General features: G+C 36.8%; 3 protein-coding genes and 2 long non-coding RNA genes across 54 annotated transcripts; 4 read left to right on the forward strand and 1 right to left on the reverse strand.

Moving 5' to 3' along the window:
- The first annotated feature begins 19649 nt into the window (after window positions 1–19649).
- Window positions 19650–23281, forward strand: LOC147509566 (glutamate receptor 2.8-like). Its single transcript, XM_086597852.1, is given in 8 exon segments — window positions 19650–19687; window positions 19770–20437; window positions 20440–21113; window positions 21213–21282; window positions 21285–21345; window positions 21347–21522; window positions 21844–22250; window positions 22531–23281. Coding segments are annotated over 8 exon segments (2634 nt in total). The 3' UTR covers window positions 23071–23281.
- A 140-nt stretch (window positions 23282–23421) lies between these two features.
- On the forward strand, window positions 23422–25147 carry LOC147509567 (uncharacterized). The gene is made up of 2 exons (XR_015218519.1): window positions 23422–23558; window positions 24859–25147. It is a non-coding gene; the product is annotated as an uncharacterized LOC147509567 (long non-coding RNA).
- Window positions 25148–25591: 444 nt separating this feature from the next.
- Window positions 25592–48989, reverse strand: LOC147509568 (uncharacterized). Of its 50 annotated transcripts, none has more exons than XM_086601840.1 (19): window positions 48822–48988; window positions 47300–48689; window positions 46960–47003; window positions 46749–46799; window positions 46509–46674; window positions 45051–45156; window positions 44345–44731; window positions 44175–44202; window positions 42706–42835; window positions 41493–41567; window positions 38224–39021; window positions 37461–37728; window positions 33393–33674; window positions 30530–30643; window positions 30152–30227; window positions 28630–28738; window positions 27540–27740; window positions 26007–26060; window positions 25592–25895 (listed from the first exon to the last, which is right to left on the reverse strand). In XM_086601840.1, exons 2-3 carry the CDS (start codon window positions 47941–47943, stop codon window positions 46991–46993), a joined length of 657 nt encoding a protein of 218 aa, XP_086457966.1. In that variant the 5' UTR covers window positions 47944–48689; window positions 48822–48988; the 3' UTR covers window positions 25592–25895; window positions 26007–26060; window positions 27540–27740; window positions 28630–28738; window positions 30152–30227; window positions 30530–30643; window positions 33393–33674; window positions 37461–37728; window positions 38224–39021; window positions 41493–41567; window positions 42706–42835; window positions 44175–44202; window positions 44345–44731; window positions 45051–45156; window positions 46509–46674; window positions 46749–46799; window positions 46960–46990. The 50 variants fall into 50 exon arrangements, with proteins under 50 accessions (XP_086457966.1, XP_086457962.1, XP_086457955.1 ...); XM_086601836.1 differs by having other exon boundaries at window positions 42414–42835; XM_086601829.1 differs by having other exon boundaries at window positions 41892–42835.
- LOC147509569 (WAT1-related protein At5g07050-like) lies at window positions 43756–46502 on the forward strand. Its single transcript, XM_086597853.1, has 6 exons — window positions 43756–43937; window positions 44170–44271; window positions 44371–44487; window positions 44631–44733; window positions 44806–44849; window positions 45269–46502. The coding sequence occupies exons 1-6, from the start codon at window positions 43756–43758 to the stop codon at window positions 45480–45482; spliced, it is 762 nt and encodes a 253-aa protein (XP_086453979.1). The 3' UTR covers window positions 45483–46502.
- Window positions 48990–49665: 676 nt separating the features above from the next.
- LOC147509570 (uncharacterized) lies at window positions 49666–54946 on the forward strand. Its single transcript, XR_015216578.1, has 4 exons — window positions 49666–49874; window positions 49958–50044; window positions 53815–53880; window positions 54672–54946. It is a non-coding gene; the product is annotated as an uncharacterized LOC147509570 (long non-coding RNA).
- Window positions 54947–60948: the final 6002 nt, after the last annotated feature.

Consider the following 60948-nt stretch of genomic DNA (forward strand, 5'->3'; position numbering starts at 1 on the left):
TTCTAGCGGACCACCGGGGATTTGAGAATCCCTCAAATATTTTTAATTTGTTACCCGTGTTTTCATGGTTTAGACCATGAAAAACCTTACCGACACGTCGTAGGATTGAACAAGTCTAACAACATTCCACCATCCTACGGTTGGTTGAACAAATTAAATTAAGGGTATTCCCTTTCACCTTAGCCGATAAAGGCGTCTTGGTTAAGCGCCCAAAGCCTAATTACGTGGACTTCGTGGGCTAAACTTGTTCGGTTTGTTTATGGAACATTTTACCCCCCCCCTAGGCGGATGAGATGCTTTCCAAGATTCATTTCTTTTCGACAAAATCCTCATGAATCATTTTTGGAGGCTTGGAATCGTTTCACCGATCTGCTTATAGAGTGTCCACACCATAACTTAGCAAAAGACCGTTAGTTAGGTGCCTTTTCAAAGGACTTCAACATCACCATAAAGAAGTCCTTGACATAATGAATGGGGGTAGTTTCTTAAGTAAAGGAGCCTCGGAGGCTTATAAATTTTTAGAGGATCAAACTAAAGCGAAATAACAAGCTGGGGGTAGTGATGATATCCCCGCTCCGCTAGTTCTTCTTCCACGATTAAAGGCTACCCGGTATGTTTGAGGTTAAATCGGATCGAGAGCTTAAAACTCTAATTGAATCCCTCACTAAAAGGTAGATGCCATTTACGTACAACAAAAGCCAATCCCGTTATGAATGTAAATTCAAATCCATGTAGTTTACATTTGGAGTCACGAGCATCCCGATTCCCAACGTCATATAGCCTATGAGCAGGGCTTGTTCCATTAATAGTGAACCTAAGCCCTTGGAGACAAAATCCCAACCGGTTGGAGAAATAACCAACAAGTCACACCTCGAGGTACTGATAATCAATATGTTAGGCCTACGCCAAAGCTTTAACCAAGCCCACCAAGACAAGGGCGAGGGGTCGGGGTAATTTTAATAATTATAACAACCAAGTGCAACCTCGACAAGGTCAAGCACAAGGTCAAGGTAATTATAATAATTATAATGCTAATAGAGGTATCGTTCGGTAAATAATAACTATCAAAATCCGCTGATAAATAATTCCGCGGAAATAGTTCGATAACACCACCCGTGAACACTACACCCATGACCGGATCGTCTTGACACCTTCATACAAGTGAGCCAAAACTTTTCCAAACCATGGCTCAATCTAACCAACAGGCGGCTTCTACAATCCGTTAATAATTTAACCCAACGGTTGGCTCAAGATAAAGCCAACCCAAAGGTGTGTTTCGAGGTAGCGAATACCTAATCCTAAAACAACAAACCACGACGCTTTGAGGTCACCGATAATACTAGTAATGAATATGAAAATGTAGGTGAGATAAATGCCATCACCACTCTCCGTTACGGCGAGTGGTTGATAAAAGGTAACTATGCCTATAGTTACCCCACCCGATAACCCACACTCTTTTTTAGATACGAAATAGAAACTGAAGAGCTACCCTTTTGTAGAGGTACCGATTCTGAACCTGACCTAAGAAACATAAAGCCCGCGGTTAAACATCCGGGTGATACCATTGCTAAATATAGAAGCCGCGAAACCACCGTTTCCACAAAATTAGCCATGTTAACTAGAGATACAACTTCACGAGGAGATTAGGGGCGTTTTCAAGAATCTAACTATAAACCTTCCTTTCCTCGAAGCTATAAAAAGCTACCACACCATGCTAAGTTTCTTAAGGAATTGTGTACTACTAGAGGCGTAAACAAAATATACCAAAGGCGCCTTTTAACGAACAATTCCCAACCTTATCGAACATAATGGAATTGTTAAGTACAAGGACCACAATTAGATCCCTCTTGTCTGATGCACCTTAGGAGATTCCTATCGACCACGGCGTTATTAGACACGGGGGCTAGTGTTAACTTACTCCCATTTTATTTGTATAGACAAATAGGTCTAGACAAGATGCAACCCACTAAAATGGCGTTGCAATTAGGCGATCGGTCTATTAAGTATCCTAAGGGTGTAGTCGAAAATGTGTTGGTAAAAGTTCAGGGATTTCTACTATCCGGCTGATTTTGTAGTCCTCGATCTGAGTAAATTAAGCTACTCTCTGTCCGATTATTTTAGGGCGTCCTTTCTTGCTTAACTGCCAATCGCGGCTCATTAATTGCGTGATGGTTCAATGTCCATGTCTTTTGGCCATCTTCTTTGTTGAAGTCAATGTTTTTAAAACAAGGACCACGTTACCCGATTAGATCATGGATGGAGAGGTTAGCATGATCGAGAGCTTTGCTTTCGAGATTATTTCAACAACCACGTTCCCGATAGTCATATGCCCAAAATTCTTTCCTTTTGGAAAGTCGGACTCAATATTTCCATTCCTACACTAGTCGATACACATATTATTGATGAGGGCCGGGATAGATGACTTTCTCAAAGATGTAGAGGACTACCATAGTAATGTGGATATGACCAATCTAGATGAGGAATTTGATGAGTTTTTTTAGTAGGTGAAATTTCACCCTATCAAGAACTAACTTGCCTGACATCCACCTCGATTCCCCTCCTTCCACCCTTTCAAAGGAATCTCGAGTTTGCACTTTCGATCCTTTTGTTTCTCACATTGCTTCATAATTTTTTAAATCCTCCTAGCAAGCGGATCTTGGGAAGGACAAACTATTTGACACCTTCATTTTCAGAATTGAGGCAGCCTACACACACATGAATGAGTTCGATTGCCAAAACCACATCCTCATTGTTGCGCACATGTCTTTCTAAAACTTATCCATATCCACCATATCCTCCACAACCATTCACTTTTCCACACTTATTTACTAAAACACCCGCGCATTCAAAATGAAAAAGAAGGTGCATGATAGGTTACCTGATAGGGTTATCCGACTTAGTTTGGATTCCACTAGAACGTAATAGTAGGAAATCTTGGTGCTTCATTGTGTTTGGATATGTTTTACGTGATATTTTATTTATGGAATGATCCACAACTATTTAGGTTGTTGATATATGATCAAGCTGCATGTTCATACATATGTTTTAGATAAAGTCTTGAGTATCGACTATAAGCGACTCAAATTTCTGTGTTGGTGCATTTCCTTTCATTCCAATATATTGGTGAGTGCACCATTAAAGGTAACCGGGCCCTCCACATGGAGTGTGTGGCTGTAAATCTGGGATCCTAAGTCCACGGTTCACATAGTTCCGCGTTTTCCACTCTTGCATGTTTTTCTCCGGATTTTTTGAGTCATGTTTCTCTATGGTGTGAATTATGTCTTTATTGCTTATTGTTTTTCCTTCTAAAACTAAAATAAAAAAAAAAAATATAAAATAAACATAGTAGTAATCTATGAAGTCTCGGGAATCGACTTTAAAAGACCAGCTGCTAAAACAAATTTTTCTAAGCCGTTGTAAAAATTTGTTTTTGGGGGTCAAGTGTTAAATGTTCCGTACTAAAATGTTTTATGTCCCATTAGAGTTGCTTAGGCGTTTTATTGTATTACGATTCGGATTGACATGATCTATTCATTTAGATTTCATTAGTTAAGCATAACTTCGTCATGCACGCGCCGAGGCGTTTTCCACTATCTCGTATGTCATCTGAAGTCGGAATAGAGTGTTTTATGGATCATTGGATAGGAAATTCTCTCCTGATCATTTCCATATCTCATTCATAAAAATCGGACATGTAGCGAAGCGGGAATTTTGATTTGAAATTAGCGAAAAAAATCGAAAAAATCAAAAATTTCGATTTTGGGCTTGGGCCAACCAGCGCCCACCAGCCCCATGGAGGCGGCTTCGCGCTCTTACCTTCTCCGCGAACAGTTCATCGGCGTTCTTCATCTTCCACCGCCATTAACGCCAAGCTTAAAGTTCAAAACCACAGCAAAAATAAAATTTAAAAGAAAATCCAATAAACCCAGCCCGATATCAAATCCTAACCCCAAATCTTCTCTACAACCAAACCACCACAACCCCACCGATTTTAAGCACTAAAACCACCAAAATTTATAAAAATTGGTCTTTGCGCCACCCACTCCATCACCACCACTTTGTTCTTTAGGTCGGTCAAGCTAATCCACCACCACCACATCATATTTAGACCACCATCCATTCCAAACACTAGATGGCTCAGCGCCCGAATCATCACAGAACAAGTTTTCACTTTGCCCGACCATTTCGCGCCGTTTTCACGGTGTGAAATGGCTAGTAAAAACTGGAATAGTCTACGGTACTTTCGACCGAAGACTTCTACCACGAAGACTTGGTCCGGCGATTCTGAACACTAGGGGAGTTGGAGGGAGTAGGATTTTGTGATGGTCGGGGAAGAAGAAGGGGAGTTGACTCTGGGGGCTGTTGGTGAGATTCTAGGCATTCCGCCTAGAATCAATCTGAATGCCACTTTCACGGGATCCTCGGTTTGTGGGGTAGAGCCGTTGATGGGCGTTCTGTCATCAATGGGAGTTACAATCAAACTCCCATTGTGTTATGCCGAGCATCCCTCGGGGACCAACCAACCGCTCTGCTTTCGGTGGATTGGTCGGAATATCTAAAGCAAGGACAAGGTCGATGACATCGGTCTGACTGCCTCCATGTCTATGGGTACTCGGGGCGAAGTATGATTTACGCATCACGGAGTTTTTTGAACATTATTAGGGGGTTGGAAGGTCTTTGGCACCTCTCCACATTGCTTATTACTAAGATCATCTTTGAAGATGAAAGCAACTCCTGCATCGAGGAGGATTTACATTACCACACGTAACCCGCGTATCTATAGGGAGTGTGCCCAACAAGTATGGAGGAGGGCTGAGGATAGAGAGGAAGAAGAAGAGGAGGGGTGGGGGACGGCGGGATGATTCGGAGGAGGATGAGGAGGATGGGACTTGCTTTGATCTGGGATGCCTTCGAGGAGTGTTGATGCGATCTTTGGCGCATGACTATGCTTCATAGGGGCATCGTTCACTCAACACTCTGTCTCGCAGACCTCCGGACTCGACAGGCGACCATTCATCACAACCGAGATCCGCGCCCGGGAGGAGGATGAGAGATGGGCGGGAGGGCTGAGATGGAAGCCAGCGCCCGGTTTAGAGTGGATATGCTAGCCGCGCTTCCCACCTCATCTGGACTCTGCCTCGAGGGACACATTTTCGAGGCATGGCGTCGTCGGCGAAGGGCGGCTGCTTCTTTGGACCTTCTACGGAGCCAGGGGAGCCACCACTAGAAGCTGTGCCCTCGGCCGCCTTGGCGAGGAGTTTAGAAGGATGAGGAGTGATAGTGGTAGTTATTTTTGTTTTATAAGTTGTTGTTTTATTTATTTTTGTTGTTTTATTGTAATGTAATTTTTATTCTCGTAATTTGAATTTTGTAAGTGAAAGGACCTCGAATGAAAATTTTAATATAAGGGGTTATTTTCGGTTTGTGTGCTTGTTTCATTTTGACCCCACCTTCCCACTTGTTTGGGGGTGGTTTTTATCATTCAAAGCTGTATTTTTTATAAAAAAACCTAGTGTTAGAATTTCTTTAGCGGAGTAAAGGTGAAAATATGGAGTTTAGGCCTATCTATGATTGAGAATCATTGTAGGATGAAATCTAGATTAAATAGGTACATTCAATCATAAAATCCAATAAGAATCTTGGGTTTGAATTAGAATCCAGGATATGAGTTGTTTCCGTTTTCGAGTTTGGAAATTTTAGGATTTCCGGAAACTGCCGTAATTAGTTTTGGCAACTTTCCGATCCATTCTAGCAACTTTAAACCTATATAAACTTGATACAATCTATCCTCACAACTCACTACACCTAAAATCCATCACTCCCCCTTCACACCGCGATTCCCGTTTTAGTCTCCATTTTCACAAAGCTGCAACTTCGGGCCCGCGCCAGCGCTAGTTAGTTGGCCTTCAGCGCCCTACACTACTGTCGAGAAAAATTTGCTTTCGAGGCGCCCCCAAAAGTCAAAGCGACCAGCTAAGTTCTTGGAATTCAAAAATACAAAGCTGCCCAGCGCTATAGTTAATTGGCCAGCGCCAGCGCTGACTTCTCTGGACCAAAAAATCCGGTTTTTAAGCGTTTGTGCCCGGTCGTTTTGCGGCTATTCGAGCGTAGTTTTGAGATGACATCTCCCATAATAATACGGAACAGTCTTTTCGAAGATTTGTTCCAAAGCACTACTTACGGTGCTTGGTTTTGTGAGTGATCACATCGTTGGTAGGAACCTCTTATGGTAAGACCGGCTGAACTTTATTCTCCGGCACTTGCATCTTATTTTTATAATAACTGCATTTTCTTTGAGAGACGGATGGAGAACAAGTGTTCTCCATCACCATTAACGATGAACCAATGGAAATTACGGGTTCTTGCTAGCATTTGTTCTTGGACTTGCTATGCCCATTGAGATACAAGACCCATGGTGCTATTAGATTGATAATATGCATGTCTATACTTATGAGTCTTTGCCGCGAGGCTTATGGGGCGAGGCATTTTTCCGTATTGAGGACCAAGGGGACTATAGCGTTGCCGCTTGGTAGCTTTGTCCATGAACATAGGAACTGTTATGTTTTGGATTATGCTAAACATTTTAGGGGAATGGCGTTTTTCTTACGTGAATGGCGCCACTTGCGGCGTTTTCCTTGCTTTAGCCAATGGCCCCGGTTCTATGACCTTCCGGGGACTTTGATGTCTAGTTTAGCACGAGCCCATACCATGAGGCATAAGTACCTTCTTATGCCTGTTCTAATTTCACGTATTATGCTATGTTTCTTTCCTGTTTTTGTACCGTTTCCGCGGATTGGATTAAAGGTAGACCGCGGTCGACCCCAATATAGTATTATTCGATCTTTCCGTCGCAATGACTTGGCATGGGTGGCGGATACAACCTCACCGGGTTGCACCCTACACCCCATCGGACCAAGTGGCACTTAATAGGTTAGCAACCATAGATGATAAATGGCGTGAAGCACGGCAAATTATCATAGCATGGCGGGGCGAAGGAACCTCACTTCTTTATAGAAGTAGAGGATGGCGAAGATGACGAATAACAACGGGAGTGGAGGTAAGTTTTAGTTACGTTGAGTGTAATGCGCTTATGTCCCAAGCAATTTAATTATGTTAACCCCATAATGGGTAGAACTCTTATAGAGTTGTGTCGGTTTTATTTCCTATATTAGTGCGTTCTAACTTTGTTTTGCGGATGTTCACGAATTTCCACGGCGTTTCAATGGTATTTTTCCTACCCTCTTTATTTAAATGCTTTGAGGACAAAGCATGCTTTTTGTTTGGGGGGCATAGAAACCGCGTGTAATTAAGACATCTCTGATACGATATAGATAGACATAATATGCATTTGTTTTCTAGTTAAAATTTCAAAATTTAAAAAATAAAATAAATAAGTCATGCTATACACTTAGGAATATTGGTATTGTTTCTTTCTCCATGCTTTTAACAATCTAGAAGTCTCACATAGCTGTTTTGCATCGGAATAATTGTTAGAAACTTAGGTTATCGTAGGTAATAATCTTTGCATCTATCTATAAATATATTACATGAGTATCTATGATTGTTAGCGATAAAGTTTAAAATCTAGGATAGAGTACTTATTCTACAAATCTGTGAGAATATAGCCTAAAGCCTTATATGAAGCCGAAACATTTGAGAAATGACACAAGGGAGAAGTAAAATCCGGATAGAAAATCACCGTCCACTTGCTTGATCACTAAACCATATCCTAAGTGAGAATTTAGGCATTTCTTTGGATCGATATAGCCAGAAATTCAAACCTATGAATTATTTTCAGCTAATTAAGCCACTCTGAGCCTTTCATTAGCCCTTCCATAAACCACAATTCCTTTACCACATTACAAAACAAAAACAAAAAAAAAAAAAAAAAAAAAAATAAATCAACCTACCTACCCAATTTAGAATAAGTTTAGAAATAGAATGAGTGAAGAAAGAAGAAGAAAAAAACACGTGTAAACAAAAAATTGTTAGTTGCTTGAAAAATAAAGAAAAAGAAGTTTCCATCCAAAGAAAAAAAAATAGAAATAAAATAAAAACTCGAAAAAATAGAATAAAAGGGAGTCAAAGCCAAAGAAAAAAAAAAAGAAAATATGGCTAAGGGATGGAAACAAAGTATAGAAGCAAAAAGAAAATAACAAGGTTTTCTCTAAGTTACATATCTGAAGACTCTATTATCTCAGACTTGTCCTTTTGAATATCCATTTCCTTCCTTCTTAAACCACCTCCTAATCCCGTAACACCTAATAAAGACCTCTAGCTCGATTAGGAATAGGTTAGTGTGATAGTAAGTGGCGGATGTGTTTGATCGACCCACGGCTTCCTTGTTGTCATTGAGATTGTAAGGTAAAGTGTACCCACTGTACTGGAGTATGTGAAACTTGAGTGGAAAAATCAGTGTTGTTTCTTGACTATTATTGTGAGAACCTACTTAAGGGGCTATTCGGAGTTCTCGAGAAACAAACACATAAACATTTGATAGTACTACTCATTGTATATATGTTTATTGTAGATGATTGATTATTATGCATATATTAACTTAGGGTTTTGGTTGGTTATTCTTATGTAATTGCTAGAGATGTATAGATAGTTGAGCATGAATAAAGGAAACAATAGTTTTATTTTTCTTAGTCGTTGTAGTATAGATGAAGTTTGTGAGTACCTTCAGCTGGAAAACTCTCCGCGAGGCTATAACTTCGTCCACTAGGGAATTCCTAGTGGTTTAAGGCCTTGTTGCATATGGTCAATGCAATCGCACTCAGTAAACGAGATTAGGTAGAACTCCATTTTTGGTCACTTATTCTAATTTCTCATCTTTGCTTGAGGACAAGCAAAATCTTTGTTTGGGGGTGGTTTGATAAGAGCCCAAAACTGTAGTTTTAACCCCTTAATAATCATCTTGTTAGACCAATTATGTGAATAATAAGTAAGAGTTAATCTTGATTAAGTGTTTTTATGCATTTCGGGCTTCAAAGTCCATTATAATGCGAAAATGTGCCACTTTAGCGAGATAAAAAGGAGCAAAAGTCGTGAGAACTTCGAATGCCATATCTTTGGACTCAGACCTCGGATTGAGGCCTACCTTATGTCAAAACGACCGGCTCGGAAAGAGCTTTGCAATGGTCCAAGCCTTGACCCAATCAGAGGAGCAGAAGTGGACGAAAAGTCTGTGGAAACCAACTGCAGCTGAAGAGGCCTTTTTGAATTTGAAAGAATTGGGTTTTGGGCACGATTCTCAGCCCAAACCATGGCTCAAGCCCATGCACGATTTTGGATCTGAATGTATAAAAACAAAAGCTTAATTCTTTGTTAATGGTAGATAAAATAGTAGAGAATTAGGGTAGATAGCTTAGAATAGAAAGTAGCCATTAAAATAGCTTCTAGATCTAGATTTAATTGTTTTCTTTAATTAGTTTCAAATCCTTTATTAGATTAAACCTTTGGATCTTGTTCTTCAAATTTGATTAGATCAATAAAGTAGTATTTCTTATCAATTTCGATTTTTGTCAAATCGATTCTAGATCTAATTTCAATTCATGTCCTTATTTCAATTTAGTCATTAAATTAGATTTCATTATTGTTAAATTAAGTAAATTTCAATGCTTTATATTATGTTTAGTTTTAATCTAAATGGAAATGATTGCAGAATGATTCAAGGCTAAACCTCCATTAGAGGGGTTGTGAAGCCTTGATGAAAGCTTGAGTCCGATTATCGTTAAGTAAATTAAGTATTTTCTATTCCACTCTAGAAATGATTAGTTCACCATGAGAATGGGTTTAATTGTTCACATGCTAGTTATGATTGGTAGAAATGCCATGTATAATTAGGGATTAGGAATAACCAATTGTTCTGCGAAGCCCGATTCAATTCGGTTCTGACGATTAAATGGATTAGTGGATTAAGTTGAGTTAAGGTGGAATCAATCCCCTCTAACTCCTTATCATAGAATCAACGTAGCCTTCCCATAATTATTTAGATAATCGACTAGTTGCATCTTGTGGGTAGTTGCATCGTAGTATAATTCCCTTCGTGAAACTCTCATAGACTTAAAAGCGACTAGTTAGATTAGAAAACATCCATGCTAGAGCACTAGGAGTGGAGCGAACTTATCTACTCCACTATATCTCATAGGATTGAGAGTAGAAATCTTTGATAACTTCAAGCACGTAAAAGTATAAGTTTTAGTTTACTTACGTTTGAAACCATAGTTCATTTTAGTAGCTGAACCATTCACTTTTCCACACTTATTCACTAGGACACCCTCCTCGCTTCAAAAATGAAGAAGAAGGTGCATGCTAGGTTACGTTATAGGGTTATCCGACTTCGCTTTCATTTCACTAGGTTGCGTCATAGGAAATCTTGGTGCTTGATTGTGTTTGGATATGTTTTCTGTGATATTTATTTATGGAATGATCCACAACTATTTCGGTTGATCTATGATAAACTGCATGTTCATACATATGTTTAGATAAAGTCTCGAGTATCTGACTATAAATGACTCATTTTTTTTTTGTGTGTTTGGTGCATTCCTTTCATTTCCAGATATTGGTGAGTGCACCACTAATATAACCGGGCCCTCCCTATGGAGTGTGTGGCTGTAAGTACCGGATCCTAAGTCCACGTTTAACATAATTCACGTTTTAAACTCATGCATGTTTTCTCGGTTTTTGAGTCATGTTTCACTACTGGGGTGAATTATGTCATTATTGCTTATTGTTTTTAAATATATTAATCAGTATTTATAAATAAAAAAAAAATATATATATATATATATTAAAGAATAAACATAGTAATCTAGGAAGTCTCGGAAATCTAACTTTTAAAGACCCACTTAAAAAAAACAAATTTTCTAAACTTTGTTGTAAAAAATTTGTTTGGGGGTGGGGTGTTCGTGTTTCCGTCCTAGAATGTTTTATTCCCCATTAGAGTTGTTTAGGCCATTTAATTGTAATTCGATTCGGGTTGACATATTCTATGAATTTATAGTTCATTCGTTCGCATAACGTATGTTATGCACGCACTTCGAGGCGTTTTCCACTATCTTATATGTCATCCACGGTCGGAATAGAGTGTTTTATGGATCATTGGATTGGAAATTCTCTCCTGATCATTTTCATATCTCATTCGCAAAAATCGGACCGGTAACGAAGCGGCAATTTTAGTTTGAAGTTGTGCGAAAAAATCGAAAAATTCGAATTGGGCTTGGGCCCAACCCGCGCGCACCGGCAGCGCACCTGCGCCCCTTACCTCCACACCAAGTCGTGACTTCATCTTCTCAAAACCGCCATTAACAAACAAAACTAAAACTAAAACCCTAAAACAGAAAAATTAAAAAGAAAGCTAATTAAACCCACGCCCACAGTTCAAATCAACTTCAAATCTTCTCTAAATCCTTCCACCACCACCTCCACCAAGTTAAAAAACCAAAAACCACCAAAATTTCAAAAATTGAACTGTCCGGCCACCACCGCCACCACCACTGTTTGTTTCATTCGATTCGACTCAAATTCCAACACCACATCCCATTTAAACCCCCACTACATTCCAAACACTCGATGGCTCAACAACGCGTCGAATTTTGCGGAGCAAGCATTTCTTGGACCACCACTTCACCGCTTTTACGGTGACAAAATGATTAGTAGAGATGGAATAGCTTGTGGTACTTTCGAATCGCCTTTTACCACGAAGACTTAGTCGACGGTTTTACAACCACGGAGTTGGAGGCGATAGAATTTTTGTTATGGTGGCGAAGAGGAGGAAGGAAGTAACTCTTTGGGTTGTTAGAGATTCTAGGCATTCCACCTAGAATCCATTTGGATGTCACGTTCTACGAGTCCCAATATAATGGGATAGAGCCGTTGATGAACGTGGCGATTTACGAAGGGAACTACAATCTTGAGCTCGCGTTGTGTTCGCCAGCATCCCTTAGAACCAACCCGGTACCGGGTCGCCGCTCGATGGATTGGTCGGAACGTCCTAGGAAAGGAGAAGGTCGGCGACATTGGTGTGAACTGCCTCCACATTTTATGGATACTCCAAGAGCAGAAGTACGAGTTCTGTATCTTGGAGTTTATGCTTAACATGATTAGGGGAGTAGGGAAGTCTGTTTCACCTCTCCCTGTGTTGATAACCAAGATCATGTTGAAGTTGAGGGGCGATTCCGTCGATAGGATTTACCTCACCCCCGCACGAAATCCTCGTATCTATAAGGATTGCGTCCCAACGAGTTTGGAGGTTGCCCGAGGATAGGGAAAGAGGATGAGGAGGATGGTGGAAATGAGAATGTCTCGGAGGATGAGGAGGACTTGACTTGTTTTGATGCTGATGCCTTGGAGAGGTGTTGGTCAAATCACGAGCGCATGGCGTAATTCATTGTGGCATGCGTTCACTCAACACTATCTGCGAAGACCTCCGGACTCGACATGCTACTATCCATCATAACTTTGAGATCCGATCCCAGTGGGAGGACGAGCGGTGGGAACAGATGAGGACTGAGCTAGAAGCTCAGCGCCAGTTCCGGGCCGACATGCTTGCACGATTCCCACCTCACGGGGATTCTCCTTCTGAGGACACACCATCGAGGCACGAGCGTCGTCGCCGAAAGACGAATGGTGCTGGCCCATCGGAAGCTCAGGACCCATCTCCTGAGCGTGTGCCCTCCGCTACCACTACCGAAGTGGTTAGGGATAGTATAGTTTGATGTTTTTTATTTTTTGTAGTTTTATTATTGTTAGTTATTTTAATGCATGTTTAATTCTGTAATTTGAATTTTGTAGTAAAAAGGCATTTAATGCCAATATTAATATAATGTCGTTATTTTCATTGTGCGTAGTTGTTTAATATTGATCCCACCTTCCCAAATTGTTTGGGGGTGGTGTTATCTATTCCAGCATGATTTTTATATGACCCTTGTTTTAGAAGTTATTGCGGAGTCAGGGTGAGAATATGGCCGATTAGGCATATCTATGAATAAGTATCATGGTAGGATGAAATCTCGATAAAATAGGTAGATTCTATCCTAAATTCAACCTAAAAGATACTAGGTTTGTTTTAGAATCAAGGAAATGAGTTGTTTCGTTTTGGGTTTGGAAATTTTAGTATTTCCGGAAACTGCCGTAAAAACTTTTTGGCAACTTCCCCGATCCGTTTTAGCAACTTAAAACTTATATAAACTTCATTCATTCTACACTCACAACTCACACTACACCTAACTTCCATCACTCACCTTTCAACCCCACGTTTCCCCGTTTAGCCTCATTTTTCGATCTTTAGCACCTCGGGCCTTGAGGAGCGCGACTCGCCTCCCACATTTGTCGAATTTTTTACAGGCCTTTTCGCGCAAGGTGAGCGACTTCGTGCTCAAACACTAGAATTCCAAAATCATCGAGGCTCGCTCATACGACTTCAATGGACGAGAAAAATTCCAGTTTTCACGTGGGTTGTTGCCGGGGTCATTCGCAGCTATTCCGGCGTAATTTAGAGAAGACATCTCTTACATTGATACGGAACAGTCTTTCAAAGATTTGTTCCAAAGCACTACTTATGGTGCTTGGTTTCCGCGAAGGCGATCACATCGTCGGTAGGAACCGCTTATGGTAAGACTGATGCACTTTATTCTCCAACACTAGCATCTTATTTTTACGATAACTGCATTTTCTTTGAGAGACCGGATGGAGAACAAGTGTTCTCCATCAACATTGATGATGAACCAATGGAAATTACGGGTTCTTGCTAGCATTTGTTCTTGGACTTGCTATGCTCATGAAATACAAGACCCATGGTGCTATTGGGTAGATAATATGTATGTCTACACTTATGAGTTTTTGCATGAGTCCTATGGGGCGGGCATTTTCGTATCGAGGACTAAGGGGAATATAACGTTGCCTTTGGTAGCTTTGTCCATGAACATAGGAACTGTTATGTTTTGGATCATGCTAAATATTTTAGGGGAATGGCGTTTTTCTTACGTGAATGATGCCACTTGCAGTCTTCCTTGCTTTAGCCCGCGGGGCGTATGTGCCATGACCTTCCCGAACCTTGATGTCTAGTTTAGCACGAGCCCATAGCATGAGGCATAAGTATCTTCTTATGCCCGCTCTAATTCCGTATTATGTTATGTTTCTTTCCTATTTTTTGTACACGTTTCACGGATTGGATTACGATGCGACCTTTGTCGACCCACCAATAGTATTATTTGATCTTTCCGTGCAATAACTTGGCAAGGTGGAGGATACAACCTCATCAGGTTGCACCCTACACCCCATCAGACCAAGTGGCTCTTAATAGGTTAGCAATAATAGATGATAAATGGCAGGAATCCTGGCAAATTATCCTGGCAAATTATCATAGCAAGGCAGGACGCGAAGGAACCTCACTTCTTTATAGAAGAAGAGGATGAGGAGGATGATGAATAAAGCGGGAGATAAGGTAAGTTTTAATTCTAGTTAGTGTCTGCTTATGTCCCAATCAATTTGATTATTGTTAACCCCATAATGGGTGGAACTCTTATAGAGTTGTGTCAGTTTTTTATTTCCTATATTAGTACGTTCTAACCTTGTTTGCAGATGTTCCTGAATTTCACGCGCTTCAATAGTATTTTTCCTACCCTTTTTATTTAAATGCTTTGAGGACAAAGCATGATTCTTGTTGGGGGATAGAAACACGTGTAATTAAGGCATCTGTTAGGATATAGATAGGTATAATATGCATTTGTTTTCTAGTTAAAATTTCAAAAATTCAAAAATATAAATAAATAAGTTCATGCTATACACTTAGGAATATTGGTATTGTTTTCCTTCTCTATGCTCTTAATAATCTAGAAGTCTCAATGAGCTTTTGTATTAGAATAATTTTTAGAAACTTAGGTTAATATGTAGGTAATAATCTTTGCATCTATCTATAAATATATTACATGAGTATCTATGATTGTTAGCGATAAGTTTTTGAAATCTAGGCTAGAGTACTTATTCTACAAATCCTGTGAGAATATAGCCTAAAGCCTTATATGAAACAACAATTGAGAAATGACACAAAGGAGAAGTAAAATCGGATAGAGAAATCACCGTCCACTTACTTGATCACTATGCCATATCCTAAGCTAGAATTTAAGCCCTCTTTGGATCGATATAGCCGTAAATTCAAACCTATGAATTATTTTCCGCTAGTAAGCCCCTCGAGCCTTTCTTTAGCCTTCTATAAATCACAAATCCTTTACCTGTTTACAAAACAAAACAAAATAAAAAATTCAACCTACCCAATTTAGATAAGTCTGAGAATATAATGAGGAAGAAAAAGAAGAAAAAACACGTGTAAAACAAAAGTTAGTTAATTGCTTCAGAAAATAAAGAAAAGAAGTTTCCATCCAAAGAAAAGAAAAATAAAAATAGAAATAAAATAAAAACTCCAAAAAAAATAGCATAAAAGGAGTCAAAAGCCAAAGAAAAAGAAAAAAATATATATGGCTAAGGATGGAAACAAAGTGTAGAAGCAAAAGTAAATAACAAGGTTTTCTCTAGTTACATAATATGAAGACTCTATTATCTCAGACTTGTGCTTTTTGAATATCCATTTCCTTCCTTCTTAAACCATCTCCATACCCCGCAACACCTAATAAAGACCTCTAGCTCAATTAGGAATAGGTTAGTGTGATAGTAAGTGGCAGATGTGTTTGATCGACTCCGGCTTTCTTTGTTGTCATTGAGATTGTAAGGTAAAGTGTGCACTTGCTGCTTTGGAGTATGAAACTTGAGTGGAAAAAAAATCGTGTGTTGTATCTTGACTATTATTGTGAGAACCTACTTAAGGATGCTATTCGAAGTTTCAAAACGAACACCTAGGCATTTCATAGTATTACTCGTTGTATATATGTTTTAGTGTTGATGATTGATTATTATGCATATATTAGCTTAGGTTTTAGACTTTATTACTCTATATGCATTGCTAGTGAGAGGTATAGTTAATTTAGAGCATGAATAAAGGAAACAATAGTTTTATTTCTTAGTCGTTGTAGTATAGATGAAGTTTGTGAGTACCTTCACTGGAAAACTCTCCACGAGGCTATAACTCATCCACTAGGGAATTCCTAGTGGTTTAAAGGCCTTATTGCATATGGTCAATGCAATGTGCTTTCAGTAAAACGAGTAGATAGAACTCCATTTTTGGTCACTTATTCTAATTTCTCATCTTTGCTTGAGGACAAGCAAAATGCTGTTTGGGGGTGGTTTGATAAGAGCCCAAAAAATGTAGTTTTAACCCCTCAGAATCATACTTTTAGACCAATTATGTGAGTAATAATTAAGAGTTAACACCGATTCGTGTTTTATGCATTTCAGGCTTCAAAGTCCATTATATGCAGAAATGTGCCACTTTAGCGAGATAAAGGAGAAAAGGTCGGTTACTAAGGAGTTCCAAGATTAAAGGTCAAGATTCAAGAAGACAAAGCCTTTCTAAAGCCCAGTCGAAAGCTGAAAAGTCGACGTGGGCGGAAACAGCACACAAAGTCAGCAGAACGTTCAAAGGCCGTATCTTTGGACTCAAACCTCGGAATGGGGCCTACCTTATGTCAAAACGATCGGCTCGGAAAGAGCTTTCCAATGGTCTAAGCCTTGATCCAATCAGAGGAGCATAAGTTGACGAAAAGTCTGTTGAAGCCAACTGCAGCTGAAGAGTCCTTTTTGGACTGAAAGAATTGGGTTTTGGGCCTGATTCTCTGACCCAAAACATAGATCCAAGCCCATGCACGATTTTTGGATCTGAACATATAAAAACCAAAGCTTAGCTCTTTATTAATGTTAGCTAGTTAGACCTAAAACTATAGATAATTCTAGATCTAGTTTTCATTTAAGAAAATTAAGTTTAGTTTAATTTCAATTATTGTTTTAGATTAATCTTTAGAATCATTGTTCTTTATTAGTTTGATAAATAAAATAGCTAGTTTGTCAATTTCGATTCTTGTCATTTACAATTGTTTAGATCTAAATTCCCTTATTACGTAGAAAGCTAGACCTAGATTAGTTAGATTATTAATTTAGTATTTGAATCATAGTATTATTATTCATTAGATTAATAAAATAGTGTTCATAATCTAGTTTCATTTCTATTAATTGTTTAGTTTCAATTTGTAGATTCAATTATTTGTCAGTATTAGTTTAATTCAATTATTGCATGAGTAGTTTTGAATTGAGTTTAAACAAGTAAAGTTCAAATCTTTATATCATGTCTTGTTTGAATTCCATTGGGAATGATAGCGTGATGATTCTTGGCTAAACCTCCATTTGAGGGGGTTGAGAAGCTTTGATCAAAGCTTGATCCCGATTATCGTAGAGTCGTCGTAATTTCCTTTCCACTCTAGAAATGATTAGTTCACCATGAGAATGGGTGTAATCGTTCACATGCTAGTTATGAATTGGTAGAAATGCCATGTGTAATTAGGGATTAGGAGTAACAGTTGTTATTCGGGCGATTCAATTCGGATGAGCGATGATTAAATGGATTAGTAGGATTAAGTCGAGTTAAGGTGGAATCAATCCCCCTCAATTCCTTATCATAGAATCGACGTAGCATTCCCATAGTTGTTCTAATAGTCGACTAGTTGCATCTTGTGGGTAGTTGCATTGTAGTCTAGTGCCATTTCATAAATATCTCATTAGACTTTAGTTAAGAGTAATTATACGTAGAGAGCACAGCATGCGGAAGGACTAGGAGTGGAATGAATCATCTACTCCACTATATCTCATAGGATTGAGAGTAGAAATCATTGAGAAATCTTAGGCTCATAAAATAGTTTTAGTTTACTTACGTTTTAAGTTTCATCGTTCATTTCGTAGGTAAACTATCTTTTTTATGTTTTATCAGCTACGACGATCTCCACGAGACCACGATGTGTAGATCATCCTCGCCAAAAGTCATGAGCAACTCTATGCTGTTAAGCTTCATATAAGTGTTCCTTTGATTTATAATTATCGGTTAGCGGTTATATTCTATCACAATTACTCAGCAAGACAAGATTACTTGAGCTCTGAGGACTCTCTACTCTATATAAAATACCACATTATTTTTCATAAGAAACTACGTTGAAACTTGATCCACTAAATAATAGATCTTGGAGTGCGTGAGGCAGCCATTATTTGGTTCAGTTTCATCTCCCCAACATCATATAAATGTCGCATAGTCAATAGTCATGATAGATATCATCAGCTAAATAATAACCTATATTGTAGCTATGATGATTTACATCAAAATAAATAGGTGGGAAAGTATCATTGATCACGTGCTCAAATACCCGCGAGTTGTCCAACATGTTGATGGCATTGTGTGACCATAGCATCCGAAAAAAAGAATATCATATCCACATGTCTTCGGTTGCAACAGCTTTGAGAATGACAAATGGTTTTTCATAACGACCATTGTAAGCACATTGTCATCCAGTTGAACAATTATGTCATTCCCAATACATGCAATCAATGTTTCCCAATATACTTTCGGTCATCCATGTTTGGCGAAAATGTGCAAACAAGTGTTATATATCGCAATGTTTGGCCTTCACAAGTAGATTGAACCGCATACAATTTGATAATTGTATCACGTGAAATGCCTCAATGCCGGGTTTCCAGATTGCTCAAAAATATATAATTGATTGTCAATTTGATAAACTACCATACCATAACCAAGAATCACGAAAAGCCGCAACCACCTTGATCAAAGGATCTATCCCAGTTTACCAAGATTGTTAAATTTAGGGTTGATGAAAATACTTAAAATGAGTCCGAATATCGTTGAAGATGGGAAGGAATAAAGATTTTTCATAAAAAGTACCGATTGAAATCCTCTTTCAAAAAAGCAGGACGATCGACCAAATAGTTACCTTCTAAGATTTCCAAAGTTAAAACATAATTTATATGTTTCACTTTTCAACTCTTCTTTGAACCACCATGTGGTGCCTTGAACATGTACAACAAAAAACCAAACCGCTTCATAAAGGGAATGGCGTTAACAAATTCCCCATCAAGATTATCTACCGAGTTTTCACGGAGAGAAGATGAAGAAGAGAAACAACGATGAAAATGAAGATGAAGACAAAGATGAAGATTGAAGGGAAAAAACTCATACACTTCATGATCAATTTTTTGGCAATGTGTGTGTGTTGTTTGTTAATGATTGATGTGAAATGGTTGAATTGTTTGATTAGAATATTTGGATTGAATGTATGTAAAATGAAGGAGGAAATGAGTGTATATATATGGATGTAGAATTTTTTTTTTTTTTTTTTCCGTTTTTTCCGCCGTTGGAGCAGCGATAGTGATAATGTTACCCTATAGTAAAAAATGGTGTGCGACATTAGTAATGGTGCGCATGTTGGTCAAAGTCAAAAAATTTATGACTACATCGGTAGTGGCGCGACATTACCATCTGTCGCGCCTTTATCCGCGATCCAAATCACATATTTGCTTCCACGAATGCCTCTAGGCAGGTAATACTACCGGATTTGCTTTCACCTAGAGTTGGTTGTTTTTTCGCGAAATTCCAAGTTTTGGAAGCAAATTTGAAAGTGATACTACCACCTAGAGATGCTCTTACATATGTTTTTTTTCAATTATATTATTCATAATGCTACTCTATTCTCACAAAACTGATGGCTTTACTTGATGTGTTGCTAGTCTGGTTTAACAGGTAGATTGGTAGAAACCTCTTTTCTTATGGCAGGTTACTTACTACCAATACAAATACAGTAAATCACAAAAAACTAATTAAGTGGTTTCTTTTTGGTCATTGTACCTACAGCTGTAGATCTGATAAAGAATGTTCAAGTGCAAGCCATCCTGGGACCTCAAACATCCTCCGAGGTCGTGTTTGTGGTTGATATCGGTAACAAAACTGAAGTGCCCATCATTTCTTTCTCAGCAACCAGTCCTTCCATCTCCTTCACCAAAACCTCATATTTCATCAGAACAACTCTAAATGATTCCACACAAGTGAAAGCTATTGCTGCAATTATTGAATACTTTGGGTGGAGGGAAGTGGTCCCAATATATGAAGACACTGACTATGGAAAGGACATGATACCGTATCTAATTGATGCCATCCAAGATGTCAACTCACGTGTTCCATACCGGAGTGTTTTGTGTTTTTCACCAACTGATGAACAGATTCGCGGTGAACTGTACAAGCTGATGACCATGCAGACCAGGGTGTTTGTGGTGCACATGAGGACATCTCTTGGCTCACGCTTTTTTTCCATAGCAAATGAAGTCGGAATGATGAGTAATGGGTATGTGTGGATCATCACTGATGGACTTACAGATCTCTTGAGTTCTATGGACACCTCTATTATTGGCTCGATGCAGGGAGTACTAGGAATAAAAGGTTATGTGCCAGGATCTGAAAAGCTTGACAACTTTAGAAGAAGATGGAAAAGAAAATTTCTCCAGTTGATGAAGTTGAGTTGAGTGTTCTTGGACTATACGCGTACGACAGTTTTTGGGCACTAGCAATGGCTGTTGAGAAACTAAACACCGTCAGTCCTCTATTCAAGAGACTAGACAACGGAACAAACACCACGGACCTGGAAAATCTTGGGATCTCTGAAAACGGTCCTAAGCTTCGGGATTCAATCTTGCATACCAAGTTTCAAGGGTTGAGTGGAGAATTCTGGCTCAAAGATGGACAATTGCAGTCATCGACTTTCAAAATAATGAATTTAATTGGGAAAGGAGAAAGAGAAATTGGATTCTGGAGTTCAACACATGGACTTTCAGGGAACTCGGACTTGACAACAAATACATCATCCGAGACCAATCTTCGAGCCATAATCTGGCCTGGTGAGACAACTGTGATTCCAAAGGGTTGGGAGATGCCAACAAGCGAGAGGAAGTTGAAGGTCGGAGTTCCGAAAAAAGATGGTTTTAGTGATTTTGTTAAGGTTGAAAAGGATCAATGGACTAATGCCACATTGGTCACTGGATTTTGCATAGATGTATTCAAGGCTGTGGTTGACTAAATGAAATATGCCCTACCCTATGAGTTTGTACCTTTTGAAAAGGCAGACGGAGAGAGCGCAGGAGATTACAATGAATTTGTAGACCAAGTCTATTTTCAGGTCAGTTAACATATCTAAGACAGGCCTTGCACCTGAAATTTTTCCTTTAATTAGCCGGAAACATTTATTTATTCTCACTAAACTTTAACATATTCGCAGAATTATGACGCGGTTGTGGGAGATGTAACAATTCTTGCCAACAGATCCAACTACGTGGATTTTACATTACCTTTACGGACTCTGGGGTATCAATGGTAGTGCCAGTCAAGTACGATAATAGGAAGAATGCGTGGATTTTTGAAGCCTCTAACCACGGACCTCTGGTTAACAACTGGGGCATTTTTCATCTACACTGGCTTCGTGATCTGGGTTCTAGAGCATGGTATTAACAAGGCCTTCAGAGGCAAATTTTCGCAACAAGTGGGCATGATCTTTTATTTCTCCTTCTCGACGCTTGTGTTTGCACATAGTAATTTCCTTCCTTCCTCATTTTCTACACAACTACATAACTGCGTTAAGGGTATTAGATGATAAAATGGTACAAAGTAACATGTCAAATCACACTTTACCCCTTTTGGAACGATTTAGTTGTAGAAAATGGTGATAACGCCATCCCGATGGAAAAAAAACTATAGTGGGAAATCAGGATTCAATATTCAAATAGAATGAGAACCACCTGCATTGCAGTCTCAAGTGTGGAGTAATACCACTTCAATTCACCTTTAATGCTTTTTACTTCTGTAGTTTATTCACGAGAGTAATGAGCATAATCCCATTTGTCACTTTGCAGAGGAAAGGATAATAAGCAACTTTGCAAGGTTTGTGATGATTATATGGGTTTTCGTTGTCCTCATTCTGACATCGAGTTATACGGCTAGCTTAACTTCGATGCTAACAGTACAGCAGCTCCAACCAACCATCACAGACATCAGCGATCTCAAAAAGAACGGAGATTATGTAGGTTATCAATCAGGTTCCTTTGTGTACGGACTTGCTCAAAGCATGGGCATCGATTCATCCAAGTTGAGGCCCTACGACAATGTAGAAGAGTTCCACCAGGCTTTGTCAAAAGGAAGTCGAAATGGTGGAGTTTCCGCCGTTATTGATGAGATCCCTTATATGAAGCTCCTCCTTGCAAAATACTGCACAAAATACATGATGGTTGGACCAACACACAGGACTGCTGGCTTTGGCTTTGTAAGTCACCCTAATACTCTTCGTTACCTGAGAGCAACTCTGTCACCTATTAGTAGGCAACATGAAACCACTAGATACGTCACTCTGCATATTTACAAACACCGTCTGTCATACCACTTATTGATTCCAACAATCGTTATTCCAATAACAATCCCATTACAGGAGGTAATGGTTGTCGGTTGTAATTATACTTTTTAGACAATTTGCACTTGTATCGACATTTGCAAGTGTTAAAAACAACTCCATTGTTCTAACTTGAGCTCCTAAACATTTTGCTCAGGTTTTTCCTAAGGGTTCTCCTCTAGTACCTGATATTTCGAGGGCTATCTTAAATGTGACAGAGGGAGACAAAATGGAGGCAATCGATCGCGAATGGTTTGGGCAGCAGGTTTCATGTCAAGAGCAAGGGACTACTACCTCCGAAAGCCTCACCCTCGATTGCTTTAAGGGTCTCTTTATGATTGCTGGAGTTGCTTCTGCCATTGCTTTTCTCGTATTCTTCATAATTTTCCTGTATGAGCATAGGAACATTATAACTTCTGAATGCTCTGTTTCCCAAAAAATTTCTGCCATGGCTGTCGAATTTGATAAGGAGAAAGACATATCTTCTAGAGGATCCAAGAAGATTGATTTTCTAAGTGCAAGGACGACTGATGGGAGAGAAAGTTGTGTTGCAGAGTGCAATGTAAGTACACCTCAAAGTCCAGCAACAATTGTATGTGTGCACGAAGATACGGTCTTCTCCACAGAGGGAAGCACTCCCAGTACCGATCACAGCACACCAATTCGAGACCCCCCAGGTGTAATAGAGATAACTTAAGTAAACTGATTAGTTTAGGTCATATACCCTGCAATCTTTCTTGTATGAACTACTGACTCCTCTACTGGTTAGGTTGTCTTTTAAGTTTCAAATTCATTACACTTGAGTCTTACGAATTAGGAGAGCAAAGTTCGACTGTAAATTCCAGTTACTGTAGATTCCCTTATAGAATACTGTAAGGGGACAGGAATTAAAAGTGACTATTGTTTCTTATCTGTGTACTTATACTCGACCTTAACAAGTTGTTTCGTTCTTTTAAAGTTGTCTCTGTGATAAATTTTAGAAGTAAAGCTAAAGAAGAACTTATATGGATTTTCGTTGTCCTCATTCTGATCTCAATTATACAACCAGCTAAACTCAAATTAACAGTATGGCAGCTCCAATCAACCGCACGTCAAGTAAAGCTAGGTCTGCTCGGGGTTTGACTCGTTTGGCTCGCTCAAGCTCGTTCCTCTTGCAATGTGAACCAAGCCAACCATCACTAGTTTGTAAGTACACTAACAGAGCTACTTGATTAGTGAAGCCGAGCATAGTGAAGCTCAGCTTGATTAGCTTGAATTCCACCCTTAATTAAAACCAACTGCTAGTTAGGTGTATTTGCAGAATTCATAAATTCCAAGGGATTGCCATTATGTATTTAACTAGTTTTCAAACCCGTCTTACGAACGGGTGCTGTTATATTATAGTGATCACGCATTCAATTTTTTTGCAGTGTGAAAATCCATAAAAAGAAACAACCCACTTGCCGATTTCCCGTTAATTAATTATTCCTTAAGTACTTGCTTTGAGTTTTCGATTTTCTGTTAATTATTTTTTGAGGTTAGTTCGATGTTGTTGCATTCAGTTTTCGATTTTCCATTAATTATTCTTGGAGATTATTTTGTTGCATTTGTATCCTATTTCGAAATCCCGTTAATTATTATTTTATATTAGTTCGATACATTTGCATTCATTTTCCGATTTCTCGTTAATTATTCTTTAATGTTAGTTCAATGTAATTACATCCAGTTTCCGATTTCCCGTTAAGTATTATTTGAAGTTATAGTTCAATATAGTTACATCTAGTTTCTAATTTTCCGTTAATTATTCTTTGAGGTTAGTTCTATGCAGTTGTATCAAGAATTTGCCGTTAATTATTATTCAATGTTAATTCAATGATTTGCATCAAGTTTCTAATTTCTCGTTAATTATTCTTTGAAGTTAGTTCAATGTAGTTACATCCAATTTTCGATTTTCAGTTAATTATTCTTTGAAGTTTGTTCAATATAGTTACATTTAATTTCCGATTTCCCGTTAATTATTTTTTGAGGTTAGTTCGTTTGAAGTATTTGCATTTATTTTTGATTTCCTATTAATTATTCTTTGAGGTTTGTTCTATGTAGTTGCATCCAAAATTTCCCGTTCAATGTGTATGTAGTTACATCCAGTTTTCAATTTTTCTTTAATTATTCTTTGAGGTTAGTTTGATCCATTCGCATCGAGTTTCCAATTTCTCGTTGAGGTTAGTTCGATACATTTGCATTGCGAGTTTCTAATTTTTCGTTAATTATTCTTTGAAATTAGTTCAATGTAGTTGCATCGAGTTTCTCATTTCCCCATTAATTATTCTCATTGAGTAAAGTTCAATTTCTTTTTTTTTGAAGTTAGTTAATGTATTTAATTCTAATTTCTTATTTTCCATTAATTTTTTTTTTTTGAAGTTAGTTTAATGCATTTGCTTTTAATTTTTTATTTTCCATTAATTTTTCTTTGAAGTTAATTCAATACATTTTAACTGCGATGTTGCAGGTATATTCAAGAACATTAGCACTGACATGTGTACTGTGCAGTACCTTAATCCATCAAGATTGTTCCATTGTCCCATTTGCCAAAGAACTCAAGAACTTTTCATGGTTTAGTATTTTAAGACCATCTACTTAATGTAATTCTTATTAGTACCATTAGTACGTAACACACATATCTAATTAACGTAATTCTTTTGGCTTGCTATGTATATAGTTGATGATCAGCTGAATGAAGTACCCAAACATTTTAAAAGAAAATCAATTCTATTATTAAGGTGTATTGGGTTTTCAAATTGGTTTGGGCCTTTCAATTATTTTAGTTGTCAAGACCTTTTTCTTTGAAAAATGCATTATTTGTGTAAAAATGAACAAACTTGTGACCGGGAGTTGCTACATTAATTAGCACATACATACGTTAAATCAAATAAACAACTGCAAAATACATATTTAGTGAGCATCAAATTATATTTTCCATTCAACCACAGATAAACTCGACGTTCCTTCGTCGTATACTAACTATAAGCACCAAAAACAAAAATCAGTATAAGTGGGAAATCTGGAAAGAATATCTCCACTATTTTTTAGAAAGCTGCAAAGACAATTCGCATTCATTGAATCCGGCATCATAGCTGCACAAATGTGTCTAATGGTAATTCGAGATGCCAAAATGACGCCATAATCTAAATAGACTTAAACATAGAAAGACATCAATACAACCAAATGAAATACAAAAAATATGAGAAAGAGAACACATAAACAGTCTTTCCTGGTGTCAAAAGTGAGGACGGTACCAAAAAGAGGTCACATTATAAGAGCAACCGCCAAAGTATGCCCTCAATACAACATAAGAAAAAGACAGTAGATAGAGTACACAACATTGTATACGATCATAACTTTCCTATAAACCCCATAAGAAGACCCTAATCACACATCCAATGTCAGGCGTCATATTTGTAAATCTTATTTCTTGAGGAAACTTAATCTTGAAGTAGGTAATTATCTGATTCCTTGAGGAAACTTAATCTTGAAGTAGGTAATTGCCTATTTTAACACCGTTAAAGAGAGTTAGTACAAAACGTAATAAATATTGAAGAGAATAAGAAACTGAATATTTAGAATAAGTGAAACAAAGACAAAAACAATCTTATTCACCTTTATATTCTCCTCATTGAATTCTTCCTCTCATGGGTCCAAATGTAGTAACACCTTCTCATAGAGACAAAGGAATAACTTGCAATGAGTAATACATAAGTAGAAATAGGAGCAATGCCATGCACAACTATGAAGAAAAAGATAATTACTGTACAGATTAAGATGGATTAACCCATGCAAGAAAAATCATAAGCGGACAACAAAAACCGGCAAGAAGTTGAAGTAGTACTTGAACTCCAGTGGAGAGGTTGAAGGTTCAACCCATCTCGATCTGGACTCAAACAAAAGTAAGGTTCTTTTGGTTCAAATGATCCTCGAAAGGGTTCATTGGATGCATGCCCCTATCCGCCATTTGGGAAGTTGTGAGGCGTTTTTTCTTTTAGTATATAACAATGAACAATAATGAAGTCGACTCAAATATATATTTAAGTAATTAAGCTTGGTCACCAATAAGAGGAATCATATTGTACTGGATGCTAGAATAAAAAAAAGGTAGGAAAGATGTAGCTACTCTATAATTGCATTTTATACTTAGACTATGCTTAAATAGAGGTCCTAAATAAAGTCTCATACTCTTTGTACCTTTTTTTGAGCACCTTAGCAGGTGCATTGTTGCATATTGTCAAGCGAAAATTTTGATACGCTTTAATCTATTTGATATAGTTTCATGATCAGTATTAACTTGTGTCCTTACTCTTCTACCTCGTGTGACATCATCTTCTAATAGAAATATTTCCAAGCTTTCTTGGTATTTCGTTACAACAAATTCCCAACTGCATACTAAGAAATAACCCCTTCTACAAATTAAATCCAAACCCATAGAGAAATCATATTTACACCATTTTATCTTTTATTCTATTAGTAAAACAATAATTTAAAATAATTAAAATTGGTTTACACCATTTAATCGTTTAATTAGTAGTTTCAAGTTTGAAAATGGAACGGCTCAACGCGACTAAAATAGGAAATCAGCAGCCGTAAAGGAGTAGGAAAACTGGATCCAAGTCAACTCATTTTACGTGGTCAAGACCATTCACCTATTCTTTTCCACCTGTTTTATCAAAGATTTTATTTTAATACTAACCAAGCACTCCATGACCACCATAATTAGCTTAGTACACAAAGGTTTAGTCATCAGGGTCACTATCAACAATCTTTCCAATAAACCAAATAGAAGCAGTTTTATTTCCTAGAAGAATTGTCAAAAAACTTCGAAATGTGACTTCTTCTCTAAGTATGATCCTATAATTAATTAGGAGACCCAATAACATAAGACGCTGAAATAACCCTTAAAAAAATCCCCTTTGGTACTATCTAATATAAACATCCTCACCGCGAGACTATGACCCCTCTACGGATGAAGTCCTTCTAAATATCATATCCATGTTATAGGCTAATGACTACTCATCTGGTGTTAGCTATTACATAATCTTTCGATAATTTCAAGTTATAGAAGAACCATGAGAAAAAGAAAATAAGATCGATTAATGAAAGGTACATGGTAACAGAAATTTGAGATAAAAACAAAGGTACCTAGATAATTAGTACTTGGAGTTGCCTGCTTGCATATTAGATTTTCTCGATCTCTTGGTTGAATGTTTGCACTACTTGATACACTTAGCAGAAAAGGTAACAATCTAAACATCTTGAAATCCAGCACACTCAAATGACCATTTGCTCATTACAGTGACCACAATTTCCATAGCCAAATCCATAGCGGATCCCCTGAATGACCTGCATCATAGAGATCACTATTATATACTAACAAATGTTAAATTTCTTAATAATTTGAAAGAACAAAAGAAGACTAATAATACATGATTAAGCATAACTTGTCTACTGTATAAGCATATTCTACTATAGATTATGGTGCCTAAATTTTCTTCAATTGCCAAGCTAGAAATAAAGAGTTCTCTTTTATGTATTTTTGTGTCTCGGATATGGTTTGCAATATCTTTGCGGCTTGGATTCAAGTGAAAAAAAATCAAATTCATCAAATGCAAAAAACATACCCACTACCACTGCAAACTGATTTAGAAACAACAAACTAATTCAGAAACTGTGTAGAATATTATGTGTTTCTCTTGTGAATACTGGATCATTTAAATATAGTAATATACTACAGTTGGACACTTTATCATGTCAAATATACTACTCGGGTCGTCTCTGTATTTTCTTTTTCTTAGATATAAGTATTAGTTTCTAACTAAGAAAAAGTCAACTAAAATTAATCGAATGGATTGAATATTGCTTTGCGCCAAAATAAACAAACACACCTAAGAAAGATTTTGATCTGTACAGTCATCTTACATAATTTGTACACAAACACACACCCAAGAAAGAATATGTTTACTTAAGTTCCACGGTTTACTCATCTCATATCACATTATCTGCGATGGACTTAATTTATTTTTTATTTTTTTTCTTGTAGACTTAATCACCTTGGTCTCATTGTAATAAGAAGCACAAAAGATATATATAGGTCCAGCCATACATTAAGCATGTATAAAATTCAGATGCGATAACTTGCCATGAGATTATCATGCAGTCAGGTTACTTTACCAACAAAGAATTAAAAATTATATTTGAAAAACAAAAAAGAATATGGGGATTAAGTGCTCACGGGAAGAAGCATGAGAATGCCAACAATGCCTAGTCAGTTCCATTTGTTTGAAGTGCTTGTTTTTCCTTATCCGTTAGTTCATCTCCCAAAAGAGCTCTTTGTAGCAACCCTAAAGCAGTAGCTACATCAATGGCTAATAGCCGAGTGCCTTGCCAAAAGTCCTTACCAAGCAATTATCTTTATCACAATTAAATTAAAATAACGAATTGGAATGGAAATGGGTTATAAACAACTTGCCCACTATAAAAATTAAAGCAAACTTAAGATAAGAAAAGAGTAGAATTAACACCTCATTGCAGCACTATATTAGAAAAGAATTCTTGTACTGTATAACCCTATATGTTCATTGTATGCTTTCATATTCTCCAATCGTAAAAGTCAATTTCAAACCTTAGCATGTATATGATAACTTATTCATCTCGAGCAATCAAGTTTACAGAATCTCGATCAATTGTGCGAGAAGATTATGTAACCATGGAGATCTGTTCTAATATTTTAACCTCTTAGATGGACCTTGGTCAATGATAGGGTCCACAGTACTTGTGTCTCAGTCCCTTGCTGTTTTTCAAAGCCTTTCTCTCGCCTTTATTGGAGACACATAGCCTTCGAATGGTGGTGAACGAAGGAGGGACTGGTCCAAATTGTGTGAATATAATATATTACGCAAAACCACAATTCTTCTAAGAGAATTGCTAGCGTCCCGACCCTTTAAGGGGTAGGACGGACTGACCTACTATGAGACAAAATTAAGTGAAAGTAAAATGACTTGACCGGTTATTTGATTCAAAATTAAAAATAAACTTAATACACTCTCTTAAACTCGCTCACCGAAGTTCATCGGAAAAATAAATGCTCACTATCCACAAAGAAATAATAATTCAATGAAAATCCACTGTATAAACAACAACTTTCAAGTAAATATATGTTTATGTTAAAATGAAGTCTCTTGCATAATTAATTAAACTCAAACAAAATAAACATTTGAACACTTTTGTTTTAACCCAACAACTTTGAATCCCATAAAAAATTGTTTTTTCCACTTTGTTTTTCTTCACTTAAGATTGGGTTTGAAGGTTATACAATCTCAAACATTTTTTTTTTTGAAATTTAAAAGAATTTGGAAAAGGTGTGTAAACCCATTACCGGATCTGACAATTGACAAAGTTATTTGTGTCTTGGATGGCACCTTTGCAATCACTACTTTATGAAAATCAAATACGTACCATTCGCCAGTGTTGAAAAGTTGTTGGTGGTGTTTGGAACAATGGTGGCTAGATTGGGTTCTAACTAACTGTTATTTGGTTTGAAAGAATATGAGTCAACTCACTGATTTATTTGTTTTTTATTATTGAAAAATAGAAACTTGTGTAAAATGTCAACAGGTAATTTATTTTGTCACGTAGTAGGTCAGGACGCTAGCAATTCTCTTCTTTTAATATTTTTTTTTGTATGGTACAACAATGACTATTGATTTACAACCGAGCAAAGTTGAGAAAACAGGTAATTTAGAAAATCAACTTACCTTACGTTGTAATGATGCAAGAATGTGGTCTACTCGACTTTAGCTTCAAAGGTAGCAGTTTCAAACTCGCTATCAACTGCATCACATATAACATTGTGGCTGCATCAGAGCATAGAAAGATAAACATTGACGTTTAGTAGCAACAAATAACGGGACGTGAAGCATTAAGTGTCATAATGGATGCTAACTTTGAGCCCATAAATTTTATTTGGTTATATCTAGCATTTCTAGTGCTGAAAGGAAACAGGTAGTATTGATGTATCATACTCTTATCCATAACCCACATGCTAGTTCAAAGTAATAGCATAACTAATTCAACGGGATAAATTTTATATGTACCTATGGTGACTGACATTAATGCTCTTAAACTAAACTCACACTCCAATTCAAGGTAAAGAAAGGGTGCAATGAATCCAACACATGATGCCTTGCTGCATCCACATTGATGAGTTGAATTGCCTCCAAAATATTTGCATCGTTCACCATATGTACCTGCGAAAAGGAAGTGAAGATGCATGGTAAGTTTTGTTAAAAGAATTTGGTGAGCTTCCACTGTAGCACCCAACACATACTACTCACAATGACACAATATGATTCCATTCAAGAACTGATATAGAACTATATCATTACAAAAAAAATGATATAGTAATATGTGGAATTACGCTATGAAGCCTACTCATGAGAAATTTCTAAACCAATTGTAATACATTGGGTGAAACGCTTTAACAATTTCGTGAGTAGTTGTTATCAAGTTGTATTTCATTGTATTCTTCGGCCCATAATAGCTTGCATGTTTTGTTGATGTTGTTATGTTAGAATAACCCGCTACATAGCCAATTATGAAGGTAATCGGAGGTTTCGGATAGAGGCAAAAATAGTTATTTATCGATTAATGAACCTACCTTCAAAAGTCACTATGTTAAAATCGACAGTATAATGAAGTGTTCCACCAATTGATATACCAAAACTTAGATATCTATCACTTGACTTAGTAGTATTGATATAAACAATGCACAACTAATATCCACAATACCATTACTCCTAATACTATTTGTCCTATATATAAGCTAAGCAAATGCATCCATAGCTTACAGATTATCTTCATAACCCGCTTATTTGTTATTATGAAGTGATTAAGGGGCAAAATGGGAAGCCAAGGGGATATTTTTGTCTAAATACAGAAAAGATCGAGTTGGGGAGAAATACCAAATCCAACAAAAAATTACACACATAGACGTGGATAGTCTCAGAGAGCTTGAAAAGAGACTGCTATTATATAATTTTCTGGTGGACAGTTTCATTCTGGTGATCTTGCGGTGAAACACCCTAATGGCTATATAGAGATTAAGGATAGGTCCAAAGACATCATTATATCCGGGGGTGAAAATATCAGTAGCTTGGAGGTAGAGAGCTTTCTGTATCAACACCCCTTTGTGTTTGAAGCATCGGTGGTGGCAAGACCAGATGAGCGATTAGGGAGAGTCACCTTGTGCCTTTGTCACATTGAAGCTAGAAGTAGATGGATCAAAGTCTAGTTCTCTGGCCGAAGATATCATGAAGTTTACAGTTAAACCAACCCAAAATTAGATCTGACTTCTTCTTCTCCACCAAGTGAAATCGACCCTTTCTCCTCCAGCAACCCAACTCCCCTACTCTCCAACACTTTTTTTTTTTAACTCTATTTTTTTGTCTTCGCCATCATGACTACTGAAGAAGTTAACATTCGTCATTACTCTGAGTTAAGTAAATATTCTTTCTTAGTAAGTAAACAAACCTTTTTAGTGTAGATTTCTCAAGCAATCAATAAAAACTGCAAAAGAGCAGAAGATCTCACCTGAAAAATTCCTCATCAAACCCCTAGAGTCTAATAAGGTTGAAGAGAGAAATTAATGACTTCTCTAGGTGAGTAACCCCTAGAGTCTAATGAGGTTGAAGAGAGAAATTAATGACTTCTCTAGGTGAGTGATTCATTGATGCAGTGGCCAAAGTGTGGGGTTTAACAACACTTTGAAATGCAAAGTAACCGGCGAAGATTGAGAGAGTTCCAGAGTGGGGTTTAACCGAAAGTTTGTTTGTTTGTTTGTTTTTTTTTTTTTTCCCCGATTACTCGAGGCTCAAAAGGAGTTAGTAATATTCCTGTTTTTTTCTCCCTAATTTTGTGAGTAAAAATCTGACGTGGACACCTTAAGAGAGCTTAAAAGGGGACTGCTATGATATATACTTGAAATGCCTGACTCTGTTACAGACATAGCATGCACTTCTTAAAAAAAATCCAAGCTACTCGGCATTTGTAATGCATACTACGTAAGTATGTACATAGTGTGGGTGTGGGTTGGCACTTCGTTAACTCAAAATGAGTGACCCTGCCTTAACTCTACAATCAATAACAATTAGCACAATACTTAAAGTGCTCATGGAACACTCTAAACCATATATTTATGTGTCCCTCGATGCTCTATAGTCTATACAAAATTAGAAATCACATCCGAGTACGTAATACTTGTATTAAGTAAAAGCATATAAATAAAGATTAATAAAAAAATAAATAAATAATTTTATCTTGATTAATTTGCGAACAAAAAATAAAGTAAATTGGGTAGAACAATCATTTGAGAAAAACTATATATATGCTAAGAACATGGCAAATGAGAAAAACATTAAGGTAGCACTATTAAATGAACTTCTTAACAAATAAAGAGAAAAAATAATATAAGGTAGCACAATTAAGGGGGTGTGTAATATGCAACTAACAGGAGTCCTCCGAGATCAATTAACTAATATGCAATTGTATATCAAGTTGGTTACTTCAAAAGATTCCCAATCGACTACACAATACAATTCACCTGATGGCTAATCCATTCTAAAACAAATAGTATACCTAATTTACTTATTAAAAAAAAAAAGAAACACACAAATTAAGTATTGAAAAAAGTGTCAAATTATTTTTTCTAGAACAGTGATGGACTCTAGATAGATAAGTTGCTCCCACTCTCTCTCCCCATAAATCACATAGCCTTTTATGTTAGCGTCCATCAATTTATCTACAAATTTAATAATAGCAAAAAAAAAAGTTAAAATTAGAGATTCGTTACCTTGAAAGACAAACACAGTACCAATATCATTTTGGCAGCTCAACACGAGTAAAGAATTGTTTTTCATATACCCCCATCATTGGTTCCAAGTCAATACAAACAAAAAATCCTCTGGAAAAATAATAGCAGTTGTTTGGAAAAATAATTACCTGAAGTGAACCATATGAAATATCTTTTGGAATATGTGAAACTTCCTCCTTACTCTTGCACAATAGAGGAGAGCCATCATTACCAGTCTCCCACTGCAACCATGGCAAAACAACACCATCCATTTCAACAGGATGAGAAGTAGATCTTGTAGAGCACCCAGCAGCTTCACTTTCCCCATAATGCAATATAAGGTCTGTGTCTTCAACATTTGAAAGGAAATCATCTATGTATCTCTTTGCATCCTCGGTCAAACACTTGGACATCCAACCTCTATCATTATTCTGGTAAAGAAGGAAAAATACACCAAGCGATCGGGAAAAAAAGAACCAAGTGAAGTAACGTTTACCACAGTTCAAATCCTTAAGTCTTGCTAGCAGCTCATAGTTCAGGATGGAAGAATACCGGTTTGAAATCAATAACTTTAAAAGGCTCATAAAATAATTAGGCAAAAAAAGAGCCAATCAACAATGGTTGAACTAAAAAAATTTCATGTTAGATTTGTATCTATTAAATTCGGAATTAATGAGGATATATACTTGATATTGGAAGTCTATCAAAACCAAACATACATTTTCTTTAGGTAAAATCAGAATCAAAGATTTGATTGCTTGTTTTTTGTGGTAAAAACGCCATATATAGGGCTCAAAAAATTCATTTGAATACTCCGTGAGTCCAAGAAAAAATGCATTTTTTTTATTTGTATGTGGTAACAATCGAAAGAGTTAATTCTAGTATAATTGAATCAGTTCTTTGGAGTTAGATGTTTGTTCTTCAAAACACAAAATTCTCCAATCAGCTAGTTTTTCTTCGAAGAAATACCAATGCCCTAAGCTTCAAACATAACTAATAATTAAAATCAATCTAGATGTGTTATGAGAGGCCTACCTTTCTACCAAGTGATGACTTTTCTTGAACAGCAGGATTTTTTCTCTCATAAGTGAAAACCTTGAATATCATGCGCAGGAGTCCCACATTAGAAATGTTGCACTTATCAACTGTCACGGGGATGAAATGTGATGGGATGGGAAGATGAAGTGTTGTTTGGGTTTTGGAAAGAGGTGTGGTGGGTTTTAGAGTGTTTTGTTTGTCGTGAATTCTTTTTAAAAAAAAAAAAAGATTCTTTGTTAGATTTTTTTTTTTTTTTTTTTTGCAGATTCATTGTTTCCTCTTTTTTTCTCCTGATTGCTCATGACTATGTACTCATCGGAGAATCTCAAGGGTTGTTTTTCATTTTAGTAGTGGGTTTTTCTTTTTTTTTTTGGAACAATCGTGGGTTTTTTAGGCGAGTTTCCATTCTAAGTGGAGACATTTTTTCTCCATTTTTTTTCGTAATCCCTCTCCTGATTTCTCGTGAGTAAAATAGGATACTTAAAATTTGCCTACGTGGACATCTTTATAGTGCAGCAAAAGAGACTTGCTATTATATATATATAAAGATAACACATGTATGGCTTGCCATTAAGTTAGAATTGACATTTTTAAGTTTGAAGATCAAGAAAAACATTGTTACACCGGTGCTGCTGACGTGCACCCTACTCTTATCGAGTTATCGCGACTTGTACGACCCTCAACCTACTTTACCCAGATCAGTTCAATAAAACAGCTGATAGAGCGATCCACGGTATACATATACATGGAGAAAAGTAGCATTCAAATTATTCGCCATCTCTAAAACAATCGACCATGTGCGCTTAAGAAACCAAGGAGGGCCTTTTCCGCCATAAAAGATAAAACCAACCAAGAATAATTTGAGAACCACTTCAACAATTAATGCTTATAAGTTATAATCATGTTGTAAGCATATCTTTAAACCTTCCGTAGAAAAAATTCTAGACGGTGTCAGTGACCAAGATCTAACATCCCTTTCATCAAAAAGCGTTGGCAACAATAATTCTATTTATCTTCTTAGCCCATCATAAATAGAGGCATTAAGTAGCTCCCAATGCCAACAACCCCGATAGCAGATTTTTATATATATACTAGCCATTTGGCCCGGCCCATGGCCGAACTTGCTACATAGATAGCTAATGACTCAAAAGCCTAAAGTCCACTTGAATAAATAATATATGTATATTGATAAGTAATGATTTATTGCATACTTTGTTTGAAGGGTTTATGTTTTTTTAATTTTTTTTTGAAGGGGATTGCAATCTCTCAAACCTTGATCTAGTAAGTGTAATGCGTACATCTTTTCTGGCTGATGCATCAGCAATAGCAAAAGACAAATCGATGTCAATTTCAAATCTAGATGAATATCATGATATAGGTGACAATGAATGTTTGTTTGTACACCATATTGCACCATTTGCAATGTTGTAGTATTGAGACAAATAATAGTTATCACAATATGAATCTTTCACTGGCATGAATCACATGTTACAAGCTGCTCAGTAGGAATTATTTCTATCACAATTTGTTTTTTGACACTCATCTTCCACGCCAAAGGCAGATAAACTATTGTCTTTCCACCAAAATCCCTTCAAAATAATGAAAACATCTTGATAAAAATTCTTGAAGGAGACCTACAACTAGGCTTTTCGTAGATTGAACTTTTGAATCTTAAAGGAGTTATACTATCTAACTTCGGATCAGATCCAGAGTTCAAAAAATATACATTGTAGCACTGATATCATACATAAAAGAAACCACAAATTATATTTAGTACGTAAAGATCATCAACAGTGTTTGGCCATTATATTTTCTTATCCCAAGCAGAAGTACATCCTAGTCCAGCCTTATACAAAATTCTATCCCCAAATTATCACACTATCAATGTCCGGCCAGTTTATAAAATGAGTCAAACTATCTCAGTAACCTAAAGTTGGACTGTCAAGGTACCACTTCTAAGAATTTTATTTCTCATATACAATCAAGAAATCTTTAACCACTATAAAAAATCTATTAGACAAACACATTTTTTTTAATTAATTTGCATCCAGAGAAGCAAAGGACGAAATTGATTAGTCCATTGGGTTCCTAAGGCACAAAGCACACTTCCATTAAAATATATGAAGTAGTATGTTTCTTCGTTGCCCAACATTCTGCACCATACATGCCCGAATTACACCTCCATTTCAACCAAGCTATTCTTATATGGGTAACATCTGCCCCAGTCTTCCCATTTAATGAATGATGTACCTATATCAAATATTCGAAGGTGATCACTTTTAAACATTATTTCCCCACAGTTCTTTTCAAAGCATCGCTTCCCTTACCTTAATGTTGCACTACATATTTTGTTTTTTTCTTAAATCGGTTGGACTCTAAAGCATCTGTCTAATCATTGTTTTCTTTCCTTGTAAAATCAATCAATCAACTAATATTATGCCAACTACAAATAGCATGCATAAACCAAGGGACCTCTTTTTGGGTGGGCAGCTAGCTAAGTGTGTAATGTTTAAGCAATCAACTAATAGCATAAACCCCATCAAAGTAAAACTATAGAAATTTTGAAAAAAAGTTGTACCTTTAAATTTGATGATTGGATTATTGTGTTAAAGAATAAAGAGTAAGCACTTACCACCATCTCAGTTTGATGATTAGAGAACAGCACCACGGTGAGATTTGAGAGAGAGAGGCCGTGAGAAGATGAGCGGTTTTAGAGTTGTCGTTTGGGGGTTCTACGTGAAGAAGAAATATGGGTTTTGTGGAGTCGAGCGAGTCGGCATACTCCATTGAGTTCTAAGATACCAATTACATTTGGTGTCGTGTGTGGTGTGCAAAACTTAATCTAGACACTCAAAAAGTGAGATGTGGAATGGAGTTTTATTTTTGCTCATCATCCTCAAAACAATTATTAGTGTGACCATTACTAATACCTTCCCAAGACCCTTATAAGCGTAAAGGCGTAAAATTCAACCTCCAACAGTACTTATCAATAAAGAAATTCTCGTGCATCATAGTTACTGATTGGGGGTGTCGACTATATATCATTAGATATCAATGGGGTATTCCAATATTGTTTAGTATCCAATAAAACAATAGAATCTATACACCCAATTATTAGTAAACTACACAAATCGAAAAACAATGCAAACCAAAAGAGTAAAAAAATTAAAATATTGTACCTTGAATGGGCTTAGCTGCTTCGGAGGCAGTAGCAAAGTTCCAACTTGAAGCGTAGAACAATCACCCCTTGAGGACAATCTGATAAGTTGTTGCAATCTGATAAGTTGTTGAATCGAAGCTACCTTTGAGATGTGTTTTTTTCCCTATTGATTGTTCTTTGCACTTCTCTCTCTTATTTGGTTACCAAGATCCTTATTTTGTATTTAGTATCAACAAACCATGGCATTTTGGGACATGTTTAGCAAAAAAATGGGGAGCAGCTCCAAACTGCAGGAAAAAAAAAATTAAAACCCATCGTTAGCCCAGAAAGCTAGCTCACACGCCAACTTATTTGCATATTCGGGATAATCATTGACCAAGACATTGTCAAACATGGAACCTGATCTCACCTGGAAGTTCAAGTTTTTTTTAGTGATTAGTGTTTTTATTTGTAAATATCATACCTACCACAACTCAATGCCAACGTATCTCAAATTGAGGAAGACAGAAACCTCTATCACCCTTGATAAAACAATAGAATTGTGTAACCTAAAAAATGAATAAATTTACTTAATACTTTAGAATGACATAAAGTGGACAGGTTTCATCTTTTTGTAATCATTAGTTGTCAAATTTGGGTTGCATGACTTATGTCATCTCTTTTATCTGTTTGTGAAGGATGCACTGATGCTCTCTGTCGGCCGAAAAAGATTTGTTGTAATTGGCAAAGTTCCAAGTCTGACCACAAAAGATGAATTTGGTGAATATGAATGGAGGGAGTACCGGTTCACATTCAAAGAAGAAGCAAATGACATGGAAACATTCTGCCGTCTTCTGGTTGAAATGGAAGAGGAGGATTTGAAAAAAGTGCAAATCTACAGTGGCATTGGGTGAAAACATATGAAGTGCATAAACACCTGCAAAAATGTAATTTCTTTAGATTCCCAAGTCAATTTGATCATTCAAGTTACCTGCTTTGGAGATTGACATTTGCTCCATCAATTCCTTGTACTTAGGACTACTTCAGGAAACTGTTATACATGACAGCTGAATTCTATAGTCTTTCAAAGTAGATGAAGAGAAAATATAGTCGCAATACTCAAAACAAACTCGATCTGATTCCAATGCTTGAGCAATTGGTTGAATTGACATGGGTTGAGCTATATTATGTATATAGATAAAGATATAAAGCCCCCCGTAAAAAATGGTTACATCAACCCTGAAAGATACAGTGTTTTTAATCTTATGACCAATTCATATTTAATAGAGAACTGTAAACATAGTAGTAATGTCAAAAAAAAGTTGACGCCACAATAATGCCAATCTCACACAAGATGCAACAGAAACTGCCAATTGTTAGTTCTTATTACGGGTTACTGAACTTTAATCCAATGCGAACAAAGAAAAAAAAACTTGAAGTGAGTGAACACCAAAATCAATCTAAATCCGCGTCTTAAAGGTAGTAAAAGAAAAAGGGTAGACACACCTCGATCAATTGTATTCACGACAAAGCAAAGCTACGACCGTGGCTCCCATATACAGTTCCACTGCCTTCTCTCCAAGTGTAATAGACTCCCAGTTCTAAAGGAGAAGAAAGTTGCCCGACAAAAAATCTGTTGTTATTTTTATTTTTATTTTGTAAATTGTATTATTTAAGTGTGTTACTAACTATACATAAAACAATCTAACTTGATGCAACCAATACTATATACAAAACGAATGGCAGGTGGAGGGGTAAATCATAGCAATTTATCTCATAAACTGTAAAGGGATTGTCATCAAAATAACTATTGCATTTTCTTTGGTATGTAATTTAATTAATGTATTCAACCTCACCAATACGTGCACATAACGAAAAATAAGAAGAGAATCAGTAGAAACCATTTCTATAGAATTGGACTGTGTTAATGGTTAAATATATTTGACTGTGATTGGGCTCACTAAAAAACATAAAATAATAATAATAAATACAATATTTCAACCCATATCAATATACTTGTATATCATAAATTACGTTTCATTCGGGTACCAAAGATTGAATGAATCAATTTACTCTACAACTTTATCATTTTGTCTCAAACTTTCACTAATTTTTTCTTCTCACTTTTTACCTATATTATATACAACAAAGGAATTGGTTAAGAAACAATACTAACCGCGGATGAGGGCTTTGCAGCTGATTGTCAAGACTCTTGACCTTCATAAAAATCATTGGGCTTTCATCTTTTTGCTCTTAAAATGAATTTGAACTCGATTAGAAGCACCTTGTGTTGATCAACAGTGAATAAGTAGAGGTGGGGAATCAATTAAGTGTGGGGTTTTGACTTTTGATTTGAGATAATAATAGAATTTCGAGAAGGGTTTGAATAAGGAGGGTTTTCACTATGATGTCAAGAACTATTGTTGTTGGATATGTATTCTGTTTAATGAGTGAGGGAAGAAAGGGTTTTAGTGGGAGAAAGAGGTTTTGTGGTTTTCTTTGGCAGTGGCAGTGCTTTAATTTTTGTCCTCCTCATTTTCGTAATCTTCCTTTTTTCTCTTCTGATTTCCAAAGAGAAGTACTTTTGTAGTAATATTCCTTTTTTGTCACTCAAATTATCCTTGTTCTCACTAGTAGCATTTGAAGAGAGTTTGTCCCTTAATAGCTAATGTACCGGTAGTAACCCCCTTTTGATCAAAATACATGAAGGCATGCCAATTAGCTACACAGGTGGTAGAACCCTACTTCAGTACATCGGAGATTTTCTTAACTTGTATGGCTGTTGTACTGATGCTTTGAAAAATTGGGGCAGAAGTATACTCGTTACCCTCCCTAATATTCTTATCCTTCTCCGTTATAGGTTAGGGTAACAATCAACCCTTCCATGAGTTGCTGGACAGTTGGGTCAGAGCTACAGTGCAATTTGTGTAGACCATTAATGAATAGCTTTGTGATTGTTCTAATACTTTCAATTAACTTCATGCAGCCTGTGTTGTTGTGGCTATTGTTTCGGATTCCGTCAAGGTTATAACAGGTGCAAGGTTATAACAGGTGCAGTCATGGCTATCTTTTCAGGTTTGGTATTTTGGGGTTGTCCAATGACACCAATGTAACTGGCCAGGATACTGAAGCCACCGTCTCGGTTTCCTTTAGTTTGGGAAGGATCATAGGTGACTTGGGCTACTATAGAAGGGAAATATTTACGGATCTCATATTTAGTGGTGGATTTCGGAAGCTGATATTTTGGAGTTTCGACTGTGATCTTTCCAAGCTAAGTGTAACTGGACCATCCCATGAGTTATGAATCCCAAACTAAGATTAGTAACTATGAGCACTTAATAAATGTTTGCATTTCTTCTCAAAATGCAATGTCAATAGTACTGACTAAGATTTGATGTTTTGTGTTAAGAGCTTATTATCCTTTCACTACTTAACATGCAGCCCACAAATTTGCTGGCAATTGGCTAACACAACGTCGTAATTAACAATAATATCAACTTAAAAGAATTCATACTCCGAGTTAATCACAATCTACATACTAATAGAATTCCCCTGAATACAATTAGCTGTGTCAAAGAATGAACATGTTGTTAAAGTAGAATATTCCATACTTATAAATATATGCAATCAAATAAAATGATAATATGGCGAGGGGTAAGGAACCAAATCAAAATATATATCCTCATTTCATCCAAGGGCTTATTCCACTCTCTTACTTACAAAATTATATATCTCACTTATAGTCGATCTTATATTGTAAATAGGTTAATTTAAATGCATTTGGCTAGAAATTCAGATTAAATCCCTTTCTGACATTCCAAGCAAAATTTTATCATCAAGATAGAGGGTACACACTCATTACTAACAATTCATTTATGCGGTCATTGTCAAAGATAGATGGGTCGATGAATGAATGCATTAAGATTCATTAAAAAACTCACATATATAAATCATACTTAACCATACTACCTTACACTCACAGCATACCATTTCCCATACATTATTTCTAACTACCATAATAATCTATGACTTACCATGCACCCAAAGAAGAAAGAAGAAAGGAAAGCGGTACCTTTGAGGGAATATAAGAGTTGCACAGTACTTTGCTTACCGTACAAAATCCACCTTTCACTTTTCTTCATAGCAACTACAAAGCCACAAAAATGAATAAACTATAAGAATATTAAGAATTATAAAATCAATATTTGCTAACAATTGTAAATCGTGCAACTATGCCTAACTATAACAAAAGAGAGTTTGAATGCTAGAAAACAAAAAGTAGATGACTCATTCATAAGTAACTAATTAATCGTGATTAAAATCCCAATCTATTCAGAATACATTAAACTAATAATAATAGATTATGGAACTCAGGGATCTATAATCTTTGAACAACAAACGAAAAAAATTTCCTTCAGACTATGGTATAATAATAAGTTAATGTAAAATGTTGAATAAAATAGTAACTTACATAGACCAAATTGTGGAGGCAAATTTGCAAGAAGCCAAAGTGTTAAACATCATGGCAATATAAAAGAAATGGAATAATGTGTGAATCAGAGACAATCATACATCAGATCATGTAATAGCATTCTAAAAAAGAGGGGAGGGGTTGAGTTAGAAAAAAGCCAATTGAAGTAATATATGAAAAATAATTCTCTAATCAAAACAATTATATCAACAAAACTGCATTCTTTTATATGGGGTGTAAATGAACATCACGACTAAGAAAGGGTTCACCATCATTCCAACGAACTGGAATTTCAATGTAACCAACCGCCTTAATGAATACATCCATAACCTTGTTGTATCATGAAGGAATCAGTAGGAGAGGGAGACTTTCTCATTCCAAAGCAGAAATAATACTGGATATTATACTATATATTGTCTATTTTGTGTGCAAAAAGAAAACAAAACTAGCCATCAAAGCCCGAATGTCCATTCAATTTCAGCTTAATTTTAAATGATAATACATCTTGCAAAATAGCCATACTTGGGAGCCAAAGACGGTTTCATGAAGAAGAGGTATCATAGTATGTAGACAATGCTCGATGCATGGCACAGTTTCCATATACTTTGATGACCTTGAGAGATATATGACAGACTCCAACTATCCCAACCAAATGCCTCATCAATGTTTAGCAGGAACTGAGGAAGATTTATTCCAATTTCCCCTATCGACAACCACTCCCATGTTTTAAAAGTCTACTTCTTAGCTAATGTCAACTATGCTAAAAAAAATTAGTACAAGTAGCAAATCATCTAAAAACTACAGTGTATCTAACCCGTGCTTTCACGATGGTGATGGGGTCCAATGCATGCTGTGTACCGAATGTGTGTGTACCCATTAATTGTAAAACTATGAGCGAGCTCAAGAATAGTAGGACACATTGAGAGTTTCACCCTTTGCCATTCCTGGATACTCAGGAAACACACTAAATCAGCACTCCACAAATAAAAATCAATATAATTACACTTCGCAGTCATAGTAGCAATTAAGACGCATTTGAAAAGGTCAAGCCAACATTGCACTTGGTGAGGTCTCGAATGGCAGTATCAAAGGAGACATCAATACCAAGCGCAAAAACAGTAAAAGTGTAAAACCCATGCCTTCATTCCAAGGCCTAAACTAAGTTACGACAAATTATAGTAGAAACATGTTTTTTGACGTACCACAACTAATTTAAGCCGATTAATCATAGAACTTAACTAAGTACTGGACAATACTATACTAAAAACAAACAATGCCTATTTTATCATTAGAGCAAACAATTTAGAACCTAACAATGCACAGGTCTAAGTTTTATAACAATATTACTACTTGATTGAGTATTCAAGAAGAATACATGCCTTAAAATCATATGTTTATCTTTTTAGCTATCCCACAAAAGATAATTGCATTGTTTTGTATTGTGTTGTTACTTTGTTAGCTTTGAAACTTGGTCCTTTTGTTGTTTTTGAACGCTTAAAGTGATACCATACATTATGCAATGTACTTAATCATAAGATCATCTACTATTAATGTAGCATGAGCTAATGGAGTAGCGGTAGAGGGCCAAATAAAAAATTGGAGTTACACTATAAGTGCATCTGATAGTGAACAAAACTAAGCATATGAAGTTGTGCATCTGATATTATGAAGTTGGTTTTGAGTTTCTTTGTTCCTCTAATATTGAACAAAACATATGCCTAGCAAATGAAAATTATGCTAAGTTCTCCCACCATCATCTATATGTACAGATGCATCTTGTATCCCCTGTTTTAATATTATAAGCAAAGAGGTGAAGATATACACCAAGACTCTAAGAGCCATGGCATTTGAAGGATGCGAATTAATGGCGTCTTATAGGAGGTTCAAATCGCACCTCCTCATGGTACTGGCTCAAATGGTATATACATTTCTGTACTTCATTACTGAGGCCTCCTTCAACCATGGAATGAATCATCATGTCTACATAACCTATCGACATATCCTTTCTGGTTTAGTGATGCTTCCTTTTGCCTATTTCCTTGAAAGGTACACTAACATTGTTATTAAAACATGTGTAGATAATTTTACTGAATTTCCTATGCTTTACATATGGACGAATACTTTAGTACTGCAAGAATGTTGCAAATATTTTCAGCATCTAGTATAGTCTCCAATGGATTGATTCAGTTCTTACGAAATGATCAAATTGAAAAAATAACTGATTCCTTCTCAGAATTGTTAATTCTTGTTAGTATCTAACAATTTCAGTTTGGTGAAGCTTACCTGCTGGCTTGCTGATCTTTTATCCTTCCTGCAAAAAGTTAAGGCCAAAGCTGACATTAGCATTGTTTGCAGAGATATTTGTTCTTTCTCTCCTTGGGTGAGGATGCATTAATTAAACTTGTATGAAATAAGAAAAGCTAGATATATAAAGTGTCAAGTTTGAAACTTACTAACAGGTGTTTCATTGTATTCGCAGGGTTAGCGTGACTCTGAACATGTACTTCGCAAGCTTGAGATACACCTCTCCAACCTTTATCGCATCAATGGTCAACACTATCGCTTCCCTAACTTTTATAATCACAGTTGTACTAAGGCAGGTATATTCTAACCATCAAAGAATTGAAACATATAGGTATTGAAAATAATACTTGAAAATAAGTTGTTCAGTGTCACTGACAAAGAGATGGATGCTATTACTAACTGTTAACCAACCGCACCTGGATGAATTTTGTGCAGGATGGAGAATCTTGACATTAGGAACACCCGCGGAATGGCAAAAGTTGTTGGAACCATAGTTTCCTTAGCCAGTGTCATCACCATGACACTGTATAAAGGACCTGTAATTAGAAATGTATAGGGTGCTTTAATTCATATCCAAGGAAATAGTACGATTCATGAGAATTGGTTGAAGGGGTCAATCCTCACAGTAGCTAGCTGCATAACATGGTCTATATGGTACATCATGCAGGTATTAGCTCCTCTCCACAACCATTTATTATAGCATAGATATAAGAAATAAGGAAACATGTTCTTTGTAAGATTTATAGAAGTGCAGGCCGAAATGTTCTATTCATATTTTTCCTATTTTTTCGGAAATGTCCAAATGATGAATAACCAAATGTTCTCTATATATAGAACGATATATCTACAACTCACATACTGGTGTGAACAATGTAGGCAGTCACATTGAAGAAATATCCAGCTCAACTTTCTCTGACAGCATGGATGAGTTTCGTCGGTGGAGCACAATCAGCAGTCTTCACTGCATTCGCATAAACATAAACCAAGTGCATGGAAATTGATTTAATATTGACTTTTGGTCTATAATTTACGGTGTAAGTAGCAAGTTCATAGCGTTCATTTACTTGAGTTAGTTGTCTACAATCTGTTAAGATAGATTCTGAAGTTTATCCCTATGACAATGCATGGCAGGGAGTGGTATGTTCTGGTCTGATCATCTTTATTCAACTATGGTGCATAGAAAAAAGAGGCCCAGTATTTGTGACCATATTCAACCCCCTCTCAACAATATTGGTAGCATTTCTAGCATATTTTGTCCTTGGAGAAAGACTGTACACAGGAAGGTAAATACACGGGCAGTCGTGCATGACACCCTATAAGTAAAACTAAAATTCATGAGACATCATGTACGACTTAAACCACTGTACTAATGGTACAACTTTGCTTTTTCAGCATACTTGGAGGGTTTATCGTGATCGTTGGTCTGTACATGGAATTATGGGGCAAAAGAAGGGGATCAAACACCTCAGGTCAAATCAGATGCAGAGTCCAGTTCTGATTATGAAGAACAGAAAGAAAGCAAGATAAATGGTTGAATATATCTATCAGGAAGAGAGTTACCACTTCAAGAAAAAAAAGGATCCACTAAAAAGCAAATCTATAAAGAAAAAAAGGCCAGATGTGAACAATGCTTATTTTCTGTGTTGAGTTTTTCTATCTTAACATTTTGACAAAGTTCTGAAGAGTAGATCAATGTTTGTTAATCATCCATGCTAAGTTGCTAACTGACCAATTCTACAAAGATCCTAGCTAAAGATATTTGTAAATTGTGTTTTGCATTGCACTCTTTCTATTTCTTTAGTACACTTGGTTTGTTTTCCCAGCTCCTAAGCTTTAAGCCTCTTACTTCACATTAATTGATTTAATCCATCATCTTCAGATTAGTAATAATTAGAGCTTCTAATAAGCACTTATACAGTTATACGAAATGCATGTTATAGATAAATTACCAATTGGTTATAGATAACCATTATATAACAATTTTGAATGTGTATCTCGAAATTTGTAGGAACGTGTTATAGATTCATAGTTATCAATCATGGGACTCCATGGACAAAAAAATTAAGTTCGTCTAGATATCGATTTTAGCTGAATGATTAGATGAAAAAATTGTAATTTTCCTAATAATTGTAAAACCATTGAGTATTTGAAATGAACACAGTTAATAGCTAAAGAAGACAAAAGAAGAAGTAGCGGTTCATTAATCAATCAACAACAGAGTTAATATTTAAAGAAGACAAAAGAAGAAGTAGCAGTTCATTAATCAATCAACAACATAATAGAGAAAGGTAAATAGAAAGGGCATGAAATTACTTGATAAAGGCTTCGTCCAAAATAATTTTCTCTTTAGGAGTCCATTCAAATACAAATACCAAACACAAAGACCATGTATTTGTTGTGACAATACTAAGCTGTTGCATCCACATTTTCACATTCGTAAGCCGATTACTTAAAGTGGAGGAGAACATGTACAAAAATCCTGGAATGAAAATGAAAAGATGTTGAAAATCAACATACTTGCATATAAAAAGATAAAGGCAGTAGATACCGTACCACATAGCATTCTACTTCAGAATCATATTAGTCTTTGAATCACTTCACCTGCTGAGATTATTAAAGACCAATTTCATTAAAACCTTTTACAACTCATGTAAGAATCCAACATAACCAAAATTTGAAAAAGAAACTTCAAATACCTCACTTGGGAACTTAAAAATTAAAACAGACACGTGTCCATAATTAAGCAGATGAAAAATTGATTTACCTGTAAAATACGGTCTTGAGGAGAAAAAGAATCAAGTGCCATTCCTGAAAAGAAAAGTAACCAATATTCAGAACAACACCAATAATTGGATTGCGAGGTTTCGCGACCCATTGTGTATTTTTATTGGAGAGAACAATTGAATGATTGTTTAATTTAGAAACCCTAAAGAATGAATCGATTTTTTTGGTAATTAGATGACCAACTGTAGTCTTCAAACTACAGATTGTTCAAATCATTTCTCATCTCAAGAAATTGAGGTTACAATCTTATCTCTGAGAAGGCGAGTCGAAAGACGATAAATGCTTTAAAAAATTAGGAAGCAATCACAAAATTCTCTTACCAGAGATACTTGCTACGTTGCTTTGGATGGCCATCTGGAGCTTTAAAAGGCCGCTTTCCATGCCGCCATGGGCAGTTCAGTGCAGCCATTAGGGCCATGACCATCTCCCGATCCTCAGATAATTCAGAACCAACATGCTCTTCCATTTTGTGTTGATTACGAATTACAGGTTGTGAGATATTCTTTCCTTGCCTCTCCACCACTTGAGATTGATTACCACTCAAGGGGTTTGAGATTTTCTTTCCTTGCCTCTCTACCACTTGAGATTGATTACCACTCGAGGGGTTTGAGGTCTTCTTTACTTGCCTCTCTACTACTTGAGATTGATTACCACTTGAGGGGTTTGAGGTCTTCTTTCCTTGCCTTTCTTCCACTTGAAATTGATTTCGGCTCACTGGTTTATTAAAGGTCTTATTTCCTTGCCTCCACGGGCAATTTTGTTTAGCCATTAGAGAGTACACTATCACCCTGTCCTCAGATTCGAAACCTTTCCCTTGTGATTGCCTTATACCAGGACTTTCACTTGAAGACTTCTCAGGAAACTTCCTCTTACAATTCATGTTATTCTTGAGTTTCACAAACTCCATACCCAATTTTCCCCCAGATACGCCAACCCCACTATACCTGAGATCAGATTGAGACATATCATTTCCCAGTGAAGTCTTAGCACTGGTTCTCTCTGTGTCTCCTTGTTTCAACTTACTCCCATTGTTAAAAGAACCGGCCGAGGTTTGACGACTTTCTGAATTAGCATGTGTTACAATTCTTCCGCAACCAGGGGGGTAATCTCTGCAAGCCGAAATTCTCCTTCGAGGAAAAAATTTCTCACGCGCATCCTGATCATTAAGACGTCAGCAGAAACGGATATTTTAGTGTCATCTGATATCTCTAGCTTTACTGATCTGTCAGGTATAACAGAGTCCACTGGTAACTTCATTGCCGCAAATCTTTGGAAGCAGGCTCATCTGTATCACTCACGTGGTCAGACAATTTGGTTCTATGCAAGTTCTTTGACACGTCTTCATTCCCAGAATTTGAAGCTTTTATAGGTTTTACCGATACCATCAGAGTATCCACAGACATTGGTTCCAAATTCTCCAAAGAAGTCGTAGGTACACCTTCTTCCTCCTCTTCCAATTTCTCAACACCTCAATTCCCATTCAAATTCTCACCAACCCGCGCCGCAAATCGCCCACACCCTTTGGGAAAATCCCTCTTGGCCGACACACTCCTTCTCTTAAACTTATAAGACTGAACATCTAATCCAAAACCACCCTTTCCACCATTTTCTAACAATCTCTTCGTCATAACTACATAACTACATTACCATTCACTTTATGCCCCATCATTTACAAACCCCACTAATCACTTTCCCATTTTTAATTAACAACTGTTCAAACCAAAAAAATGGGCTTAAGTCTATTTCAACGATCATTGCAAAAACATATGTATATAGTGAATGGAATAAAATGACAAAAATGAAAACACTTGATATATAAAAAGTGAAAAGAAGAGATCGAACCTGTTTTGTGGAAGCATCCAAGATTTTAGTGATCAGAGTCGTTGTTGTTGTTGTTGTTGTTGTTGGGTGGCTTTCGCTATATCGTCGTATGTTTTGACTTTTGAGAGAAGAATGGAGAGTTTGGAGGTTTCGGGGTTTTTTTTTTGGGAGGTCGGGGTGGGGTTTTGAGTTTTGACGAAAGGTTTTGGGTGCTGTATTGGGCGCCACTAAAAAGATCGGGCAGCCTCCAGCCCAAGCCCAAACAACAAAGCCCAGTAGTACACCCCCACCAAATCGCAAACCGGAAAAACCTATTCCTTCGGTCATCTCTCTCACGCAAAACCCTTCGCAAATTATCGCGAAACCCTAACCAAAAAAATCCAAAATCCGAATTGAAGCAATCCAATCGCAAAATTGAAACAATCCAATTGAACCTTCGACCGATCCAATTGAAACAATCCATAAACAATCCAATTGAAACAGTTCAGTTCCATAACCAATAGCAAAATTGAACCCGAAAGGTTTGTAGAAAGGGTGTTTGCTTTACTTTGAGAAATAAGTAGAAAGAAGCGGAAAGGGGCGCTCACGTTTTTTGGCTCCAGCTGCTCGCCTACACGCAGAAACCACAATCGTCGAACACCCCGACCAGCAAGTCTCTCCTTATGGGAATGTGATGTTTTAATTAATTCAAATTAGTTCTTCTTAATTTGAATTTGATGAGTTATGGGAATGTGATGTTTGTCTTGTTCAGCTTTATATAGTCTGAGAAAATGAGCGCTCAAATTTCCTATATATTTTTTTTCTTCGAGAGAAACTGAAAAAGAGAATCAATGCATTGAAAGTGAACAACGCAAAAGATTTTTTTTTAAGGGTTATCACACATTCCTTGCTTTATTCCTTGGTCTTGTTTTAGTTCTAAAAGATTTCTTCCATAATGGCAGAAAATAATAATAGTAAAAATAAAAGGAGTTTTGAAGACATGCAATCACAAACCAAGATGGTTGTTGTTAGTCAAGAACCAGTTTTTAAGAAACAAAATGGTTCTCATTCTGCTAAAAGTTTTGATCCCAGAAGGTTTGGTTTGTTTTTAGATTCTTTTTTATCAGTCTATATTGTTAAAAAGATTATTAATTGATATATTTTTAATGGTTTTGTAGTTATTAGAAGAAGGTGTATGAGGTGGCGAGAAGGAGGTCTTGTTCAGCTTTAGGGAGGACGTAGTCGAGCTTTTTGAATATTTGGAGGTAGAAATTCTCAACCTTTTTTTTTCCTATCCTTTGTTTGAGCAATGAGCATTTGCTTGGAACTTTTAGGTTTTTACCTCTAAACAGAGTAGCAGACTATAAACGATAAACAATAAAACTATTGGTAGTGGTCTGGCATTTTTTATTGGTAGAGAATATTGTTTCGTCTAGCATTTTTTATTTCTAGTGTGGATTTATACTTCTGTTTAGATTTCCATCCAATTTGTTGGTCTTCAGGTCTTGATCTTCGTACACTTTGAGTTGGTAGACAAGCACTTCATGTCTATCTCCTTTTGTCAAATTCTATTGACTTTATTGACAAGTTATAACAACATTAGCTCGGTATATGTATATATATATATATATATATATATATATATATATATATATATATATATATATATATATATATATATATATATATATATATTTTAAGGGGTTGCCCAATCCAATTTGATGAGTGCCCAATCATTTCTTTGAACCTTATAAACAGAAAAAACTTGGTTATGCCATCAGTTAAAAAGAGGACAAAAAGATGAATTGGCATACAATTCAACTAAAAATGATCCTGTACTTGTTCTCTAGTTTATACAACATTTGTAGAGCACGAGTTTTCTTTTAAGGCCCTTCAATAATGGCATCTAAACTATCAGATTTCTTACAAACAAAATAATCATAAAGGAATTGAAAGGTATACCAATGTTGCATCATTAATGCCTTCTTCCTCCTCTCAGGGACAAGTAGCCTCTTCTTTGCTAGAGCTTCCATTGTCAATCTCACCCTCAGAAGACGCAGCTTGCAAATGCAAAAAAGAGAAGAAGTAGAATTTTCAAAAAAGGAATTATAACTAACCTCAATAGATTTAGGACAACAGAAACCCTCCAAAGATAAATAACTTTCCACCTGACGTGAAGCAACCCCGAATGGCCTTGGACAAGGAACCCATGCCCATGGAGGAAACACAGGATAAATTACTTTCCATTTCTCACAGAGTGCTCTTACACTGATGTTAAAGTCATTTGGCTAGAGTGTACCATCCCAACTAGAAGAGAAACCCATGTTTATTTGATATGTAATAACTTGAGCTAACTTAAAACAAGAAAAAAAATATATCAGTATATAATAGTCATCATCACTTACAGATTATTGCCTGCTCAAAAGCTTATGAAAATGACAAATAAATGTTAAAAATCATTAATTTAGAGAAAACTTACTTGATGAAAGAAGTTAATCGTTTTTGTAATTTTTAAGGAAAAAAAATTTGGACCATTTCTCGATTTGTGCGTGTTATCCTTGCGCATGGGCAAGGATGACACGCACATGTGTAAGTAATGAGAGTATTGAATGAGAGATCAAGAAACTTTCTTGGTGCAATACCAGGGCCAGCGTGCGTCATGGGTTCCCAACGACTTTAGGACAGGTCTTGGCCATAGCTCAGTTGGAGCCTGACTACTTGGATCTGTTGGGGTAGTGAGGTTTCCTAAGACAAAGTTCTAGCGTTTCACGCTATGCATATTGGCTTGGTCTTTGTGCCATCAATATATTGCTTGTATGAACTCCTTATATAGGTGGAAAACTATATTTCCACTATAACTTAAAAGGAACACTGGAAATTCTTCTCCAGAGACTGAGTATAGAAACTAGTCTTGGTAACATCCGTGACACCGTAGCTCAAATGACTGAAAAATTCATTGCTTTGAGTTCAACAGACTCAAGACTGCCTAAAGTATTCAAATTGCACCAACTGACTCTTGAAGGCTTTTTTTTCTTACCTTATAATTTCTCGAGGAATCATCATAGAACCATGTGATTGAAGAGTAATCAATTGAGCTTCCCTTTATAGCTGGAGGTTCATATCTCCATACCAGAATTTCCACATCCCACAACCAAAACATTCTTTCCAGAAAACTCTTCACCGTTTTTATACAAACTCGTATGTAGAACTGGACCTTCAAAGTCATTCATTCCTTCAATCGCTGGAACCACAGCCTCTGAGTTCTTTCTAGTTGCTACAACTAACCACCGACTAAGGTAACTAATCTCCTCCAATCCCACAGTTTTCACTCTCCATGATCCAAGAGTGTGATCACAAAAAGACTTTCTACCGCTTGGTTGAACTGGGCTCTAAACCGAATTTACTCACATAAGCATCTAAATAGTCCACAAAGTGCTCTTTAGTTGGGTAAGTAGGGAACTTCACCGGAATGGCATGAGGGATAGCTCACAGAATTTTTTTGGAAGGTGAAGATGTAGTCGATCGTAAGCCTTGCTCTTCCACAATGAAGCTATACAGCTTAGCCCTCTCAATCAATCACACTAGGAACTCCTCTTTCTTTAAGGCAAGCAGCTACAAAGAAGACTGATGGGCCGGCACCAACAATGATTGGACCTTGCACCAAAACACACTTTCCATTTTTCTTCATGGTCTCATCAAAAGGATCATGAACTCTTTTGCTTTCCACTTCTCTCAAGCAGTCCACAAATAGCATGGGAAGAACAGTTGTCAACTAACTACTTAACTAACTGTCTAGTTGGTCATGGGTGCTATTATAAAAGGAGAGAATCCCTATGAGTAGAGCACGCTTAAGGCCGGACTCATTCCTTTCTACCGTTTCAAGGACAGAGCCAAAGTTCAAGAGAAACTTCAACCGTAAGCTAAGCGAGATGGTTTCAATTAAGATGGTTTTATCAACTTGGAAATAAATGTATAGATATTTGGATGAAGGAAGAGTTGGAGGAGAGTTGCTTTGCGAATAGAAGGATCAAAGAATGAAGTTAAACTATAGAAAGGGAAGGGTAGTGTGATATGATATAATACCCAGCAAAAAAATGATGTGATAAATATAAATTCGTTGAGTATATATATATATATATATATATATATATATATAGACACTTCAACTATATTATATAAATGGTATTAACCAATGATTACCTCCCATATATTAAACCAACCAATAAAATAACGTCACTATATCTGTTAGAAGAGCGTGGGCACATCAATGGCTGGAGATAGGATTATTAATATGCTAAACAAATTGGCTAATATGGATAATGACCATATCCTACATATATATTTGTGATTTTACAACTTTTGTTGTAAGAACTATGCTAGGTTGCAAAAGACGACTCGAAAGTATACTTTCAGTGCCATTACCGACATCTATCACTCATTTAGTCAAGTCAATTAACAGAATAAATAGAAGACCTAGCATTGAAATGACACGAGGAGTCATATTGCAGCAACTCTTTGATGTAGATGGTTTGATCCTTTGTTGTAATCTTGAACTATATTTGTGTGAACGGAATTTTCCTTAGTTCATATTCCCCATGACATCTTGGAACAAGTAACTACCATGAAGAAGGGCTAGCTACTAGTAACATGACTTGGATTGCATTTAATTTGCATAAGCTGAAGACTTGAAGCTACTTTTGTTAGAGATTATTTTACATTCTATAAAGTTCTCCATTTTAGTAATAATACGCTTAGAGAAATACTAGCGATGCTACCCCTTAGCATGGTGATACCCCCAAACATGTGATTTAGGGCCCCGTTTGAAAATTAAAAAATGAGTTGTTTTACATCTTGTTGCTAAACTTTCATAGTGCTCATCTTTCATACCTAGTATTTTTCTTTAGGGCCTGATGTTATAAGAGAAGATACTTTTACCATTTTATAATTAGTGTTTCTGTACATTATGTTACTCACCTTTCATACTGCTTATGTTCTTGAGTCTTGACTAATGAGTAATGACATTGATCACATGCAGCTTTTACGAGTACTTGCTTAAGGTCTGGATACAGGGGAACAAAACTGAAGCGGTAAAACATTATAGGTGAGAAGCTCTTTCTTTGGTTATCAAACTTACTGAATGTACAATCAAAGTGGTTTTTTTGGGTGGTTTCCCCTATGCTTGATGAGGGACAGAGTCAAGTTCATCTTGTTGTAGAGAGAGTCTAGTTATTTTGTTGTAATACTTGATGTACATAAATGACGGTTCATACAGAAACAGTCTTGTATATATATACATTTTCACTGTCGTGTAAAAATTAGGTTATATGTACATATAGTTGTTCGATCTCACATGTCAGTAAAGAATCAGTTGTTCGATCAATGTATTCATAATATTTACTCTTTGACATCTGTTAATAGTTTCTTGTAACTTGTAGTAGTTGTCCTTTCTTAATACTGTTAATATTGTTAACAAGTTACAAGACATATAACCATGGCGTTTTGAAAGAACAAAAACTTTTCTTTTGGAAATCTATCTTTTCCTTCTACTTGCGTCCACCTATTATACAGCTAGAAATTGTATTGTGGGTTGAATATTTTATAGGGTGTTATGTACATATGGTTGTTGGAAGGATGTCATTATTGATTTCCAGGTTATGACAGGTTTAAGTATACAAAATGTTGACTAAACAAAGGAAACTCTGCCCAAAATTCGATAGAATTTGGATAGTATAACACCTCATTCTATTTCTTCATATATACTTGGAGTTATCATAGCAAGCTTATAAGTATATTAGTTTTACGACTGGGATGATCTCTCTTTTCTAGTGGTTTTCTTTGTACATTGTTTATTTAAATATGGTTTACTAATACTTGTTTTATTTTTCTTTGTAGCGATGGGTCCTCGATCAAAGAATATGAAGAATGTAGTGAAAACTACATTCAAGGGTGTGAAGAAATTGTTTGGTGGCAGTTCCTCTAGTGGTGACACAGTTGGAAGAAAAAGACAAAGGGCAAACGGCTTAACGGCATCAGCGCGTAGAGGGGACCATTTGGAAAAAGAGGTTCCTGAGGTTGATTCATCTAGTGAAGATAGTGTAGATAGTATAGATAGTGATACTAATGTAGGTTTAGATGTAAATATGGACAAAGGGAAGAGTATAGTAGAAGAGGAGAGTGAAGAAAGTGAGGAGTGAAGAGGAGGGTGAGGAGGGGGATGAGGAGGAGGATGAGCAGGATGATGATGTGGAAGAATATGTGGTAGAAGACGTACCACCAGTGGAAAAAGCACCTCCGGTATTGGATTTCGTAAGAAAATCCAATGATGATTTGAAGTTTCAAAGAGGTGTGTATGGGGAGGCCCGTATGAGTCAGAGTTATTGTATGACTATGCGGTGCATGTCGCTCGCAATGTTTGGGAGAGAAGGGTAATATTTTGTTTTTCTTGTGTACTTTGATTTTCTTTTACAAAAAATTTTGTTTTTGTTCATATATATCTAATGCGTACTCGGTTGTTTCAGGAGGATCGCGGAGCGTTGAAGTGTGTTTCACACTTAGCGAAGTTATCCCAATGGGATTTCAAAAATGAATGTGAAAGGTCTCCGAGATTTGCCGTGCAATTGAGAAGGACTAGGTTGTTTGATATCGTGGAAGGTTATCACGAGCATATGGATCCACTATTGATCTCTGCGTTTGTGGAGAGATGGCATCCGAAGACCAACACCTTCCATATGCCAGTTGGAGAGATGACTGTGACTTTGGACGATGTTGTCCAAATCTGTGGAGTCACAGTTAGAGGAAGAGTGGTGCAAGAGGACAGTGAGCTAAACTTACAATAATCGATAAATCTCCTACATCTTGGTCTGGGGCTCCCTATTGATTTGATTAGGGCAGAGATGGAATCTAGTAGGTTCACTTCAAAAGTAAGGCTAGAATTCATCCAGACGCATTTTGCGAACAAGGTTCATGATAGCCCTATATGTGACACTGCTGGGAAGGTGGTGGAGAAGGCCTCGAGTTTCTAGGAAGTTCAACGATCAAGCTAGAGCTTTTATCCCGCTTTTTCTTTGATGTGCCGCTTTTAATCGACAAGTCTGGGATTGGAGTGCCTATATGTTATCTGAGGCCGTTGTTGAAATTCAGTGAGATAGAAGAGTATGCATGGGGTGCATCAATTTTGGCGTTTTTGTATAGAGGTCTCGGGGCTGTCACATGTGCAAAGGTGAAAGGGGTTACATGCTATATGACTCTTCTACAGGTAAAACTTGAGTATTTTAGAGTTTATTTTTTTTAATGTTAATTTTATTACTCTATCAATATGTTAACTATTTGTGTATATCTAGACATGGATCTATGAGTATTTTCCGATATTCATAACAGTCTCAAACTTCAACTATACCTCGTCTCAGCCGTGTGCTCATAGACACATCCCAGTCACTCCACACTATTACGATACAACGTATGCATTGCAGTTTTATCGAGTGATAATTGATGATTTGAATGAGTTCAATGTAAGTATTTAAGTTTAAGTTTAAGTATTTAAGTTTGTTTATATATTTTTTTTAGTAATTAATCATTGGAGTTGTTAATTACACATTTGATTTTGTTTCAGGTTGTTTGGCATCCCTACAAAAATGTCAGAGATACAAACCCGATCGATGACATTGCATTTTTTGAGGGATTACTATGTTTTTTTTAACATTGTCGCAAGGGCGGTGCGTCAGTTGGGTCACGTGCAATTTGTACCTAAAGATCCTCCAATACCAAATTAGAGAACAAGAACTGTGGCAGGACGCGGGTATGAGGTGAACTGAACCAATATTGGGCCATTTTACTGGAAGTCGTGGCAGAATCACGTGATTCAACCCTGCAACCGAGGACCTATCTTGTCTTATCCATGGCAGTGTCATCAAAACTACATGACTTGGTATGTGAGAAATTTTCATGTAGTTTTGGTGAACCCTAAGCTTTTTCCTATTTATCCCTTCCTGGAGACACTGCCTAACTGTTCACCGATTGTAAGTATTGTGATTTTTAATTCAGTTTCTCTAACGGTGATTTTTTGCATTCGATTGGTAACTTATTTTAATTTCCTTTTTTTCGACAGAACGACGTCATCGATGAAACCAGTCGTTTGCTAGAGAGAGGTCTGCAATTGGCTGGGAATGATATGCCAGAGGAAGCAAGGTCCTTTTTCGAACAGGCGTACAACTTGACTAGGTGCAAGTACATTGGTGGGCTTATAGTTCATGATTTGTTTCAGTTTAGGGTTTGTAACTTTGTTATTTGTTTGATGGATGGATTATTTGAAACTTTGTTAACTTTGTTTCAGTTTTAGTTTGATGGATGTAATTTGTTTCAGTTTAGGGTTTGTAATTTTGTTAACTTCGAATGAATGGATGGATATGATATTTGAATGAATGTTGGATGTTTGAATGGATGAATGATGTTTAATGTTTGAATGGAATTTGATGAATATGAATGGATGAATTTAATAAATGGGTGTTTGATGTTTGAATGGAATTAAGTGGAATTTGATGAATATGAAAGTGTTGTAAAAACAAAATGAATTTTGAAATTTTTTTTTCCAAACGACCTCCAAATAAAGGCCAAACGACCTCATCAGATCGTTTTCCCTTTATACCAAATGACTTCAGCAGATCATTCTCTTTTAATCCCAAACGACCCAGCCACATTGTTTGGGATTAAAGTCAAACGACATGGTCAAGTCGTTTGGCCTTTATACCAAACGACATGGCCACATCGTTTGGTCTAAAGGCCAAACGACTTCACCAGATCGTTTGGCCTTTATACCAAACGACATGGCCAAATGACTTCTCCAGATCGTTTGGCTTTTATACCAAATGATGTGGCTGGGTCGTTTGGGATTAAAGCCAAACGACTTGACTGTGTAGTTTCGGTCATTATTGACAACATACGAACATTATTTCAAATCACTCGATTGCAGTCCGAATCAACTAGTCGATCACTCGATTGCTATCCAAATCAACTTAGTCGATCACTCGATTTCCAAATCACTCGATTGCCGTCCAAATCAACTTAGTTGATCGCTCGATTTCCAAATCACTCGATTGCCGTCCAAATCAACTTAGTCGATCACTCGATTTCCAAATCAAATCAAATAAAAGCCCTAACATTATTTCCAAATAACATAAAAATCAAATCAAATTACACTTGTTCCAAATTACATCAAAATATCAAATTACATCAATATATCACTTAGTCGATCGCTCGATTTCCAAATCACTTTCGATTGTCAATCGAATCAACTTAGTCAATCACTCGATTTCCAAATCAAATCAAATGAAAGCCCTAACATTGATAACATAAAAATCAAATCAAATTACACTTGTTCCAAATTACATCAAAATACAAATTACATCAAAATATCATATCGACAACATACAAACAACTTAGTTGATAACATGTACTGTTGGGTCTTCAACGAGCTCATTTTCCCATATTAAATTGGGAATATTCAATGCCATAAATTGCAATTGCCTTGCTGTCAAGGCCAAATTCCAACTTTCAGCAATATCATATCGAGCTCTAAGCCATTGGCGCATTACTGGAGGAACCGGACAATCTTCAACAAGTTCAACATTGACAAAATGATTTCCACCAACATGTGCGCTACCCAACACTTGGGTCACTCTCTCAGGATTTGCTTGGGTTCTCAGCGGCATGAGAAGGAAGCACTGACGAGCTCCTAAATGCAGAAGGACAACATTAAATCTTGAAGCAAATAAGTATCCAGCAAAGGGCATGCTCATCTACTTATTTAAGGGTATGTAACCTTCTTCATGTAGGATTTTCTTCATCGAATAAAAAACCTCACTTTGATTGTACAAAGTATAATAAAGGGAGAGGTTGTCAGTAAGCTCTTCGTACAACTCCCTTCTCATCTGTGGCCATTCTTCTTGACTTCTTCCTAATGCAATGCAGAAAGCTCTATAACTGCAGTTGCCATCGCCAACAGGGTCATGGACTCTAACAATGTATTTATGCATTTCTTCAGGAATATCCAACCCGTAATCCTTAGGACCCCTTGTCTTTCCAAAGTTTAAGCCATCTCTCACATTTCGTGATGTGACTATTTTTGGAGAAGGCTTATTTCTTGGTGTGGTTGTTTTTGGTGTTTTTGGAGAAGGTTTATTTCTTGGTGTGGTTGTTTTTGGTGTTTTTGGAGAAGACTTATTTGTTAGTGTGGTGTGGATGTTTTGGGTTGGTATTTTTGGAGAAAACTTCTTTCTTAGTGTGGTGTGGGTGTTTTGGGTAGGCGTAGTGTTTGGTTGTGACGAGACCCACTCCTCATAGTAACGTTGAGAACGTTCAAAATGAGATGGATCTCACTTTAAAGAGTTATCATCTCCGGTTGAAGCTTTTCACGCAACTACCTTCAGCCCGACCTTTGGTTTTTGCTTCCTCACGAGGCGGTACTAGCCATGTACTTTTTGGTACGGAAATCTCCATAAGCTTCCTAATCATAACCCTTTGCTCTTCTTCAGAAACCATTGCAAACCTATTCATGAACAAGTCCATCGAAGGTGTAACATCGGGACCAACACCCACTGACACATTGGGAGAAGCAGACAATGTTTTCCAAAAGGGGTCGATAGCAGTCAAAGGGATGGACCGTTCTTGCTCTTCAAACTCAATTAATTCATGAGCACATGGCAGTCCATGGCTCGTGCACAAATAACACCAACACCTTATCTCTCCATCTTTATCACGCTTTACGCGGGTATCTATTTCTTCAAATAACAAGTCCAAACACTTGCGTGAGACAAGGCCTCTGAGTTCACGAAATAAAGGAATCCGGTGGTGGTGTTGAGTTACAATCATACTTCTCTCGAAAGTAGCTCTAATCTCGGACATCTGGATCTCTAGAATCGGGTGGATTAAGTTAAACATACTCAAAATATCATGACAATTTGCATTTCCTAGTACACGCTTCACCTGAGCATGAGACCCTTCAACTCTATTGGTCGTTGTACTCCCAAAGTGAATGTGTTGGTCAGTCCAACAACATACAAATCAATCCCTGTGAGGAAACCAAGTCTCTCACAAATAACTAACAAAATTAGAGTACTCAACCCTGTAATATTTTTCCAAAGCATCCCATCTACGTTGGAAAATAACCTCTATCTTCGATTTGACTACAGTGTTCCACGATAACTGGGCCTTCTCTACAAGTTCTCAGAGTTGGAAAAATATCGTAACATTTTGAAAGGACGCATGTAGCGATATGCCATCTACATAGATGCTTGTGTGCGTTAGGGAAAACTCTGTCAGCGGCACTCATCAGGGCCAAGTCCCTGTCAGACACGATCACAGATGGGCTTATGTCACCAAGCAAGCCACTAAAATGATGCAGGGCCCACTCATAGTCGACTGTTGTTTCAGACTAAAGCAGCACCTAACACACGGTGAAAGATTTCCACGTTGAAGTCACCCCAACAAACTGTACGAAAGGCCACCGATACCTGTTAGTTTTGTAGGTAGCGTCTAACATGAAAACTGTTGGAAAAGTCCGAGCCAACTTAACACCTTCTGAATGGGCCCATAACAATCCCGTTATCTCCTCGGTACTCTCATCCTCTCTCAACTCCTCAAAATAATGTTCTTTTGCTAACAACTCACGCAATCTCTGCAATTGTGTGAGACCGTTCATATCCAATTTCCTCACCTTCTGCCTTGCAGTGTAGACTTGAGATATACTAGAGATGTTATCATGATACCTATTCTTGATGGAATCCAAAATTTGTTTAGGCTTTATTCCACACTTACTCATCTCTGATAAATACTCGAACTCTGGAACGGTTAGTCGAGTAGCAAATGCATGTCCTTCAAGAGTCTTCGCTAATGGATGGTTGTGAACACCATTAAGAACGACAATTTTCCAACTATCGACAGTGCCGCGTTGGAAAACACCTTTTAACTTAAATGGACATCCCGATTTCTTGGTTCCCGACCTTCTCTTATTAGCCCTCTCTTCGCCTTCCTTCTTGTGTGACCGATACACACCCGAGCACTCGTAAGCCAAATTCAATCTTGCTACTCGGTTTCCCTTGGTACATTCTAACTTTTTAATGACCACAACAACATTAACTTGTCTTCCTCTAGCGGTTGCCCAACCGATTGCCTCGCT

This window comes from Coptis chinensis, chromosome 3, assembly GCF_015680905.1.
Source record: "Coptis chinensis isolate HL-2020 chromosome 3, ASM1568090v1, whole genome shotgun sequence".
NCBI lineage: Eukaryota > Viridiplantae > Streptophyta > Magnoliopsida > Ranunculales > Ranunculaceae > Coptis > Coptis chinensis.

Excerpts from the sequence above, each read along its gene's own strand:
- LOC147509569 (XM_086597853.1), top strand. The coding sequence starts at position 43,756 with ATGGCGTCTTATAGGAGGTTCAAATCGCACCTCCTCATGGTACTGGCT. Across the intron at positions 44,488-44,630 it reads ATAATCACAGTTGTACTAAG|GATGGAGAATCTTGACATTA; the intron begins GCAGGTATATTC and ends AATTTTGTGCAG. Across the intron at positions 44,734-44,805 it reads TGACACTGTATAAAGGACCT|GGGTCAATCCTCACAGTAGC; the intron begins GTAATTAGAAAT and ends AATTGGTTGAAG.
- LOC147509568 (XM_086601847.1), bottom strand. The coding sequence starts at position 47,943 with ATGTCTCAATCTGATCTCAGGTATAGTGGGGTTGGCGTATCTGGGGGA.